General features: G+C 38.5%; 5 protein-coding genes across 8 annotated transcripts in view; 2 read left to right on the top strand and 3 right to left on the bottom strand.

Moving 5' to 3' along the window:
- The window catches only part of LOC117299341, a 10,396-nt gene extending 51 nt beyond the window's left edge, over positions 1–10,345 (bottom strand). Inside the window, exons 1-7 of the mRNA XM_033782863.1 lie at positions 10,221–10,345; positions 4,046–4,114; positions 2,776–2,826; positions 1,866–1,910; positions 1,480–1,536; positions 571–603; positions 149–211 (exon numbers count right to left, since the gene is read on the bottom strand). Of these exons, the coding sequence (XP_033638754.1) occupies positions 149–211; positions 571–603; positions 1,480–1,536; positions 1,866–1,910; positions 2,776–2,826; positions 4,046–4,109 (313 nt within the window). The 5' untranslated portion in view covers positions 4,110–4,114; positions 10,221–10,345. The remainder of the gene's footprint in view (positions 1–148; positions 212–570; positions 604–1,479; positions 1,537–1,865; positions 1,911–2,775; positions 2,827–4,045; positions 4,115–10,220) is intronic.
- Positions 10,346–18,044: 7,699 nt separating this feature from the next.
- LOC117299526 lies at positions 18,045–31,016 on the top strand. Its single transcript, XM_033783074.1, has 8 exons — positions 18,045–18,089; positions 21,011–21,079; positions 22,250–22,300; positions 23,088–23,132; positions 23,499–23,555; positions 28,702–28,734; positions 29,156–29,253; positions 29,929–31,016. The coding sequence occupies exons 2-7, from the start codon at positions 21,016–21,018 to the stop codon at positions 29,236–29,238; spliced, it is 333 nt and encodes a 110-aa protein (XP_033638965.1). The 5' UTR covers positions 18,045–18,089; positions 21,011–21,015; the 3' UTR covers positions 29,239–29,253; positions 29,929–31,016.
- A 3,921-nt stretch (positions 31,017–34,937) lies between these two features.
- On the top strand, positions 34,938–54,028 carry LOC117299303 (vacuole-localized protein 4-like). Of its 4 annotated transcripts, XM_033782803.1 has the most exons (12): positions 34,941–35,062; positions 40,294–40,362; positions 40,615–40,665; positions 43,329–43,361; positions 43,968–44,048; positions 45,202–45,234; positions 46,662–46,742; positions 48,084–48,116; positions 48,960–49,016; positions 49,723–49,755; positions 51,122–51,202; positions 52,433–54,028. In XM_033782803.1, the coding sequence occupies exons 2-12, from the start codon at positions 40,299–40,301 to the stop codon at positions 52,441–52,443; spliced, it is 558 nt and encodes a 185-aa protein (XP_033638694.1). In that variant the 5' UTR covers positions 34,941–35,062; positions 40,294–40,298; the 3' UTR covers positions 52,444–54,028. The 4 variants fall into 4 exon arrangements, with proteins under 4 accessions (XP_033638697.1, XP_033638696.1, XP_033638695.1 ...); XM_033782806.1 differs by lacking the exons at positions 46,662–46,742; positions 48,084–48,116 and having other exon boundaries at positions 34,938–35,062; XM_033782805.1 differs by lacking the exons at positions 45,202–45,234; positions 46,662–46,742 and having other exon boundaries at positions 34,939–35,062.
- Positions 54,029–55,409: 1,381 nt separating this feature from the next.
- On the bottom strand, positions 55,410–55,928 carry LOC117299597 (perlucin-like protein). Its single transcript, XM_033783146.1, has one exon. The coding sequence runs from the start codon at positions 55,926–55,928 to the stop codon at positions 55,410–55,412; it is 519 nt and encodes a 172-aa protein (XP_033639037.1).
- Positions 55,929–66,139: 10,211 nt separating this feature from the next.
- On the bottom strand, positions 66,140–66,565 carry LOC117299596 (galactose-specific lectin nattectin-like). Its single transcript, XM_033783145.1, has one exon. It carries the CDS (start codon positions 66,563–66,565, stop codon positions 66,140–66,142), a length of 426 nt encoding a protein of 141 aa, XP_033639036.1.
- Positions 66,566–72,089: the final 5,524 nt, after the last annotated feature.

Raw genomic sequence — 72,089 nt, 5'->3', positions numbered from 1 at the left:
ATAGACAAGTAAAACATTTCTAATTTTTTTCGACAAACAAAAATAACAATAATTGTTGATTTACTATTCGCAAAAGACACTTGTTGTACTCATAACACTTATGTAATTTTTGTGAATTTATCGAAACTAAGTATGGAATTGTTGTTACCATGAGGTACGCATCGGCCCCCGTCACAATACTCATTTGAACGGCATGAGCCACATCCACGTCCTGTGTAGGAAAAGTAGAAAAACACAACATAGGTCAGAGTTCTTTAAGATGAATGAGTAAATGCGTGCGTACGTGTGCATATTAATGACGTCACGGTATTTTTTATTTTTATTTTTTATATTTTTTATACAATAAAAGAATATAATAAATTGGTGTATTAGCCAATAATTAAAAACAGCGACAAGAATTTGAAGTATTGGACTCACATCAAAAACGAAATCCCCGTGAAGTTATAATTAAAAACAACGTGCACCAAGATGTGAAACCCTTTTTTCTTTTAGTCAACTCAACTTTTCAAAACCTTTATGGCATTCTAAATAATAAACATTGTGTAAATTGAATGATAATTGAATTCTTACTTTGTTCAGCAAAAGCTCCTTCTTGCGTGTGTGCTGAATAAAAGGACAAAAAGAAAACATAATCAAATGGCGTTACATTAGTTGTTGATTGTTTGCTTGATGCTGATTGTTTGTTTGTTTGTTTGTTTGTTTATTTATTCTTTGTTGTTATTGTTTTTAGTTGTGTGTGGTTTGAATGCAAGGTGTACATTGATACAGTAACCCCGTACGATTTAATTGACCTGTTAGCTATAAACATTTGTATTGAAAGATCACTCCAATTATGTAAAAGGACAAAATTGAGTAACGAAAATATTATCATTGCTTGTAAAATTCTGTTTTTAATTGAACTTTGTCAGGGCGGTTGGTGGCAGCAGACTGACAATGTATTCTATTGTTCTCAGAAATGTGCGCACGCTCAGAAGTATATGATGAGATCATATAGAGTTATATTATAATAACTAGAGGGCGCACTGGCCTATATACGCGCCCCGGTATGTGCGCAGGCGGCAAAACAGCTATGGCCGTGTCCGAATGGGAGACTTTCTGGGACGATAGTTCAGAACTACGTAAACAATGGAAATTCACCCGGTATGTCTGCTGCCACCTAGCGTTGGAAAGTCTCCTATTGGCGACTTCGGCTACAGCTACGGCTAGGGCGCGCGCGTCTGCTATTCTTCAACACTGACAGACGCGCTGATCTAGCCGTAGCTGTAGCCGAAGTCGCCAATTCGGACGGCACAAATTTCACTTTCAAAACAGAGTTTTTGGTGGCATGTAATTTTTGTTAGGAAAGACATAACCTTAGCTAGTAAAATAAGTATATGTTGCAGTTTAATAATTATGATTTGATCTTTTCGTAAATCCACTATAGAATTGTTGTCTTTGTTTCATGTTGTTGAGTTACATTGGTTTCTTTAGAATACTTACTGCGTTTATTCAACAGACTCTCAACATTACGGAGAAGCTCCCGAAGTGTCGGTTCATCTGAAGGTAGAAAAGATCAATGCAGAAGTAATTATTAGTGACCTGAGATTATGAATTGCAAAATGGAAACTAAATCAACACATTCATCATGAAGTGCTTTATCGTACTAAGGCGGCCTGGATACAAAACGATTGCAGTCAAGTCTACTGCTCGTCTAGAAACTAATTCATTGCATCGTTTTAGGAATCAAACATTACGTCTCAACCAATGTTTTACTCTGGAGAAAACAAATCACAATTTTATACCATGTGACAGAAATTATCGAAGTGTATCGATGACATAATTGGACTGTAAAAGAAAATAAAGAATGAAAAAAGGTTCAAACTTACTCTTTTCTTCAAGTTTTCTTTCTTCCAGGGCCTCCTCAAAATGAACTAAAAACAACAAAAGATAAATCCAGAACAGATGTTGGTTTGATAGTGGTTAAATTCGTTATTCTTTAACGCAAAAAACCACACACTCTAAAATCCCCCCCCCCCAAAAAAAAAAAGAATTGTCCCGTATTCTGCATGGGTACCGTGTGCCTTAAAGGGTGTATGTACTTTTTGTAGGACAAAAAACACAATGTCAACAGATTGACACGAAACTAACACAGTTTGAAGATAATGATAGTACAAAGCTTCCCTGAAAATATTACGTGCTGATGTGTTGTAGTTTTTGGGAAATGAGTAAAACAATGTCATGAAAATAATTTTCGTCTCATGAGACCAAAATTATTTTAAGCATTTACAAACGTATTTTCATGATATTGTTTTACTCATTTCTTAAAAACTGCAGCACCTCAGTAAGTAATATTTGAAGGGAAGCTTTCCACTATCATTATCTTCAAACCTTGTAAGTTTAATGTAAATCTATGGACATTTTTAAAAAGTACCCAAATCCTTTTACTACTTCTGGGTCACTTTGACCCCGAATCTGAGTCAGAATAACACAGTCTTGTTCGCGTAGTAATAACCGGTTATAAACAGCCCTAGCTGGTCTTTATTAATTAGACATCCCCATGTGACGCGCCATCCACCAATGGGAATAGCGAATGTGTATTGGGTTTTTATTAATAAACGTTTCCTATATACCTCCAGTTTCGTTGTTAAAGTTGGTAAACAAAATTGTACATATTTTCTTTTTAGTTTTGATCAATAGTAGCTGTGTCCACACAAAATGACAGTTTTAACAACATCATCAGTTGAACACGTTTCTTCCCACTATTCTTGCCACATATTGATTAAAAGTAAAACTCACGATTTTGAGACCTCTTCAAGTCCAGAAGGCGCTCCAAAAGGGCGACCTCATCTGACAATACAAACGAAAAGAAACAAACATTTTCTGTAGGTGTTCACGTTTTTTCCCTTGAAAATATTGGCGCAGCTTTTCGAAGGTTTTCCAGTTTTCCAAAATATTGGTTCAGGAAATTTGCTGCAGCTTATCGAAGGAATCAGATGCGCTTACACTCCGACTTTTGCACGACCTTTAATTTTATTTATTAATTTATTCATTAATTTATTGATTTGTTTTTATTGGGGGGGGGGGCAAACTGTTGTTTGTCTTGATTTAATGTTGTCAAAAGAAGGCAAATGTGAGAACTGAATACTGAACCGGGTCACGGGTCCCAAGTCATCTGGGTCAAGCTGATCCAGACACTGGTTTTCACAAGATGAACCTTTAGTCCCGATTTTTAGTTACTAATCCAAGATTATTGTGACACCTGTTGTGTCACACTGGTCATGCCCTCTCTGTTCTGGGGGTCTGCGTTTCTCAATACCCACTTCGCAAGTTCCTTTTGTCAATACAGTTTTTGGTGCCACAGTGCAATGGTAAGTTTGAGGTACAACCTCGAGATGACAGTTTCCTTATCCTTGCATGGCGAAACACTCTGGTGTTAAATTTGATTTTTTGCTATGCCCTTAAAAGGAAATGTGAAACACTATGGTGTTAAATTTGATTTGTTCTTTGCCCTTAAAAGGAAATGTGACATGGTGTTAATCACTGCACAGCTTTGAATGCGTTTCTTTTCAAAAAGCAACACCAAAACAGGCATACCCTTTTCAAAAGAAACTCGTACTTAATGGAGTTTCAAAAGTCGTTAGTGTTAAAGGCACACCCATCCACGTCTTCTGTTGAAATCAATTAATTCAACGATTTGATTGTAATAAACACCATCTAGTCTAGTTGTTCTCAGTTAGTATGTAGAGACACTAATTAACATGTTTTGTAGTACACCACTCCTTCCTTCCTCTTCCTAACTCGAGATAGGATTAATTATAGCGTTTCTTAAAATCGGCTGCAGCAATCTTAATGACAGAATATCAATTTGGATTTGATATCAAACAATGTATCAAGTTGTTCTAATTCATGCGATTCATGGAGAGAATAATACCGTGATTTAATGAAAGATGGAACGTTCCTCTCAATGTGAGCTTTTACGTGTTGGTAAAAGTGACATGAAATCATTATTTCAAATCATAAACAAAACACAATGACACTCATCTGAGAATGATTTATTTGCATTTACCATCTTGGTATGCTGACACACAGCTGAACACAACAATCAACGCTAGGAGAGTATAGCCCTTCATGGTCTCTGTTTATAAATCGAAGAAGAAAAATTAGGTTATTTATCTAACAAAATTAGGTGTCTGAGTTAATATTCAATGTGAGGTTCTTTTTCTTCATCAAAGAATGTTGAAAGATTTCGAATCATACAAAAAAGTTTATTCACTTTTGCAGAAATCATAGTGATTCAAAATGAATTGTATGGATGTTTTATACCAAATGGATAGTACATACACAAGTGATACGAAAGTGAATTGTAAACAAAATTGCAAAATCTATTAGTCCGGTTCCCCAGCCTATGGACGGTATTATTATTATTATTATTATTTATTCGGCCAAGATTTCAACAAACAGTACAAGATACAATATTACCGTACTAAAGAAATATAACAGTATAAGAAACAACGAATGTAAACTTATGACATCTAGAACAATTGTAAACCAATGATTGAATGAGACAGAGCACTGGCAATCAAGCAAGACAATATTATACAAACAGACAGGACAAACCCATTCTAAGATGGACAGGATTAATAAAAGTGAACCTAACCACTGTGACTCGAAAGCCTATCAATCCAATCTTAAAATAGGAGTAGAATCTTTAACAAACATTTAAAAACAGTAAAGATAAACTTTGGAAAATATAATAAATATTAAGAACAAAATAAATATGTATATGTTAAGAAAAACCTATTTATATGTAGCAAGATTATTTGGAAGTGCACATTTGGGACTTTTAAAACGGATGTGAGACAGCAAATAAGGCCATTATTATTCCCGTTTAATTCAAGAGATTAGCATGGAATTACATTTTTAAAGTAAACTTAGACAAGATTTCGAAATGGTTTGAAAGAGTCAACCTGTACATTATACACGCGAAGTTGGTGCAGACAATCAAAGGTAACCTTTCCATCTGTGTGCTGATTGGTCCGAGGTGACGTTTGTCAGCTGCATCCACACATCACCTCCAACCAACCAAAACACAGATATGGAAAGTATATTAAATAACTGTATCCAATGAAATCACTGGTTCTGTAAACCCAATACCAGTCATTATCAGTGTTGCTAAAAACAGGGGACCAGTCTCGGTAATGGCGAGCGACGATATCATAATGGTTCTATACAACCTAAACCTCTGTGATTCAAGCAAGTCAGATGTAATGAATTGTTGTATCGATTGAACTGTTATCGTGTCTATGGCAAGTCATGGAATCGGCTCTGCTGTTATCAGGTCACACGCTACAGTTCGATGATTGATTTATCCTGTCATAATACAATAATTTTTATTGTGAACCTTTTTTTAACCCTGATTTAATGATCCGGAACATAAATACAAATGCATATCCAGACGAAGACATGACGTCACTGAAAACCAATTTCGATGAAGGGATGTGACAATTGAAGTATCCATATATCCGAGTTGAACAATACAAAAAAAAGTCAATGTAAGCTGTTGTTGCACTATTTGAAGTCAAGTAATGTGTACAACAGATCTATAGAGCACGAACTTAAATGCAGACATGATTTTATACATTATACTGCCGTGGAGTAGATTGGAAAACTGGTTACCATTATTTCAATAACATTTCAGGGGCCGATTTCACAAAGAGCTAAAATTGATCGCAACTGCAAATCAGTCGTAGTTGCTTAGTAAAGTGTGATGTCACAATGCAAATCACTATGGTGGTACTGAAAATTTGTCTTACGATGGATTTTATTGCTTTGTGAAATCGAGCCCAGGTTCTCTATATCGGATAGTATCATATCTGGCCATTTTTTTAAATCTATTTGAAAAAAAATTTTACACATGTTTTTACCATGGTTTGTAACAATTAAATGTAAACCATAGAAACGGCTGAAATTTTCTTAATGGTTTCTTACTATGCAATCAAAGTTTTGAAATAAGGGAATCAATGTGTGGTGAAGAGGTTTTCAACTAGTGGTTTAAACCCGTGCCGAGGCCTGTCTTTGATAATTTTACCGAGACAAAGTCGAGGTAAATCATCAAGAACCAAGCCCCACTAGTTGAAAACCGATTCAACACACTTTGATTCCCATTCATAAATACCTTTTCGGTCAAAAACATCAACACTTTTGGTCAAAAGGTAAAATAAATGCAAACATTATAATTATTCAATGATTTCTTTCAACACAACACCCCTCCAGCTATGAAATGGTTAGGCCCTCGGCCCGATCGGGTAAACAACTCATTATAAGTGAATGATGTGGGCGTACCGCGTATCGCGTGATGTGGCCCAACTGTTTGCTCTCGACCAATAGGAATGAAGAAACTGTCTTATACGCACAGGTGCAAGCGCACGTGTCACGCCCATGTTTTAACACTTTTTACTGGTGTTATATCATCCGTTCAAACAACACCTTGTGATGCCCTTTAGACCAATCAGAATGGATAAATTGTCTTAGGTATTTATGAATTGTAGTTTATACTATATGACAATGGACCCTTCCCATGAAATATGCTAATCACATTCACGCATGCGTACAGACCCAGTTGGTTGGCAAACGCCATAGAGTTGTGCACTAAGCAGACGCGCAATCGCTTCTGCTTCACGCACCCAATAGCCGTGTACAAAACAGCGCGATGTTCCCCCATGTTGCCAACCAAAACGTTAGTGCGCACGCGCTATGTGCAATTTACATATTTCATTAGTCTGGTTCCCAGACCCCAAAATCTCCGACCAGGCTCTGTCGAATTTAGGGTCCGGTATCACCCAAAATCACGTGACCAAAAAGGAGGAATACCTCCTCTTTCGAAGTTATCCGAAATGTTCCGAACGTGTTGTCGTCAACATTCGGACAGTAACGTTCATGTTCGGTACGGACTCGTAATGTCTGTCCTGTCGGCCGTAGATCCAGGAGTGTTTATGCCAGTTATTGCCAATGCAGGCGTTGTGCCTAAATAAAGCGTTTGCAAAGCGATGCGACAAGTTCAAAATATATAAACCTGGGAAATCGCTCCGGGATCTGGTAAGTTTTTGTCCATTTTCTTCAAAAATATTTTTTCAAAGGTGTTTTGACTTGAGTCAATTAGACATTGATTGAGGAATAAATTTCATGATTTTTTAAAGTGGTAAAAATGGGGCAAAATCTGGTGACTAGCTGTCGAAATTATACGTGTTGAACCAGATTGTCATCAATTGACGATCAAAATAATCTCGTAACCCTCCGGCCTGTCGGCCGTTGGGAGGAGGGTTACGTTATCGCAACTAGTATATACGTGCAGACATGGTTTCCCTGGAGATGAGCCCCGACCCTGACAAGTTGCGTCATGCTCTATTTTTAACCGTGGGTGATACCTGACCATAGAGTTATATATAAGAACTAGAGCGCGCACTGGCCTATATACGCGCCCCGGTATGCAAGCAGGCGGCCATTTTCTAAGTTGACAAAACAGCTATCTCACAGCGTGTGTTTGTGCGGCCATTTTGTAAGTTGAACAAACAGCATCGCGTGAGCGTTCAATAAAAAAAAACCTCAAACGTGTATTTCATATTCAACGCGCGTGCAGAATGACGCGCTTGTCATCTTGCGGTCCCATAGACCTTTTCGCAAATACCGGGGCGCGCGCGTAAAGCTAGGAATTAGGTGCATTGTGGTCTTGCTGGTATCCAAATTTGATCCATATATATCCCACAATGCACCTCATTCAACAGTCTGCGCGTGCGCATTGGTATTTGCGATAAGGTCTATGGCGTTTGTGTACGCAGCATCACGCCCTCTAGTTCTTATATATAACTCTATGTACCTGACCTAAGATTTTTAACAAGAGACGTCAAGGAATCTTTGGTCAGAGAACCAGACTAATATTTCATGGGAAGGGTCTATAGACCTTATTTAAGATAGCAATTTTGAACAACTGCGCATGTGCGCGCAAAGGACTGTGGGAAAAATTTGGCACCTCGCTCAAAAAAGTAAACAACGTTCAACGTTCGTACACGAACGATCGGTTTGCAAAATGGATGTGGCAGGAGTGACCGAGAAAGAGCTGCTTGATAGAATAAATAGTTCTGGCATAGACGAATTAAGGTAATCTTTAGCTAAAGTGAGTGTGCCAAGACACAGTAGTTAAAGACAAACTCCAAAGGCGACATTTTTTCGCGATAAAATTACTGTTTTTTTTAGGGCGTCGGAAGACTGACATTGACAAGGTCAATGGCGAGAAGTTGCAACACGGATCAGTGACCCTCCCGCAACCATCAATCACCCTCGAGGGATCGGAAATAACAACCAAAACTTCCCACCAGTGACTCCGGTTTGTGCTGATAAATACTTCGACAAAAGCATGGAGGACCTCCATGACAAAAGTAAGACATTTTTTTTCTGTTACAAAACAGAGAAACATTGCCAAGGTCATGATGATCGAGGACTATCACGACTGTTTTACAAAAAATACAATCATTTCTTATTCCTGGTCTAGACTAGAGTCTATATATAGCTCTATGGATAAAGCCCATCAATGGTTACATTGTCTTGATTCGATTGTATCTGTAATTGTATGCCCACTAATCAGCAATGACGTGAACGTAAATAGAATAGCTTTCAATCATACATGGTAGTTGTACATTTTTAAAACTTTATGTGGCAGATGATACTTTTTCTTTATTTCTCACACCATCAACTTTTTAGGTCTACCACTGATATGTTTCAAAATTAAAGTGACCAAAAGTGAGTAATTGTGGTTTGTACTTATATTTATTAATATGAATCTATTTCTACCTCCATGGTTATACCGTAGATCATGACATGACAAGTACGACAAGGTTCTGGTGTAGGTCCTAGCATACTTCTAGTTTCTAGAACTTACAAGTAGTCCTAGCATAAACATTTTTTTATCAAGGGTTCAGTTTATACAAGTTTGATGTACACGTATTGTACGAACATGATTCTGTGCACATATAATTACATACTTTGTGCTTTGTTTTGTGCATGTATTACTGATATTTTATTGATATTTTATTGATATTTTATTAAACTATTTTGTGTTCATTCAAAGTCAAAAGAACATGCCTACGTATGTACGTACATGTACAGTCCCTCGTTCTTCCGTTGAGTCGCAAAGCACTCCGATGGCATTATTGTCGTAGTTTTTTATATTAATAATACACATCTGACATGGATAAATAAAGCATGGAGGTACACCCATTCGTGGGTGAAACTGTCTTCCGCCACAGAAGCATGACCGTCCACCACAAACAATGTCAATGTTTACAAACTTATTGTTTACAAAAAAACTTTGTGGAACACATTATACGGACGACCGTATAACTGGAGGTGCAAAATATTTCCCACAATCCTTTGCGGGACGTCGGATTTTTGCTATCTTCAATAAGGTCTATGGACCGTTCCGGCTTTCCACTAAGCTCCGCCCACCGCGCACGTGAGCAAGACACGTGTACGAGCACTCCCAATGACATTCTGCACGATTCCGCCGCGCGTGCCAAATGTACGCGCATGACCGAGTTTGTCCGACAACAATCATTGCTGTGATTGGTCAAATGGGTGAACGCGCACAGTTTGATTGATAGGCCGGATCGGTCCATTGATTTCATCGATAAATGGTTTATGATGAATTAAATGTGCATGATTATAGGCCATGTTTTTAAAGGATTTCAGTACTTTTTCAAAATGTCCATAGATTTACATTAAACTTACAGGGTTTGAAGATAATGACAGTGTAAAGCTTCCCTTCAAATCTTACTTACTGAGGTGCTGTAGTTTTTGAGAAATGAGTAGAACAATGTCATGAAAATATGTTTGTAAATGATTAAAATAATTTTCGTCTCATGAGGGGAAGCTTTCTACTATCATTATCTTCAAACTGTGTAAGTTAAATTTAGTGTAAATATGTGGACATTGTGTTTTTTTGTCCTACAAAAGTTACATAGATCCTTTAAGATGCAAAGTTTAGGGTTTAATGTTTTGCATGTGCTTAATTTTTCATGGTTTATAAACCATGTTTCATTACTCTTCATTTTTGTCATGTTTGAATGATGATTCAATTTCAATGGTCTAAAAACCATAATAATTCATAAGTGAATTGTATAATCAAAGTTTGTAAATCTAAACATTTAAAGACTGTCGGTTTCCACATTTAAATTAAGATGACTTCCTACCTTTGTAATAACTTCTTCGCTTGAGTTCTAAGATGACGGATTCGAACAGTATCGTCAGAGCTCTGTAGTTTCAGTTCTTACCGTGGAGAGCCACACCTTCAACTGTGCTTCAGCTACTGCAGGGGTCTACTTATTAGGCCCGTTTTTTTGGCTCAACAAAAGACGAATTTCAGACGACAATAAAGGGTTAAATGTAGGTGAGGTCATAATACTGTGCAGATTCTGTGTACACTATTTAGAGAATAAACATCTAGGCACAAAGAAGTTATTCATGATTGTTTGAAACTATTCTACGGAACCGTATTGCTGCCATATGAATAATTTTTTTCTCTCTCTTATGTAGACTTATTATGTACGTACGTATGTACACGTTAAGTTATTGTGTACGTACACGATAAATCCAAACTTACCGCGTCCAAACTTATTGTGTAAGTGCAAACAAGTTTGGATATATCGTGTGCGTACACTATAACTAATAGTGTACGTACACACATGATAAGTTTGCGCTTATCGTGTACGTACACGATACGTACACGGCTAGAGAGAATGTTTTTTTCATGTGGCGGCAATACGCTTCCGTACTATTCACCTCTTTTGTTGCAGCAAAAAACAATTTAAATAACGTCAATAACAATTTAAGGACAACTAACTGCTCTAAGTCGGGCTTTATAAGTTCCATTCGGTATTTAAAAAATTATCTTTATTGACTAAGCAAACAAAAATGTCCTGGAAAAGGTAGGCTATGTTTTTTTAATAAAACAATTTATTGGTTGAATTTTTCTTACACTTCTTTTTAGCCCCCGTTTTTTACTCAACAAAAGACGAATTTTCAGACGAGATTAAATTGCTGAATGTAGGTGAGGTCATATTCAGATTTGTTGTACTCTATTTAGTGAATTTGTGAAAAGGCTGCCCCAGGCGAGGCTTGTTATTTACGGGTTGCAACTGAGTGCCACAATTGCTTGAAGCCAGACAAAACTAGCAAGTGAAATACTGTATTGTCAGGGGCACAAACAGACACAAATATAAGGGAATCAATCATGTTGCTCAATGTTGTTGATGCATAACAAAATCGCGTACGTGTTGGTATTTAATAAATCATAATTTTTCATCGGGTATAAGAATTATAATTTGGTTATTGACCATCACACTAATGTGTTTTAAGCACTGTATACCGAGTGCTTTCCAAAGGGCTGTGGACAACATGAAAATTACTCAGGTAGGATTCGAACTGGAGACCCTTAGATTGCTTAAAGGAACACGTTGCCTTGGATCGGACGAGTTGGTCTATTAAAAGCGTTTGAAACCGTTTGTTATGAAATGCATATGGTTAGAAAGATGTTTTAAAAGTAGAATATAATGATCCACACAAGTATCACTCGAAATTGCACGGTTTTCCTTTTACGTCGCGAACAATTACGGTCGGCCATTTATGGGAGTCAAAATTTTGACTCCCATAAATGGCCGACTGTGTTAGTCGACAGGGTAAAAAGAAAACCGTGCAATTTCGAGGCATATTTGTGTAGATCATTGTATTCTACTTTTACAATATCTTTCTAACCATATACATTTTACAACAAACGGTTACAGAACGATTGTCAAAGACCAACTCGACAGATCCAAGGCAACGTGTTCCTTTAAGCATATTATGTCTTACCACTGGAGCACCAAGCAGGGGCTTCTGCACAGATTTTATTAGGTCCATATGTCAAGTTTTCGACCATTTTAGAATCCGTCAGTATTCAGAATCTTTATGATTTGTTATTTTCTCAACGCAATTCCATTTGGCCTGTACTGAGATTTAGAACCCAGAGCGGTATAGTTTTAACAATGCCGCTTTGGGTTAATTATAATTAGGAACCAAACTGGGATACAGAAGAGACTGGGATAAAGAAGAGAGTAATTTCGGGTGTTCTGTTGTTTGGTTCGTTAATATGGAAAGTCAACGCGTAAGGAAGCCAGCACAGTGTGTTTATGCACCCTGAGTTACATCAGATCTAACACATTGACGCCAGCTGATCTAAACGTTAGCTGCCGTGTAGCTAGACTGGGCCCCTGTCTTTACCCGCAAGGATAAACACATTTTCTTTCAGAATCAGTGATTTCAATGGATACAATGATGTCAGTGGAAAAACGTGCAGTGACATGAGCTTTCCATACTGTGTTTTTATTGGTTCGAGCTGATGTGGGTGCAGCTGACAAACCTCGGACCAATCAAAAAACAGATACTGTGGGTGCGTTCGTTTAGCTTCCCTGGGTCGACGCCGGTCTGCTCCCGGTGCGTTCGAATAGCTTTGACATCATTCCAGGGGCTCAACCGGTTCAGTCCCCAGGGCACTGCTTGTGGAGTTGGTCACTAGGGGGTGACCCGATGTGCTTGACGTTACCACGAGAGGGCGAGTGTGATCGTTCGATTAGCTCTTGTCAGGGGCTCACCCGAGTGAGTACCGCGTGGTCGACCCAGGGAAGCTAATCGAACGCACCCATAGTAGAGGGTGCGTTCGTTAAACACGTTTCTTGTGAGACATTGATATAAACACAAAAACAAGAATAAACAAAAACCCAAAACAAAGCCTACCTTTTCAACTCTTTTTGTGTTTATTTTTCTTATTATTTTATTTATTTATTACTCACAACGTCCACAACAACAGCACCAAAACGGAGGGATAATTTGTTTTCGTTAATTAACAGTATAATACTTTAAAAGACTACACATACATTTCTTGGTAAAAAAAAGAATGATACAAAAACAAATACAGAATACTTATGGAGCCATACTTTGAGCGGCATGGCACTGGACACTATTGGTGATTACTCAAAATAACTGTATACATTAACACTTTTTGGAAACGAGCAATGGAGAGCTGTAACGTAGTTTTTAAAAAAGAGGTAATTTATCACTCAAGTTATAAAATACTTCAGCTGAAGACTTTAAATATACGTCTGAAAGCACACAAAGTAATGCAACAAGGGTGTTTTTTCTTCCGTTATTATCTTGCAACTTCGACGACCAATTTAGCTCAAATTTTCACAGGTTTGTTATTTTATGCATTTGTTGGGATACACCAAGTGAGACTACTGGTCTTTGACACTTACCAAACGTGTCCACTGTCTAGTACCTTTAAATGTTTTGACGCGGTGTTTGTAACTGCAACACAAGAGGTGAATAGTTTCAGACAATCATGAATACCTTCTGTGTGCCATGATTTTCATTCTCTAAATAGTGTACACAAAATCTGAATATGACCTCACCTACATTTAGCCCTTTACAGTCGTCTGAAAATTCGTCTTTTGCTGAGAAAAAAAAAAAACAGAGGAAAAAACTAAACAAAAAGGGGGCTAAAAAGTAGACCATGGCAGTAGCTGAAATTCAGTTGAAGGTGTGGCTCTCCACGGTAAGAACTTAAAGGGACACGTTGCCTTGGATCGGACGAGTTGATCAATAAAAAACATTTTCGTGACCGTTTGTTTATACAAAATGCATATGGTTGGAAAGATATTTTTAAAGAAGAATACAATGATCCACACAAATATGCCTCGGTATTTCGTGGTTTTCCTTTTGCTTTGCGAACTAACACGGTCGGCCATTTATGGGGGTCAAAAATTTGACTCCCATGAATGGCCGACCGTGTTAGTCGACGAGGTAAAAGGAAAACCACGCAATTTCGAGGAAAATTTGTGTGGATAATTGTATTCTACTTTTAAAACATCTTTCCAACCATATGCATTTTATAGCAAACGGTTACAAACGCTTTTAAATGACCAACTCGACCCGTCCAAGGCAACGTGTTCTTTAAAATACAGAGCTCTGACGATACTATTTGAATCGGTCATCTCTAACTCAAGCGAAGAAGTTAGCGAAGGTAGGAAGTCGTCTTAATTAAAATGTGGAATTCGACTGTCTTTAAATGATTAGGTTGGATAATCTAAAATATGCAAAGTGTACTTTGGAAGTGGGTCCAGTCTGTTCAGATTGAATTATTTGTCTAAAGTTCACGACATCATTGAGTTAATAGTAATATGTCGACAACGTGCAAACATGACATGTGACTTCATTTGTTTCAACGAAAGATCTCTTTTCTCAAGAACAGACGAGTGACCGTCCGAACGGTCACTTCATTCTTGGAAACGCATCGTATTCGATTATAGAAAATTGACCCGTTTTGCGGGAACACAGTATATAATGTCACTCGATTGCCGACCTGCTCTGCGTCAGCAGTGTCTTTATCCGCAATAGGATGGTTTTACATAACCAGTGATTTCTTGACAAGACCGTCTTTAGTTTAGACCGTCGTTCAATTTCATTTTGTGAAAAGTGAATTTTTTTACAGCCATTATTGTCGATACAGGAGGTTGTTTTTACCATGCTTATAATCGTTATCCAATTTAGCAGAGTAGGTGCTACTGTAAAAGTTGCTGCCAATTTTCTGTAAAAAAATAAGCGACCCTTTTGGGTGAAACTTGATGTTATTGGATGTTAAAAACATTCAAACAGCATGGTGATTGTACACATTGTAACGAGGGGTTTAGAGACTGGACACATTATATATATATATATTATTCAGAGACAATTGTTCTCACTTGATGTACCCCAACATATAAAATTACAGTCAAACATGTGAACATTTGAACTCAATTGGTCGTCAAAAATGCAAAAGAACATTTAAATAAAAAAAACCTTGTTGCACAACTTTGTGTGCTTTCAGATGCATAATAAAAGGCTTATTTGAGTGAGAAATTACCACTTTCTCAAAAATTTATGTTATTTCAGAGGGAGCCGTTTCTCACAATAAAAATACCAACAGCTCCCGGTTGGTCGTTAACAAATAAGTTTTAAGCCAACAATTATTTTGAGTAAAAAAACAATAGTGTCCAGTGGCTTTGACAAGGACTACATGTAATGTGCAACGGTAAATGAATTGATCACAAAACTGTGTAACTATGTGGACTATTTCATTTGAAAGGTCATCTTTGTTTATTCTAAGGCGCAATTATTCTTTGCTAGAAAGATGAAAACAATATCCTGCAAAAAAGAATAACGCATGTTGGCTGCTTATAATTGTCAAAAGAACGAGCGGGAAACCTATGATTGACTGTAGTTATTGTCGTTTGCATTGTCATGTCAGATGAGGTCGCCCTTTTGGAGCGCCTTCTTGATTTGAAGAGGCATCAGAAACGTAAGTTATACTTCGTCTAAATTACGTTTTCATAAATAGTGTGACGAAGAAGAAGAAGACAAACTAAACAACGAATTGTCAACTGACGATAATTGTTAATCTCACGCGGTGTGAACCCCCCCCCCCAAAAAAAAAAAAAAGTATACACAAATCTATTTAAAGCATGCTTACTGACTAACCTTGTAAAACTTTGTTTATGAGAAAGTATGGGAAAAAAACAAAGACCCAATAAATCGGGTTAAACAAAAATTATATACAGACTTAAAGGGACACACCGGCTCACCATTTACGCAATTTGGGGGTGTAGAATCATAAACAATGTTTTTATAGATGGTTGATGTAAAAGAATCATCAAAATGTCCAGTAATTAGCGAAAAATGATTAAAAAAACCCAAAGCGGTAAAAGGCCACCGTATACGTGTTTCCAGCCGTTGCAACTGTCAAATCTTCTTGACATTGTTGCACAATGTTGTAAGTAGACTGGTGCTTTGTTTATAGCAACGTTTTACTACGTCGCAGCATAAGGATCCAGTCTATCCATGTATTATAAACAACCAGCATAAATATACGGATCAGGCAAATCCTTCGACTATGGAGGTAGACCTTAGTGGATAAAAAAACGGAGCCCCCGATCGTAAAAAGAACAGGTGAATAATAATTTTGTAATAATTTTGTAACAAAAAAATTGGTAAAACAAAATTCCCTCAAAGCATTATTTTGTAAAAAAAAAAAAAAAATTCTGTGAATGAAGTGTTATTTTTGAGATTGTTGAGGTATTATTTGGTTACGTTCCAAGCTACGTAGATACTCAGCTACGCTTACGTTCCTTCAAGACGCTATAATATCAACATGTACATTTTGAAGCCCGAGTCAAGCTACGCTTACGTTCCATACGCAGCTACGTTTACGTTCCAAGATACCCAGCTACGCTTACCTTCCAAGATATGCTTAGGTTCCAAGCTACGCTTACATTCAAGTTACAAAAGGTACGCTTTCAATCCCGAGTCAAGTTACGCTTACGTTCCATACGCAGCTACGTTTACGTTCCAAGATACTCAGCTACGCTTATATTACAAGTTTTGCTTACGTTCCTTCAAGTTACCTAACACAAAAGGTACGCTTTCAATCCTGAGTCAAGTTACGCTTACGTTCCATACGCAGCTACGTTTACGTTCCAAGATATGCTTTCGTTCCAAAAAATATGGCTTTTGAATCCCTCAAGATTCCCTTCCCCCGAGATTAAACAATCTTGTACCATGAATAACAGGGCCCATTGATCAGTTTCATCTGTTTGCAGAAAATACTGCTTAAAAATTTCTTTACTATTTAAAAATTAATTTAGTCGGGTGTATTGAGTATTCAAAGGAACTGGCTAAAAAGTTCGATTTGTATAGTATTTACCGTTCAGATGAGCCAGAAAGCAGTATTTAAACCACCAGGCACCTTCACTATGTCGAGCACAATTGATCTGAGTATGGCCATCATTGTCCTGATCCTTTGTTGTGAATGAATGGCCATTATGATATGACATTGAATCACCTGCTGTACTCTGAGCATCATATGAACCAACATGGAGAGTGTAGTTGTCACCTGTAACGGCAAACTCACCATAAGAAGCCCACGATGTGTTGGACTGCCAACTTTCCATATCTACTCTGAGCTCCCCATTGACCTGATCCAGTAAGGTTACGCAGGATATCATTCCCCAACCAGAACTCATTCTTTAGATCACCAAACCCAGATTGGTATTCAGCCCACGTACGGTAAAAGTCAACAGAGCCATCTTGTCTCCTCTGGAACACGATCCAGCCTCCCCAATCTGTCTCCATATCACAGTAAACCTGTAACCCATCAGTCAGACTTGTAGGAAAGATGTTGTATATGCCATTGCTGTGGTAACCAGCTTGATACAACTCCAGCAGCTACTGTAAGTTGTAGTGCTGGGTAGTGAAAATGACAAAGTGTCCAAGGTTTCATCATAGTAGGTACTCCCTTGTGTCTCAAGAAAGTCATCAAGGTTGTGAGCTCTGCTGGCAGGCATTATTCAAGAGACAAACGGTATTTTTTTGAAAGTTAAATGATGCACACTGTGGATCCATAGACCGGTGAAGATACCGTCTTCCACTGAAACATATGATTCAGTAAGGCTCGGTTTTCAGCCAAGTAGAACGTTTCGACAAACCGTTGGTTTTCACCCTGGCAGGTCTGTACCATCAAAATATATATATATATATATATATATATTTTTGTTGGGGGGGGGGGGGATGGGAGTCTGAGGGTTAACCGTGTGTTAGCACTGTACTTAATGTTAACCGTGTGTTAGCACTGTACTTAATACAGAAGATCGGTCAAAGCTTTGCTCGATCGTCTGTATTGATGACAATAATACAATTTCACTCTCTTTGTATTGTTGAACTTGTGTGACGCCCAATCGCCTTCCGGTATTAATCAGCCTCGACTGACGCCGAATTGAGGTCGCTAAACATGCATCAATAAACGAAATTTGACCTAACCTTTCGGGCCTTTGTATCTGAAATTTGACTTATTTTGTGCAAAAATCGCGGTTAACCCCTGGCAGTAGCTGAAGCTCAATTGAAGGTGTGGTTCTCTACGGTAAGAACTGAAACTACAGAGCTCTGACGATACTGTTTGAATCGGTCATCTTAGAACTCAAGCGAAGAAGTTAACAAAGGTAGGAAGTCATCTTAACACGATCCATTTATTGCCAATGTGTTGTTAAAGGCACCGGTCAGTATAATAGTAGTAATTACTCAAAGTATTGTTAGAAAAAATGTTATTTGGTAATGAGCATCTGAGAGAGCTGTTGAAAGTATAAAACATTTTGAGAAACCTCTGAAGTATAACGTATAGTTTTCGAGAAAGAGGTAAATTGTCGCTACTTCTGTATGCATCGATGAAAGCACAGCAAGGGTTTGTTCTTTCATAATTGTCCTGCAACTTCGATGACCAACTGAGTCAAATTGTTCACAGATTTGTTACATAACTTTGTACATGTTGGGATACACCCAGCCAGGTGGGAATATTGGTCTTTGGCAAGATACATAAGTTTTCCAGTGCTTTTAATATAACAATGTTTTATCTGCCAGTTCATACTATGTACTGTCGCTTTCCGAAGTTGTATGACGGGATCCAATCGGAACAAAATAAACCAATGTTTAAATACCTCAATGTTTTACTCATTTACTTACAAATAGCCCACTGGTGCCGGGATGTAAGGTTTTACACAAATTTGTTTGTATTTATGCTGAAGATAAAATAAAACTGTTTGGGTTTTGTATCAATAATGATAATGACAAAACACTTTTTTCTTCAGAAATTGATATAGCTCATTAGAGGTTTAATGTTCATAATATCAGAGGGAGTAGTTTTTGTGAATGCATTTCAACAGAATGTTGTCCATAATATGTTTTCAACCTTTCAAATGAAATTAATTAGCTGAATATAATGTTTTGGTCAAAAAAGACAATTGATGTTTTAGCAATTTAACAAAAAAACTGTTGATTCTGAGGATCCAGATGAGACTTTTTAATTCAAACATCTGAACGTATGGCGCAACCCAAATGACTCGAGTCCATCTGGAGTCCACAGTCACATTGATTCAGACTTGACTCGAGTGACGTCTGCAAAATACCCGGACTTCCCTTCGGCACACTCGAGATTTCACCTCAGACTCTACACACGTGACTCGACAAACAAATCCAAAGCAATGCTGCCCACACAAACTGCTGGGGACTTGGTCCACTTTCTAATTACAGCGCATTGTATTCGTTAGAAATCAAGCAAGGCGAAAAAACTTCAAAATTAACATGTTATTGAACACTGACCCAAATAAGGTACTTCATGCATATTGGTTCCTTGCATGGTTGAATTTCTGACAACTGTTTTGTGTATCCTTTAGATTGACACAAAAGTAGTCTGCACACCCATATATCGTGTGGGCCGAGGGCAACAAGTGAGAACCCCGGCTCTTGTTCTTACATCGCTCTGTTAGGTTCCTGGATGGAGGTCACCATTCACGCAAAAACTCACACGGTCTCTTCATTAATTTGTATACAGTCTAAACCCCCTGTCACATTACATAAATAATGACACTGTACATGCCAGTGCCTAACTGGCAGGCGAGATACTGCACCGATCATGGGATTTTAACATTTTGTGCTAAACAAACTCAAGCGTTAAAAACCCCAGCTGAACAGGTTTTGAGATGTGCCTCTTCCTTCAGTTCAAAAGTAAAACATATGTTTTATACATATCAAACCACACATTGAAGAGACACATTGTATTGGATCGGGCGAGTTGGGGTATGCAAAGCGTTTGAAACCGTTAGTTATACAATGCATGTTACAAAGATGTTTTAAAAGTAGAATATAACGGATCCAAACAAATTGCATGGTTTCCTTATTTTACGTCGTGAACTGACACGGCACGCCATTTTGTTGAGTCGGGCTTTTGACTCTATAAAATTGCCGATCGCTTATAGTTCGCAAAGTAAAAGAAAACCACGCCTTTTCGAGGCACGTTTGTGTGGATCATTATATTCTATTTTTAAAACATCTTTCTAACCATATCGACTTCAAAACAAATTGTTTCAAAGGCTTTTCATGGATCAATTCGCCAGATCCAAAGGAATGGGTCCTTTTAAGTCCCTAAACAAAACACCTCTTCATATGACCTTTCATACGGGGCAATGCGCTAATTGACCCTCAAACCTCGACCATTCTAAGAAAACAATAAACCTGATACATAATTGATATCCTTTGTACAGAGGACAAAGCTGTATGTAATAAAATAGAGCTTTTAAGTAAGCAGTACAACATTGATAATGCATGTTGCAATTTAACGTATGTTGCAGTCTGATGTTTTGTGTTTTTTTTTATAAGAAAGTGACAGTTAATTAATACTCAAGCGTGTAATTTCTCTAAACCCGCATTCATAAATACCTCCGACAGTTTCGCTCTACCTATTGGTGGAGAGCGTGTCACGTGGGTGTGTATAAACCTTGCAATGTGATTAAATCTAAAAGGAATTCAAAATCTTAAAGCAATCGCACAACATCGTATTGTCCAAAGGCCCATACTTCGTGTATCACAACTATACAAAATAACAAATAATGTACAAATTTATGCTCAATCGGTCATCGGAGTCGGGAGAAAATAACGAGAAAACCCATCCTGTTTTTGCACGTTTCGCTGTGTCATGACATGTGTTTTAAATAAATCCGTTATTCTCGATATCGAGCATTGATAAGTAGTTTAATGTTTTCTCAAAAAGTAAAGCATTTCATGGAATAATATTTCAAGGGAAGTCCTTCACCATTACCAACTGTAAACCCTGTAAGTTATTTGTAAATCTGTGAACTTTTATTTTTTGTTCTGTTCAGAAAAGTGTCCAATTGCTTTAAACTCGTCTTAAGTTTGACACACAGACAAGTACAAGTTGTAATCTTTAATTAATGGTTTGTAAGAATAACCAAGAGCACGCAGTTACTTAGTGTATTTCAACAATGCATGATGAACGGCAAACGTAATTTATTATTGGAAATTAACTTTTTAATGGGAAAACATCACCTATTGTTTCATTTTGATTAAACAGAGACAATGAAGGGCTACACTCTCCTAGCGTTGCTTGTTGTGGTCGGCTGTGTGTCAGCATACCAAGATGGTAAGTAGTAAACAAATAATGAATATTTTATATGTGGAATATTGTTTTATTAATGAGTGGAAATAGTGAATGTCACGTTCAACAAATCGTAAAGTTTCATATTCAGAGGGACATTCCATCTTTCAACAAATCACACAAACATTTCCTTTGTAGGAATTAACAAAATGTTTGATATAAATCCCAAGTAGGTTTGTCATTTTCATTGCAGTTTACTTTTAACTATTTGCAAATCGAAATCGGTTCCTACAGACAATACGTGACAATAAGTAGATTTAATTACCATCAAATCGGTTCATCATTAAACAATGATGGGTGTGCCTTTAATACTAACGACAGTTGGAATTTCATTAAATTCGAGTTTCCATTGACAGGATACGTCTTTACTGAAGAAATCAAATCGAAGTTTCGGTATTGATTAGCATTATGTCGGCACTGGCACATAAAGACATTGACGCAATCATATTGAAAACCAGATTGTTTAGCAGTATGTAGCAAAACTATAGTCTCTTTGTCCCTGGAACTTTCTAGTGGCACGGGCTGTTAAATTACACGAACACTAAAATAACAAAAGAAACTTGCAAACTGACTCTTAAGATACACTTTTAAAGCTCTTGTGGTAGAAATGACCCGAATCCCAGCTTCGTCATTATTGTAATTCAGAAAGGGTAAACATAGTCCAGAAACGGTTTTAACGGACAAGGATGCGAACTCACATTTGAAAACCAGTTTCCGGGTCAGCTTTACACACAAATGGGTCAAGACCCGTGATCCGGGTCACTTCTATCCCTATTGAGCTTCTAGGATGTACATTGTTCATTGTTCTCTTTGTCTTGTCTTGACAAAACTTAATCATCACCGAAATAATCTGGAAGGACATTTGGACAATCTGGACGTGTCTAGACAATTTCAGTCATACTTCTACTGAGTGTTTTAAGAATAGATCGCCTGCTCATGTTGTGAACATTCCTTTAAGAAATCAAAGTAACTTCAACTTATACGGTCATGCATTTGTATCAAAGCTATTCACTCCTTAATTTGAAACTGTCAATTTAAAATACTTTAATACAACTTTACAGATTCACGTTATTTTGCTAAAATTTACTGCACGTAAACGAGGGAGCAGGCAACTGGAAAACCTATAAGTGCTTTTCTTTTCGTTTGCATTGTCAGATGAGGTCGCCCTTTTGGAGCGCCTTCTGGATTTGAAGAGGTCTCAAAATCGTGAGTTTTACTTCATGTGAATTACATTCTTTTTAATCAAAAGGTGGCTAGAATAGTGGGAAGAATCGTGTTAACTGACGATGTTGTCAAAACTGACAATCTGTGTGGACCCAGCTGTTATTGATCAAAACTAAAAAGAAAACACATGGGAATTTTGTGTACCAACTTTAAAACAGAAACTGGAAGTAAATTACAAAGACTAAGTTAAAAACTTGAAAGTGAAAGGAAGGCGGTATACTTTAAAGTTATTTTAGTTAATTTGGAGGAGGCCCCGCAAGAGAGACAGCTTGAAGAAAAGCGTAAGATTTGACCATTTCCCCATCCTTTCTTTGCCTTTCATTCCTGCCTTTGTAACACCTTGACATTTGTAAATCATTTTGTGAACCTTTTTGAGTCGAAAGGTTGTTTATAATAAGAACAAATTGATCATGTAAGAATAACTTTATGCGAATGATAAAACCTGCGGTTAATCGTCATGGCAATCGAGGGGACACGGAGTGCGTTGTGGTGACCCTAACAGAACATTATGTTGTTGAGTTTTGGTGACGATGCTGTTCAGACCAAACGGTAGCCGACTTGTTGGGTCTGTTGGATATGGTTTCAAGATGGCGGACCCAAATAAATTTCGGAAAAAATCAATGGAGTTATTTTAAAAGTGAAATACTCTGATGCATAACAATTACATGATGTTGATTAAATTACAAAGACTAAGTTCCATTACTTGAAAGTGAAAAGAAGGCGGTTTACTTTAAAAACATTTCCTGGATTGACTTTCGGTTGTTTTTAGTTAATTTGGAGGAGGCCCCGGAAGAAAGGCAGCTTGAAAAAAAGAGTAAGTTGTGAGCCTTTTTCATCCTTTCTTTGCCTTTAATTCCTGCCATTGAAACACTTTGATGTTTGTAAACCATTTTGGGTAAAGTATTGAGATTTAAGATACACATTTAGGTTGCAATTTAGTTAATTACGTATAGACTTCTTCAAAGTAAAAAAATGGTTGAGACGTAATGTTTGATTCCTAAAACGATGCAATGAATTAGTTTCTAGACAAGCAGTAGACTTGACTGCAATCGTTTTGTATCCAGGCCGCCTTAGTACGATAAAGCACTTCATGATGAATGTGTTGATTTAGTTTCCATTTTACAATTCATCATCTCAGGTCACTAATAATTACTTCTGCATTGATCTTTTCTACCTTCAGATGAACCAACTCTTCGGGAGCTTCTCCGTAATGTTGAGAGTCTGTTGAATAAACGCAGTAAGTATTCTAAAGAAACCAATGTAACTCAACAACATGAAACAAAAACAACAATTCTATAGCATTCACACTGATGCATCATGGGATAGTCGACTGGAATTACTCTTATTGCTTAGATTCGTCTGAAACTCGTAGTAATTTTGTTCACGAAAATATCTTAAGATTGATCTCTTTCTATAGTAAAACTAAAACGTTAACTTTAAATGGCGGTGGCGGCAGCAGCAGCACTAACAACAACAGCAGCAACAGCAACAAAATCAGCAGCAACAGGAGCATAACATCAGCAACAGCAACAACAGCATCAACAATAACAGCAACAGCAACAACAACAACAGCTAAAGCTAAAGCAACCAAATGAACAGCATCAGCAACAGCAATAATAATAACAGCAGCAGCAGCAATAATAACAGCAGCAGCAGCAATAATAACAGCAATAATAACAGCAGCAACAGCAATAATAACAGCAGCAGCAGCAATAATAACAGCAGCAGCAGCAATAACAACAGCAATAATAACAGCAGCAGCAGCAATAGTAACAGCAGCAGCAGCAATAATAACAGCATCAGCAGCAGCAATAGTAACAGCAGCAGCAGCAATAATAACAGCATCAGCAGCAATAGTAACAGCAGCGGCAGCAATAGTAACAGCAGCTGCATCAATAGTAACATCAGCAGCGGCAGCAGCAATAGTAACAGCAGCGGCAGCAATAGTAACAGCAGCGGCAGCAATAGTAATAGCAGCAACAGCAATAGTAACAGCAGCTGCAGCAGCAATAGTAACAGCAGCGACAGCAATAGTAACAGCAGCTGCAGCAGCAATAGTAACAGCAGCGGCAGCAATAGTAACAGCAGCGGCAGCAATAGTAATAGCAGCTGCATCAATAACAACAGCAATAGTAACAGCAGCGACAGCAGCAATAGTAACAGCAGCTGCAGCAGCAATAGTAACAGCAGCGACAGCAATAGTAACAGCAGCGACAGCAGCAATAGTAACAGCAGCTGCAGCAGCAATAGTAACAGCAGCTGCAGCAGCAATAGTAACAGCAGCGACAGCAATAGTAACAGCAGCGACAGCAGCAATAGTAACAGCAGCTGCAGCAGCAATAGTAACAGCAGCGACAGCAATAGTAACAGCAGCGACAGCAGCAATAGTAACAGCAGCGACAGCAATAGTAACAGCAGCGACAGCAGCAATAGTAACAGCAGCGACAGCAGCAATAGTAACAGCAGCGGCAGCAATAGTAACAGCAGCTGCAGCAGCAATAGTAACAGCAGCAGCAGCAATAGTAACAGCAGCGGCAGCAATAGTAACAGCAGCGGCAGCAATAGTAACAGCAGCAGCATCAATAGTAACAGCAGCGACAGCAGCAATAGTAACAGCAGCAGCATCAATAGTAACAGCAGCGGCAGCATCAATAGTAACAGCAGCTGCATCAATAGTAACAGCAGCGACAGCAGCAATAGTAACAGCAGCAGCAGCAATAGTAACAGCAGCTGCAGCAGCAATAGTAACAGCAGCGACAGCAATAGTAACAGCAGCGACAGCAGCAATAGTAACAGCAGCTGCAGCAGCAATAGTAACAGCAGCGACAGCAATAGTAACAGCAGCGACAGCAGCAATAGTAACAGCAGCGACAGCAATAGTAACAGCAGCGACAGCAGCAATAGTAACAGCAGCGACAGCAGCAATAGTAACAGCAGCGGCAGCAATAGTAACAGCAGCTGCAGCAGCAATAGTAACAGCAGCAGCAGCAATAGTAACAGCAGCGGCAGCAATAGTAACAGCAGCGACAGCAATAGTAACAGCAGCGACAGCAGCAATAGTAACAGCAGCGACAGCAGCAATAGTAACAGCAGCGGCAGCAATAGTAACAGCAGCAGCATCAATAGTAACAGCAGCGACAGCAGCAATAGTAACAGCAGCAGCATCAATAGTAACAGCAGCGGCAGCATCAATAGTAACAGCAGCTGCATCAATAGTAACAGCAGCGACAGCAGCAATAGTAACAGCAGCAGCAGCAATAGTAACAGCAGCGGCAGCAATAGTAACAGCAGCGACAGCAATAGTAACAGCAGCTGCAGCAGCAATAGTAACAGCAGCGGCAGCAATAGTAACAGCAGCGGCAGCAATAGTAATAGCAGCTGCATCAATAACAACAGCAATAGTAACAGCAGCAACAGCAATAGTAACAGCAGCTGCAGCAGCAATAGTAACAGCAGCGACAGCAATAGTAACAGCAGCGACAGCAGCAATAGTAACAGCAGCTGCAGCAGCAATAGTAACAGCAGCTGCAGCAGCAATAGTAACAGCAGCGACAGCAATAGTAACAGCAGCGACAGCAGCAATAGTAACAGCAGCTGCAGCAGCAATAGTAACAGCAGCGACAGCAATAGTAACAGCAGCGACAGCAGCAATAGTAACAGCAGCGACAGCAATAGTAACAGCAGCGACAGCAGCAATAGTAACAGCAGCTGCAGCAGCAATAGTAACAGCAGCTGCAGCAGCAATAGTAACAGCAGCGATAGCAATAGTAACAGCAGCGACAGCAGCAATAGTAACAGCAGCTGCAGCAGCAATAGTAACAGCAGCGACAGCAATAGTAACAGCAGCGACAGCAGCAATAGTAACAGCAGCTGCAGCAGCAATAGTAACAGCAGCTGCAGCAGCAATAGTAACAGCAGCGACAGCAATAGTAACAGCAGCGACAGCAGCAATAGTAACAGCAGCTGCAGCAGCAATAGTAACAGCAGCGACAGCAATAGTAACAGCAGCGACAGCAGCAATAGTAACAGCAGCGACAGCAGCAATAGTAACAGCAGCGGCAGCAATAGTAACAGCAGCTGCAGCAGCAATAGTAACAGCAGCAGCAGCAATAGTAACAGCAGCGGCAGCAATAGTAACAGCAGCGGCAGCAATAGTAACAGCAGCAGCATCAATAGTAACAGCAGCGACAGCAGCAATAGTAACAGCAGCAGCATCAATAGTAACAGCAGCGGCAGCATCAATAGTAACAGCAGCTGCATCAATAGTAACAGCAGCGACAGCAGCAATAGTAACAGCAGCAGCAGCAATAGTAACAGCAGCTGCAGCAGCAATAGTAACAGCAGCGACAGCAATAGTAACAGCAGCGACAGCAGCAATAGTAACAGCAGCTGCAGCAGCAATAGTAACAGCAGCGACAGCAATAGTAACAGCAGCGACAGCAGCAATAGTAACAGCAGCGACAGCAATAGTAACAGCAGCGACAGCAGCAATAGTAACAGCAGCGACAGCAGCAATAGTAACAGCAGCGGCAGCAATAGTAACAGCAGCTGCAGCAGCAATAGTAACAGCAGCAGCAGCAATAGTAACAGCAGCGGCAGCAATAGTAACAGCAGCGGCAGCAATAGTAACAGCAGCTGCAGCAGCAATAGTAACAGCAGCAGCAGCAATAGTAACAGCAGCGGCAGCAATAGTAACAGCAGCGGCAGCAATAGTAACAGCAGCAGCATCAATAGTAACAGCAGCGACAGCAGCAATAGTAACAGCAGCAGCATCAATAGTAACAGCAGCGACAGCAGCAATAGTAACAGCAGCGACAGCAATAGTAACAGCAGCGACAGCAGCAATAGTAACAGCAGCGACAGCAGCAATAGTAACAGCAGCGGCAGCAATAGTAACAGCAGCTGCAGCAGCAATAGTAACAGCAGCAGCAGCAATAGTAACAGCAGCGGCAGCAATAGTAACAGCAGCGGCAGCAATAGTAACAGCAGCAGCATCAATAGTAACAGCAGCGACAGCAGCAATAGTAACAGCAGCAGCATCAATAGTAACAGCAGCGGCAGCATCAATAGTAACAGCAGCTGCATCAATAGTAACAGCAGCAATAGTAACAGCAGCAGCAGCAATAGTAACAGCAGCTGCAGCAGCAATAGTAACAGCAGCGACAGCAATAGTAACAGCAGCGACAGCAGCAATAGTAACAGCAGCTGCAGCAGCAATAGTAACAGCAGCGACAGCAATAGTAACAGCAGCGACAGCAGCAATAGTAACAGCAGCGACAGCAATAGTAACAGCAGCGACAGCAGCAATAGTAACAGCAGCAGCAGCAATAGTAACAGCAGCGGCAGCAATAGTAACAGCAGCGGCAGCAATAGTAACAGCAGCAGCATCAATAGTAACAGCAGCGGCAGCAATAGTAACAGCAGCGGCAGCAATAGTAACAGCAGCAGCATCAATAGTAACAGCAGCAGCAGCAATAGTAACAGCAGCGGCAGCAATAGTAACAGCAGCGACAGCAATAGTAACAGCAGCGACAGCAGCAATAGTAACAGCAGCGACAGCAGCAATAGTAACAGCAGCTGCAGCAGCAATAGTAACAGCAGCAGCAGCAATAGTAACAGCAGCGGCAGCAATAGTAACAGCAGCGGCAGCAATAGTAACAGCAGCTGCAGCAGCAATAGTAACAGCAGCAGCAGCAATAGTAACAGCAGCGGCAGCAATAGTAACAGCAGCGGCAGCAATAGTAACAGCAGCAGCATCAATAGTAACAGCAGCGACAGCAGCAATAGTAACAGCAGCAGCATCAATAGTAACAGCAGCGACAGCAGCAATAGTAACAGCAGCGACAGCAGCAATAGTAACAGCAGCGGCAGCAATAGTAACAGCAGCTGCAGCAGCAATAGTAACAGCAGCAGCAGCAATAGTAACAGCAGCGGCAGCAATAGTAACAGCAGCGGCAGCAATAGTAACAGCAGCAGCATCAATAGTAACAGCAGCGACAGCAGCAATAGTAACAGCAGCAGCATCAATAGTAACAGCAGCTGCATCAATAGTAACAGCAGCGACAGCAGCAATAGTAACAGCAGCAGCAGCAATAGTAACAGCAGCGGCAGCAATAGTAACAGCAGCAGCGGCAGCAGCAATAGTAACAGCAACAGCAGCAGCATCAATAGTAACAGCAGCGACAGCAGCAATAGTAACAGCAGCGGCAGCAATAGTAGCAGCAGCAGCGGCAGCAGCAATAGTAACAGCAACAACAGCAATAGTAACAGCAGCGGCAGCAATAGTAACAGCAGCAGCAGCAGCATTAACAATCTTTGCAATATCCTTATTTTTCTATGAACGCCATTTGATTAATAACTTTTTCTTTTTGTTGTGCTTTTAGTTGAAACGCAAGAAGAGAAATTCGCTGAACAAAGTAAGCATTATGTTTTCATTCATGTTATCAAATTTTAACAATTGTATAATGCCCTAATAATTTTAACAATTTGAGCTGAGAAGAAAGATGGAGCGTAAAAGAACAATTTGATCATGTAAGAATAACTTAATGATAAAACCCTCTAGAATAAGATTAAACAATCATGTGTTGTTGATCCTTTTCGCCAATGATAACAGAATTGCAATAATTTGATGAAATAGTTAACTGAACTGGTGAGCCCACACTTTATCCGCCAGCAATTATGGAAAAAGGTGAAAGTTTGTTGCAAGTTTGGAGGAGGCCGTCGTTCGTTCACATCACATTCTTATCCTGTAACGAAACGCACACAACACGTAAACTCCATACCAGTACCTTCTATTCTCTTACACTGATGTTATATTGTTTGGTCTTCTCCCCACAGAGCGCTATCAATGCGGAGCACTATTCCAGTGTGCCGAGGGCTTAACCTGTGTAGATTATAACGGCACTGGATACTGCGTTTAGGTGAAGTCCTAGATGGTAAGAAAAATTTACATCTTTGTATTCTTAATTATGATATTATTTTTATATTTGGTCTAAAATCAGACGTAACACGAACACTTTAGAAACGCACAGATATTTGCTATCAAGTCAATCAACAAATTGAACAAAATGCTGAGACAAACGGCTGATTCGACGTTAAAAGTGATTAGTATTTACCCAAAAGCTAAAATTAAATGCTTTCAGATTAATGTAAAAAACAGTTGCTTTATTTTATTTCATACAATTTGAGAAGATTATTTCTTAATGCAACAAAAAATGCGAGTAAATGCAGAAAAAGTAACTCGTGGCATCAAGGCACTGTCTCGTCAAGCAATGAGACTGATTATCAAATAACACAGTAAAACTCCCTCAAACCCCGCCCCCTCCAACAAAAAAAATTGTAAAAAAATTAATACATTTCAGCTTTTGTCTTTTTCTCAAATGAAGCCTTTACAGTCTAATCCCGGATCAGAGTTGACTCAGATTATGGGTCCAAGGGGTCTGACCTATTTCTAAGTCAAGCTGCCCCGGAAAATGGTTGCAACATATGAATAAAGCGCATTTTGATTCAGTGAATAATGATTGCTTTGGCGAATAGTTTAAGAAGTAGCCATGCTCCATGCATTTCTTTCTTCAAATAATTCAAGAAATTTGTTACTTTTCTTTTGACAGCGTGGGACTTAATTGATCTGATGGAGTGTTGAAGACAACGAGGAACTGTCAAGCATAGTTTACACCCACAACAAATAATTATCATAGGCCCATCTACCGTTAATCAACATGTGTTGATGGATTTATACCTTTACATACGGTGGACTATACTTTATTGTTGTAGCTTCAAGTGTGTGTCTTGCAAACTTGCTTTTTGTTCCCGATCATCTCGATAACGATTATTAATGATAATGAAAACAATGATAATCATATTATACTTACCTCATTAAAATTGCTAAGCAGAAGATATCGTATAATCAAGTCTTCATGATTTAATTCACTGTGGGTTTGCTTTTAACTCATTGTAGGTTTACTTCTTATTCAGAGGGCTCAAACGGTTTGTTTTCTTTTCCTGTCCTGTAATGTTAACTCGTTATGTTATAATCTTGTAAGGTTGCCTGTTCTTTGGTTAGCTGCTCGTTACGTCTGCTTTACTTTGTCAGTGGCAGTCACGGCACGTTTTGTTTTAACCCGGGCAATTTAAAATGGTGTAAAAAATGAATTGTGACAAAAAGAGCAATCAACCAAAAACAGGCAACTATTAAAGTTTCCATAATAACTACAACGAGTAAATAAAACCAAATTCCATTGCAATATGGAATCAGCTTTTTCTCCCATATCTATACTCCGACCGTGGCATAACAATGTATGTTGCTCTAACGTAGTATTCTTTTGAAAGCGATTTACCAATTTTTTTTTTACTTCTTTTTTATAAATATGATTTCAAGGGTAACGTTTAACGTTAGTAAAATCATAGTTTTGTACTCCCATCGTATACTTTGCAGATAACACAATTAGTTAACACGAAGCCGATGGGAAACGTATTTTCGATCCACAAACTTTCTTTTCCATGTTGTCTTGTCTGTGCAAAAACGTCATTCCAACTGCAATTTGCTCGAGTTTTACAAACGCGAGACTTTTGTATTGAAATGACGAAATGCGTGACAAGAATACACCTCCATTAAAAGCCAAGCTACGTCTAGTATTGACGACATACTGGAACAACTTAAGAAACTGTTAACCCTTCACGCCTTTAATAATTAGTTTTGTAGCAGATTTTTTATAATTATTGTTAGAATAAAATGAATATATCAAAACCGAACTAAGGACGTTTGTTTGTGTTGAATTTGTGAGACCAACAAGGAGGCACACCAGTATAAAAAAGGTGATTTTTGTTTGCATATCTGAATTGAAATTCTACGTACAACTACGTACAACAAATGTTGATGTGATCGGCAATTAAGGTTCGTCATGAAAAAATATTGAACAAAATAAAAAGTTAGCCTTTTGAAGTGAATTTGAATTTAAAGAATCGAATTGAATGCCCCGGTGTACCCGGCACATCTGACGTCGTATCCAATGCTCTCCAATGAGAAAGAAGGAGGAGGGTGAGCCAACGAACATCCATTTAAAGGCAGTGGACACTATTGGTTATTACTCAAAACAATTTTTAGTGTAAAAAATTACTTGGTAACAAGCAATGGAGAGCTGTTGATAGTATAAACGATTTTGATAAACGGCTCCCTTCTAAGTAAACTAGTTTTCGAGAAAGAAGTAGTTTTTTTTACGAGTTTGATTTCGAGACCTCAGATTTAGAACTTGGAGGTCTCGAAATCAAGCATCTGAAAGCACACAACTTCGTGTAACAAGTGTGGGTGTTTTTTCTTTCATTATTTACTCGCAACTTCGACGTCCAATTGAGCTCATTTCACAGATTTGTTATTTTATTCATATGTTGAGATACACCAAGTGAGAAAAATGGTCTTTGACAATACCAAATGTGTCCAGTGTCATTAAAAATATTTATTGGAATTCCGATCCTGAAAAGTTCTGTCCTTTGAAAACGCAATACCCTTCGGGGCAAGTCACATTGTTTGAGTCACGTTGTTTATTGGTGTCCTTGAGTCATGGACACAAATTTTGCGTGGGAGGAAACAGTGGCACACAACTTGATTGTTTGCTGAATGTTTCTTTTGTGGCGGTTGGTTACAAATTGTATGCCTTTATGACAGGTTGTTGACGGGAATATTTGACCGAAAAACTCATTGTATTTTCTTTAAAAAGGCCTCGAAACTAACAGTGGATAAAATACCTTTTTAAGGATTATCTGGCGCCATGGTGCTCAATAATAGTCTGGTGTTATCCAAAAAGCATTGTTCGCGTATATTCACCTTTCTAGTTCAAACCTTGGCGTACAACACAAGATCTTTACGGGATATGTGTCGTGGGTCGAGTTGTCCAGCGTACCGCACAAAGGTTATATATGTTATTTGAACAGATCGTCAGAACGAGTGTTTGAACACGAAGTTTGGAGCTAGTTTGGATTTTTTTTATGAGTGAGGTGCTATTTAGCTCATATCGAACGGAATAACATTGCCATGTCCTTCTATATCTCCGTAAATCATGTTATTATACTGGACCCGGAAATCACCTTTTTGGGGTTCCAATAAAAGCCCGGTTCATTTCCTGTGTATGCGATTACGAGGCCAATTTTGACGTCACATTTCTCTCCTCGCTGCGAATGTTTCGCAGGAAGGTAGTACATGTTAACAGACGCAAATTATTCTTTGCGAATTCGTGTCGTCAGAATTAGTACCACATTCGCAATCGCAAGTAGTATAATCCGGGCTTTAGCCCTAGGTACGTATTGTCATAGACGAACAGAACATTATTCACAGACAAGTATTTTCTGTTGAGCTATTTTTTTTTTAAATCAAAATAATGAAAATTGCATGTTCAAATCAACTTCTTTGTCAAAAAACAAGCTTATGAAATGTAGGTAACTGTAATCTTTATTGAGTTATCGTGACCGAAATGAAAATCTATCCTCTATCAGAATCCACTAATAAACAGTTGAGCTCTTCAAAATTGACAACTTGATGGCTATTTCTTGTACAAGTGGTAGGTTACAATTCGGTCAATTTATATACTTTACATAAATCCCCCAACAAAACTCACTCCTCCGTTTCCAAATCTACAAAAATTCTTGATGGTTTGCGATTTCTTCATGATGAGGGCTGATGTGGTCTAACTAGAGTCATACTTTACAATACCAGCAGTAGCACACACATGATTTGTGGGGGGAGGGGGTATTTATGGGGACCATATTATTTCTCAAACAAAATTCTGTCCAAGATGGTAAAAAAAACCACCCCAGCTCTTTAACCATGATGCAACGCAAGGTTAGCATGCCATTTCGTGTGCCATACAATTAGCGGTGCAATGAAATGGAAATGAGGATTGAGGATTTTTCAGAAAGTTATTATGCATTCATTTGTTGTTCAAGATTCATCACAGGGGATTAAAGCAATACTGTATAAGTTTGTGATCTACTGAAGAAACGCAGACAGCTTCTCAATCTCAACTTTGATGTAATCTCTAACTGGGATCACTATGGTGCACCCGAAAAAGGGGGTGGGGTGGGTCTAGGGGATTGATCACAGTCCCTCGAATGTATTAACAAACAATCTTCGAAAGAAATTTGGGGGAAAATATGGTCCCATCCCCCCAAAAATAATAAATCCAGGGTGCGCTACTGCTGACAGTTTAAAATATGATTCTGGTTAAACCACATTAGCCCTCAACATGAAAAACAAATCGCAAATCATTAACACTTTCGTAACTTTAGAAACAGAGGAGTGAGTTTTGTTTGTGGATTTGTTATGTAAAGTTTATAAGTTATACAAAAGTAGTGCTAAATATGTAAATTTTGAAGACCCGGTTGTTTCTTAGTGGATTCTGACAGAGAAAGTCAGGTTCTATCAAGTGATTTTTATTTTGTTGATTTTGGAATGATGCATTTTTTCAAAAATTGGGTCAAAGGTATTGATAACAAATAAAGATTAAGTGACCTTAATTTTAGAAAATTGATTTTAGCATGCAATTTTTATCATTTTGATACAAACTTTGCACTATGTGGAGAGAATTGACATGGTTATGACACATTTCTACCAAAAAGATGTTATTTTAACCATAATTGTTTTCAGATTTTAGTGGTTTCTGCCCTGACAACATGGTAAGTCGGATCGGGCTAGAAATTGGTGTGCATTCATTGCTCATTAGGACCTACAAGACATGAGGTAAAAAAGTGTGTTGGTCTGACATAGAATGACCCTAATACAGGTAAAGACATTGGACACCTTTGGTTATTTTCAAAGACCAGTCTTCTCACTTGGTGTCTCTCAACATTATGCACAAAATAACAAACCTGTAAAAGTTTGAGCTCAGCTGGTCGTCGAAGTTGCGAGATAATAATGGAAGAAACAACACCCTTGTCACACGAAGTTGTGTGCTTTTAGATGCTTGATTTCGGGACCTCAAAACCCAATTCTGGGGTCTCCAAATCAATTTCAAATAAAAACGTTAGTGGAAAATTAGTTCTTTCTCCAAAACAACGCTACTTCAGAGGAAGCCGCTTCTCACATTGTTTTATACTATCAGCGGCTCTTCATTGCTTGTTACCAAGGAAGTTTTTATGCTCACAATTATTTTGAGATATTACCAGCAGTGTCCAGTTTATTTAGCTTAATGTTTATACTGTTTGTATGTAAAAATATGTATAGCGTTTTGCAATTGTTTTTATGTAAGACGCTATATCAAAAGAAACTAAACTATTATTAAATCATTATTTGAATAATTGTTTTATTAAAAACATAGAAAAAAAGACTTTTTCAAAAACACAGCCAACATTTTCAACGATATTTGTTGTGACGTGTTTCCTGATTAAGAAGGAGAAGGATGAAAAACTTATGCTGAGTGCAGCTTGAAGCTAGACTTTGAGCGGTAGCCTTTAAAATGTTAATAACAACACAAGAGGTGAATAGTTTCACACACGGCACCTCACACATGAATAAGTTCTTTGTGCCGAGGTTTTCCCTTGTGCCGAATGTGACCTTACATGCGGACCGTTACAACTACTGGAGCTTGAAAATTCGTCTTTTGTTGAGCGAAAATTTTGGGGCTAAAAAGTAGACCCCTGCAGTAGCTGAAGCTCAGTTGAAGGTGTGGCTCTCCACGGTAAGAACTTAAACTACAGAGCTCTGACGATACTGTTAGAATCCGTCATCTTAGAACTCGAGCGAAGAAGTTTACAAAGGTAGGAAGTCATCTTTATTAAAACGTGGAAACTGACAGTCTTTAAATGATTAGATTGGATGATCGAAAATAATTTATGCGAAGTGTGTTTAGACGGTGCGTCCAGTCTGTTCAGACACACTGGGTAACTGTCAAAGACCAGTAATCTCACTTGCATATATGTGTGACAATTATGACGGAACTGGTTATCGAATTTGCAAGAAAATAGTGGGGAAAAAAACTCTTGTCGCACAAATTTGAGTGACTTCAGATATGTCTGAAGTATTTTAATATTTGAGTTAGGAATAACCTTTTTCTCAAAAGCTACGTAACTTCAAAATGTTTTTATCAGCAAGCTCTCCATTTCGCGTTCATGTAAGTTTTTATGCCCGGTCGCACTTAAAGCCGACAACTGACGTCAACTTAACAAAAGTTTTGTAACCCGTAATTAGTATATAGGATTTGAGGCATTGCATGGTGAGGTATCAATGTATATTTGGTTTGCGGTAACACCATGTGTGTATCTACTTGCCAGGTAGAGTTGTTCTTAGGGAACTGTCTTGCTTTATTCTACTGCCGTGGAGTAGATAATCGGAGGTTCGGGAGACTTCTCATTTCTGAACAGAACTTTGCTGCTTTTTAACTATTACCAGGGCGGATGGTATAGAAATTAGACTGGACTACCACTTTAGCTTATAGGATCGTAATTAACTGTACTGCCGCGGAGTCAGTTCTGAAATTGGTCTCAACGTTTCGACTATCGTGCTCTGGTCATCGTCAGGAGACGATTAGCTAGTATTAGTAGAATAGTATCCGCCTTATTGTCTTTCAACTATACCCGGACGAAACCATTATCAATGGGTAAATCCAAAGTGTGTATTTTTCTCATTTATGTTTTACTAAGTTTCTTTTTCTTTCTTTTTTATTTCCTTGTTTGTAAAGTAACAAAAGTGGCTAACATTAAAAGTTTTAAGTATAATAATAAGAACAAATTCTTCTTTAAAGGGTGTATGTACTTTTTGTAGGACAACAAACACAATGTTCACAGATTTACACTAAACTTACACAGTTTGAAGATAATGATAGTAGAAAGCTTCCCTGAAAATAATACGTGCTGAGGTGCTGTAGTTTTTTTGGGTAATGAGTAAAACAATGTCATGAAAATAATGTTGGTCTCACAAGACCAAAATTGTTTTAATCATTTACAAACGTATTTTCATGCCATTTTCTTACTCATTTCTCAAAAACTACTGCACCTCAGTAAGTAATACCTGAAGGGGAGCTTTCCACTATCTCATTATCTTATCTTCAAACCCTGTAAGTTTAAAGTAAATCTATGGGCATTATGAAAAAGTACCCAATTCCTTTAAATGATACAATTTGAATGCATGATACCTTGTGTTTTGCACAACGAATACTTACCGCTTGATTATCCCATGCAGTTAAAATGGTATCGTGAAGCACGTTCCAAAGACAACATGACCAACACTTTTACTTCATACCAATTCGGGCAAAAACAAATACATTTTACAGTTGAAATTACAACCTTTTTGATTAATTATTAATATTGTCCAAACACACCACTTGGTGACGTCATCGTTAACTATTTTGGACAAAATCCTGGATATCATAATATTTTTGCTAGGTTATCGGCATCCTACTTTGTTAAGTATAAAACGTCGTAGCATATATTTAACTCAGGACGACTCATATCACTAAATATTTCAACGGCAATTAAATTATTCGTTTGCTATTTAATGGAACAATATTTTTCCTTAGTTTAAAACAAAAAACAAAGACTGCCAGACAAGAGCAAGACATAGACACTGTCCCTTTGTTCGGTGTGTTCGTCATCTGAGAAACCAAGTCTTAGAAAACTGCATCAGGAAGGAAGTTCTTGGCAGAACATCGTAGTCTCACGATTCCAAATCTACTTCGGGGTAGTAAAGAAGTAAGGAAAACATTTTGTATAACAGGTTAAGTGTCACAATATCGACGAGAGTGTTAATACCAGTGTTCTTTAGTTGATTTTACCGTTTTGTCATTGGCCAAACTGTGAGCAGCCAGACCTGCTGCAATGAAAGAAACAAAACCAATATTGCAATGATTTTATCTGCGTATGTCATCACTTGACCAAATCCCATGGTAGTTTACATTGATTCGACTTCTATTGTGTTAAGTCGGCCATTACGGACAGTTCATTTAATATCGCGTGCGGCAACACACCAAAGTTGTATCAACACTTCTGTCGTGATTGGTTGGTGAACCATTCGCTGCATTCGCGAAGGTACAAGTGATCATAATTCACCAAACTTTATTTGTGTTAAATCAACGCAGTCATAAATCCAAAGAGATGCTGCCATTGCAAATTGCAGGGGAACTGGTCCACTTTCTCTTTACGTCGCATTGTGTTCCTTAGAAATAAGGCGAGGCAAATAGGTCAGGTAGCTGTGTTATTCAAAACATGCTGTTGTACACAGCTACACCTGACCCCTTAACGTACTTCATGCATAATTGGTTCTTCACATGGTTGCATATCTAAAACTTTTGTCTTGATAAACCTTCAGGTGCACACAGTGAGCTTCGTCAACAAGCTAGACCCCCGCCTCAAGGTCTTGGCAAACAAGCTTACTAAATCAGAGGACCCTGACCGCTACTGAATAAGTGGCTATACCTACGGCTGCCATTAAACTTCTGCGTCATCATGTATTGAAATAAAGAAGCTCCTTAGAAACACACTTAGCAACAGCCGTAGCTGTAGCCACTGATTCAGAGACAGCCACATATGTTATGCCAATGCGAATGTAAAGTGCATTATGACGTCACATTGCCGCACCCAAAGCGAATGTTTCGCAGGAGTTGCCCACAGTTGAGAGTTTAATAAAAAAATATTTTGAATAAAATGAAGACAACTGCTGCAGGCTATAGAGTCATAAACAGAGTCTCAAAGAACACTTGTATTCACTGCAGATGTTTCTTCCATGTATGGCTTCACCGGGAAACCGTACTTTCTCGTTTGCTGTGAAAACAGGAAAAACGCAAAACAAATGGGGCCAGTTGACGTCATCGAAGATCGGTGTGTGGTGTGAACATTTCAATGTCCATCAAGTTTTAATATATGTTTGCATACTTCGTATTAACAAATGAAGATAATTAGGGCATCGGTTGATATATGACATCATTTTTTCCCCAATTCAAAGAAAAAGGCATAATACCGCGAAAACTGGTAAGAGGACGATATATCATCCAGCTGGAATTGCCCAATTGCGAATCACGCCGGCTGTTAAAGCAAACCCTGTCGACTGCACTAACAGACCCAGCTAGAAGTGCCCAATTGCGAATCACGCTGGCTGTTCAAGTAAATTCTGTCGACTGCACTAATTAAAGAGACCCATATTTTAAAATAGGGATCATATAGTGCTTCGTTCTAGGAACCAAGTGGAGCATGGGTTATGGGCAGTGTTGTAACCAATTTTGTTTGTTTGAAGTTAATTCAAGTACAGTAGCAAATTATCTTTGTTCAAGTCGAGATAAGTCAAGTCAAAAGTTAGTCTAACTCGAGTCAACGACACTGATTATGGGTGATATTGCCAGGAGTCGGCTGGCAAACCGTGTCATAGTCTGGGTTTCAGTGTTGTGATTGTAGCAGGGTTTCAGTGTTGTGATTGTAGCAGGGTTTCAGTGTTGTGATTGTAGCAGCTTACATGAGGTTATATACGTGTAGGCCATTGATCATGTCACTTGCCTTATATGCATTGGATGCATCAAAGAATCAATGAAAAATCGTCGGCTATGGATTATATAAGGTCTATATGGTTTCATTATTAAGGCAAAAGTAGTATGGTAATCACTCCTAAACAGGCAATACAAACTGCTGGTTTGGAGACTACAACAGCTTTTGATATTATTAAGCAGTTTGAGAAACATTTTTTCTTTGAAGTTGTGTGGTTACTTAAAAATATATTATTTGTTATGCCCCTAAATTTGACAGAATTGCGTTACCGCAATAACGTTTCTCCGATTTGTTAGGGATTAGATTAATCTTCCTGGGTGAACATAACTTGCTCCAGATTTTCGGAGAAAACTCAAAAAGGCGGAAGCATTTTGAAATACTGTTTATACAGTTTAAAAGTATTGTATACACCTAAAATGTGTATACAGTTGAAACAATCGAACGGTTTAAAAAACCAAAGGTACACTTTGTCTTTGAATTGGTTTTGCATAAAATGTAGCTCCTTGTCAAGAATGTTTCTCAAAGTAATCATTTAGCAAAAAGAAACATTCATTTTTGACGAAAAACATTTTTGAAGGATTTTGCTTTACTTTTTGTATTTTTGTATTTTTTTCTTTTTGTTTTTTACATATTACTCTTTTTACCTTAAAGGAAGTGGACACTATTGGTAATTACTCAAACCTTACTTGGTAAGGAGAAATGGGGAGATGTTGGTAGTATAAAATATTGTGAGGAACGGCTCCTCTGACGTGACGTCGTTTTTGAGAAAAAATGAATTTTCCATGAATTTGATTTCAAGACCTCAAGTTTAGAATTTGAGGTTTCGAAATCAAGCATCTGAAAGCACACAACGTCGTGATGTGACAAGGGTGTTTATTCTTTCATTATTATCTCGCAACTTCGACGACCGATTGAGCTAAGTTTTTCACAGGTTTGTTATTTCATGCATATGTTGAGATACAACAAGTGAGAAGACTGGCCCCTTAGACAATTACCAATAGTGTCTTTAAATGTCTTTAGTTTTTCAATCATGAAAATAAATTATGAACACATTACTCAACCAATTTTTTCTTAAAAACAAATGCCACAAGTCGGCCGTACCTGATGCCAGGTTCCCGGATGTCAATATTCACGCGAAAACTCGTACGACTCAAAGATCATACACAGTACCCTGTAACCTACACATTGTCTTTTAGATCATACACAGTACCCTGTAACCTACACATTGTCTTGTAGATCATACACAGTACCCTGTAACCTACACATTGTCTTTTTCTTTTCGCCTATAGAGCTGAGCAAGTTTTGAGATGTGCTCATTTCGAGATGTTTAGTGTACGAAATCTTTCACTTTATTAGATGTTGTAGAACAATAACAACTTCAATTGTTGGTTTGTAATAATTACTTAGTAACCCGGAAGTCTATTCCAACATTCTGTAACGAAGAAAACAATTTTCATATTGAATTTGAACCTTTTTTTTGCAGGGAAAAATAACTTCCCTTTTCCTTTTCGATTAAACAGAGACAATGAAGGGCTACACTCTCCTAGCGTTGCTTGTTGTGGTCGGCTGTGTGTCAGCATACCAAGATGGTAAATACACATAATGAATTATTAATATGTTTATTTGTCGTTGTGTTTTGAAACATTCGCTCCTTTGCAAGAAAGAAACAAATATTAGGCATCGTTAGATATGCAATCTATGTATTTTTATTCCTCGTTGCTGTTGAATAAAAATGGTCTAAGCATGGTAGGGTCATCTGATATCTGCAAAAAGTTGCAGCGAGTTTCCTGTACATGAAATTGAAAACCTATAAGTGCTTTTCTTTTCGTTTGCATTGTCAGATGAGGTCGCCCTTTTGGAGCGCCTTCTGGACTTGAAGAGGTCTCAAAATCGTGAGTTTTACTTCATGTACATTACATTCTTTGTAATCAATAGGTAGCAAGAATAGTCATTATACAAATAGATCAGTCTCATTGTCGCGTAGCGCGTTGCACGTCGATCACAACCGGCCCGATAGTTCAGTCTCATTCACGCATAGCGCGTTGCACGTCGATCACAACCGGCCCGATAGTTCAGTCTCATTCACGCATAGCGCGTTGCACGTCGATCACAACCGGCCCGATAGTTCAGTCTCATTCACGCATAGCGCGTTGCACGTCGATCACAACCGGCCCGATAGTTCAGTCTCATTCACGCATAGCGCGTTGCACGTCGATCACAACCGGCCCGATAGTTCAGTCTCATTCACGCATAGCGCGTTGCACGTCGATCACAACCGGCCCGATAGTTTAGTCTCATTCACGCATAGCGCGTTGCACGTCGATCACAACCGGCCCGATAGTTCAGTCTCATTCACGCATAGCGCGTTGCACGTCGATCACAACCGGCCCGATAGTTCAGTCTCATTCACGCATAGCGCGTTGCACGTCGATCACAACCGGCCCGATAGTTCAGTCTCATTCACGCATAGCGCGTTGCACGTCGATCACAACCGGCCCGATAGTTCAGTCTCATTCACGCATAGCGCGTTGCACGTCGATCACAACCGGCCCGATAGTTCAGTCTCATTCACGCATAGCGCGTTGCACGTCGATCACAACCGGCCGATAGTTCAGTCTCATTCACGCATAGCGCGTTGCACGTCGATCACAACCGGCCCGAAACTGTTGCGCACAACGTATACGAGGTCAAACTTTACAGGCAGATGGCAAAGTAGTTTTACATTTTAAATTTTTTGCTACTTCATAATCTGTTGAAGGCATTATTTATTAGTCAATCATTTCGTGGTATGTTGATGTTCTTGGAAGAATCCACCCGCTGTAATCAAATTTCAAGTTCATGTCACTTCATGACCCGTGTTACGTTGTAAGTGATGAGAGCGCGCAAGAATGCTTGCTCTATCGCCCCGATGCGTTGTGTATAAACAACCGCCATGACCTTCCCGAGCACCAGTGATTTTTTGCCACACAAGTACCAGGTACTTCAGATCACAAGGACGATGGTGCCACCTTTGTTTACTGATTTCGTTATACTAATACACCCGCTAACCGAAGTTTAAGTACAGGTACCATACGCTTAGGTTGGTTCTGCAACTTGCATGACCTTTGCATGTGGCATACGCAAAATGGACCTGTTCCACTCTGCGTGTGGGGCCGTTTGATTTGATATATTATTCCGGAGGGGCGGACTCGCGTGCATAAATCCGCTTCATTGTTATTATTATCATTTTTTAAATTAAAATATTTAAATCAAATTCATTGGCTGGGGTGTTGTATGTGACAGTCTTATATATTAGCACTCTTTTCAGTCCACATGTTTATTATTACCGTACAACCTATCCCTGTGCAGCATTGGTTCGTTCTACAAACTGTTTAGCGTTGTCATCATATATCGATCGTCAAGCTACACAGTGTGTACGTGTGTGGGTGTGTACGTGTGCCGTGTGTCAAGCGTGCTGCGGAAACCCATAACTTAGCAGTTTTTAACGAAAGAAAAACACCAAATTACAAACCTCTATTTCGAAAACTTCAGTTGACCACCACCTCAGTGTCTTCTTCTACCTTCGAACTCCTTTAGTTTCAGGAATACTGTTTAAATATCGATAAAAACCTGGCTAATATTTTGATCGAATGTGGCGAGTGTTTTGCGGCATGTACACCATTGAAAAAGCGTTGTGTCGAGCACTCATAAACTTGCACTGGCACACGCTGGGTTTCTGCCCTCACGCGCTTATAGAACAATCGTGCATAAAACTATTTGTAATATAACGTGTTTAAAAACACTGGACACTATGAGTAATTGTTAAAGACCAGTCTTATCACTTGGTGTATCTTAACATATGCATAAAATAACAAACCTGTGAAAATTTGAGCTCAAATGGCCGTCGAGGTTGCGAGATAACACTGAAAAAACAACAACACACTTGTCATACGAAGTTGTGTGCATTCAGATGCTTGATTTTGAGACCCCGAATTTTGTCCAGAGTCAACGAATTAGTTTCTAGGTGAGTAGACTTGACTGCAATCGTTTTGTACCCAGGCCGCCTGAGTGCGATAAAGCACTGCTTGGTAAATGTGATTTAGTTTGCATTTCACAATTCATCATCTCAGGTCACTAATAATAACTTCTGCATTAATCTTTTCTCTTCTCCGTAATGTTGAGAGTCTGTTGAATAAACGCAGTAAGTATTCTAAAGAAACCAATGTAACTCAACAACATGAAACAAAAACAACAATCCTATAGCATTCACACTGATGCATCATTGACTGGAACTTTCTCACATTGCTTAGATTCGTCTGAAATAGTGGGCTTACAAAAAAGATCTTAAAAGTTATATTATTTAAGAAAACCAAGTTTAGGCAAGTTCAGCATCTACTTCCGTCTGATTAAAATGTCTTTAGTGCCAACAAAGTCTCTGTTTTGAAGGTGAAAAGTCAACGAATAATTCTCCTTTGTAAAAAGCTCTGACACTTCTAAGTATTATTTGTAATTTCATTGTTTATTTATAAACGGCATTGATTTTAATTTTCATTTTGTCTTTGTTGTATGCTTTTAGCAAACGGCCAAGAAGGGAACTTCGCTGAACAAAGTAAGATTCATTTTTCATTTATTTTCTTAATGTGTTTGTAGTATTGTAAAATGTCTTCTCTTTACATTTTGAGATGAAAGGTGTTACATCTTATCACAATTTAGCAATGTAAGAATTACTTTATGCAAATGATCAAATCTGAGGTAAATCGTCTTGCTGTAGGAGGTGACAAGGCGAATTGGGGTTGCGCAGAGCACACAGTAGAGGGCGCTGTTTGGTTTGTGTGTCCTCAAAACCTGGGGCCAATTTCATGTCACAAAATGCTGCTTTCTTTCTTAATGATGGCATAGTCCCGGTGGTTGAAATGGCAAGTTCATCAGACGCGTTTACAATTGGCGAGGGGAGATGGCTCTTTTCTTTTCTCTCGGTGCAGGTTTACCCATCTCGAGCATACATCTTAAACTTACTTGCTTTGTTTTCTCAGGAAAGTGATGTTAATGTTTATTTAAAAAGTTTGATATTGATTTTAACATTTCTAGGAGATTTCAATTCACATCCGAAATTTTTCTAAAACAGCCCTTTGTTGTACCTGAACGTTTCTCTACTGCTGCCCATTCTCTTCCATTGTTGAACGCTGATGTTGTATTGGTTTGTCCTTCCCTACAGAGCGCTATACATGTGGACCACTGTTCCAGTGTCCTGCGGGTCAGTACTGTCAAGATAAAGATGGCACTGGATACTGCTTTAGTAAGAACACTTTTATTTTTATCTTTTTATTAATATTTGGTCTGAAATATTCGCAACACGAGTACTTTTGTTATGAACACATGACTACATATGAAGAAAAGGTAAAGGCCCTGAAGTAACTGATCCTATTTGGAGGAGGTGTAGGGATATTTTCAAGATTTCTCGTGTACTGTAAAAATCAGCCTCACCTCATGATTAAAAAGCTGCTTGATCTCTTAATGTAGATTCTAATATTGTTTTATGGATACAAAGTTTTCTTACAAACTGGACACAACAGGTTAAGCTAAACTCCACTATCTCACCATTTCTTAGTACAAATACAGGTACCCACCAATGTTGTGTCCTGTCCCCGGTTTTGTATACAATTTTATACCAATGAGACTGCAGAGCAACAGAGACTGATAACTTGATCTTCGAATTAATATGCTGATGATTTTTCAATTGTTAGTCGTATGTCTTCCACAGAGAACTTAACTCACTGCAACGCAACAACAGCGAAATTAAACTGGTGTAGAGAAAATGACCTTGACATTAAAGTGAATAAAACAAAGGAATTGGTTATTGACTTTAGAAAGAGGGGCACGCCCATACCAGAAGTTACTATAAATGGACTGCCAATTGAAAGAGTGTCGGAGTATAAGTACCTTGGAACTGTTATAGACGATAAATTGGAGTTTGATAAAAACACAAATTGTACAACAAGTAAACTACGTCATCAATGGAATTTCTTAGAAAGCTCAACTCTTTTGGTGTCGATAACACCATCTTAGAACTGTTTTACCACACTATTCTTTTTATCTTTTAGACTTATTTGTATTCATGGATCTTAGGACAAACATTATTTCTAAAGCAAGCAAGACTAATAAACAGAACCGAACTACAAACATAATGGCCTACTGACTTAATAAGCCTTTTTGAGGTATGGCGGACTTGATAGGAGCCTACTGTTTGGCTTAGGTGTATACACACAAATTTACTTAAATTTTATAGTGTTGTAGATTGTGTCCGCAAATATCTCAAAAAGGCTTTAGGGGAAAAGGCGGAAGCAGTATCAGCAGCAACAAACATAACAACAAGCGGCGAAATTTATTGTTGCATAAACGACATTTTTTTAGTTGATTATTCATTTTGTTCGTTTGTTGTATGCTTTTAGAAAACACGCAGGAAAGGGAAGCCGCTGAAGAAAGTAAGATTCATTTTTCATGTTGTTTATTAACATGTTTTTAGTATTGTATAATGCCTTTGTTTTACATTTTGAGCTGACAATTTGAGAAGAAAGGTGAAACATCTTAGATTAATTTGATCGTGTAAGGATAACTTTATGCGAATGATAGAACCTGAAGTTATCGTTTTGATATACGAGGTGACAAGGCGAAAAGACCGTATTGAATATGACGTCACCGTTCAAAAATCTGCCCTACAAGATGGCGTCTGTGCGCGTGTGAGTGTGTGTATGTGTGCATATGCAGTAGAAATCAAACCGGGAATGTTGCGTGCTTCATTGATGTACGCGTTTGGACGGGCATACGGTTTGCCCTACAAGATGGCGACTTTCATAGCAAAAAAGCGTGTATTGGAATTGTGCCGACCACACAGTAGAGGGCGCCGTTTGGTTTGCTTGTCATGTGAACCAGGGCCAATTTTATAGAGCTGCTTAAGCCCAACATTTGCTTAAGCACAAAAATAGCTGGCTTATTTTACACATGATACTGGCCAAAATTCCATGCCGTATACATTGCTTTAGACTGGTTTTAAGCTGTTGTTTACTTAGCATAACAATTGCGTCTAGTCTTGAGCAGTAATCTAATTTTACTAATTTTGGTTATTGTCAAAGACCAGTGTTCTGGTTATAACTCAAAATAATTATTAGCATAAAACCTTTCTTGAATACGAGGAACGGGGAGAGGTTGATTGTATAAAACATTGTAAGAAACAGTTCCCTCTGAAGTGACGTAGTTTTCAAGACCCCAGATTTTTGAATTTGAGGTCTCGAAATCAACCATCTGAAAGCACACAACTCTGTGTGACCATGGTGTGACAGGGGTGTTTTTCCTTCCATTAATATCTCGCAACTTCGACGACCGATTGAGCTCAAATTTTCACAGGTTTGTTATTTTATGCATATGTTGAGATAGACCAACTGTGAAGACTAGTCTTTGACAATTACCAATAGTGTCCAGTGTCTTTAAGTGGTGAACCTACTCTTAAAACGCTAACGTTGAATGTAAAACTGAACAGTTTGTTGCAAATTAAGTCCGCTTGTTCACAACACAATCAGGGTGTCCTTACTATTTTTCTTCTTCAAATGTCCGGTGGTTGAAATGGCAAGTTCATCAGACGCGTTTACAATTGGCGAGGGGAGATGAGTTTTTTCTTTTCTCTTGGTGCAGGTATACCCATCTCGAGCATACATCTTAAACTTAATTACCGCTTGCTTCGTTTTCTCAATCAAGTGCTGTTAATATTGATTTTAAATGTTCAATTTCTAGGGGATTTCACATCCGAATTTTGCTTCTAAAACAGCCCTTTGTTGTACCTGAACGTTTTTCTACTGCTGCCCATTCTCTTCCATTGTTGAACGCTGATGTTGTATTGGTTTGTCCTTCCCTACAGAGCGCTATACATGTGGACCACTATTCCAGTGTCCTGCGGGTCAGTACTGTCAAGATAAAGATGGCACTGGATACTGCTTTAGTAAGAACACTTTTATTTTTATCTTTTTTTATAAATATTTGGTCTGAAATATTCGCAACACGAGTACTTTTGTTATGAACACATGACTACATATGAAGAAAAGGTAAAGGCCCTGAAGTAACTGATCCTATTTGGAGGAGGTGTATGGATATTTTCAAGATTTCTCGTGTACTGTCAAAATCAGCCTCACCTCATGATTAAAAAGCTGCTTGATCTCTTAATGTAGATTCTAATATTGATTTATGGATACAAAGTTTTCTTACAAACCGGACACAACAGGTTAAGCTAAACTCCACTATCTCACCATTTCTTAGTACAAATACAGGTACCCACCAATGTTGTGTCCTGTCCCCGGTTTTGTATAAAATGTTATACCAATGACTGCAGAGCAATAGAGACTGATAACTTGAACATTATTTATTTATTTATTTATTTATTTTAAATCTTTAGACATACACAATAGTTACAAGTTGTACAGGGGCTGTCAAGGTTAAAACAAAAGTATAAAACTGTCATCAAAAGATGTGTAAAACCAGACCCCTGCCAACGATAAAGATATAATTATACAATATAAAAAGGTGATTGCACTGAAACATTTTAAAATCACACAAAGAAATCATTAAAACACAAGCAAAACCAGACTATTGAAAACAAAAAACTACACCTACAACAAAACACCGCAGCGATAAGAGGAAGGGACAACGATTAAAAATAAAAAAACATAGAATGGACTAAAAACCCTAATAAAAAAAAAGAATGCACCCTCACAGATTCATGCCAAACCCACTGGGCCCGAGGACAATGATAGCAGAATGCCTCCCCAAACACCACCCAAAAAAGGAACAAAGACCCCTTAGACAAATATTAAAGAAAACAACAATTAAAACCACTAGCACTATTAACATACTAAAAATTCCCCCCTCAGCTTTATACGAAAGGACTTGTACGCCTCCCAAATCAAAACATTCCTAAATCAAATTAATATGCTGATGATTTTTCAATTGTGTTCATGGATCTTGGGACAAACATTATTTCTAAAGCAAGCAAGACTAATAAACAGAACCGAACTACAAACATAATGGCTTACTGACTTAATAAGCCTTTTTGAGGTATGGCGGACGCGATAGGAGCCTACTGTTTGGTTTAGGTGTATACACACAACTTTACCCTAACCTGATAGTGTTGTAGCATTGTGTCAGCAAATATCTCAAAAAGGCTTTAGAGGAAAAGGCGGAAGCAGTATCAGCAGCAGCAAACATAAAAACAAGCGGCGAAACTTTATTGTTGCATAAACGACATTTAGTTGATTATTCATTTTGTTCGTTTGTTGTATGCTTTTAGAAAACACGCAGGAAAGGGAAGCCGCTGAAGAAAGTAAGATTCATTTTTCATGTTGTTTCTTAACATGTTTTTAGTATTGTATAATGCCTTTGTTTTACATTTTGAGCTGACAATTTGAGATGAAAGGTGAAACATCTTAGATTAATTTGATCGTGTAAGAATAACTTTATGCGAGTGATAGAACCTGAAGTTATCGTCTTGATATACGAGGTGTCCAGGCGAAAAGACCGTATTGAATATGACGTCACTGTCAAATATCTGCCCTACAAGATGGCGTCTGTGCGCGTGTGAGTGCGTTAGTGCGTGCATATGCAGTAGAAATCAAACCGGGAATGTTGCGTGCTTCATTGAAGTACGCGTTTGGATGCCAATACGGTTTGCCATACAAGATGGCGACTTTCATAGCAAAAAGCGTGTATTGGAATTGTGCCTTTTTTACACATGTTACTGGTCAAAATTCCATGCTTTAATACATTGCTTCAGACTGGTATTTAGCCGTTGTTTACATAGCATAACAATTGCATGGAGTCTTGAGCGGTAATCTAATTTTACTAAACATGCCCCCCCCCCTAGAAAATTACCTCTTTCTTGAAAACTATGTCACTTCAGGGGGAACCGTTTCTCACAATGTTTTATACCATCAACCTCTCCCCATTACTCGTTACCAAGAAAGGTTTTATGCTAATCATTATTTTGAGTGATTACAAATAGTGTCCACTGCCTCTAAGCAAATGGAGAAAACGGCAAATGTGTGTGGCGGTGTGTGGTGTATAGTTGACGCATCGCTTTTAGGCTAAGCCTGATCGCAGTCATGTCTAATGTGTTTGCCACTTTCAGCTCATACCGTCGATTTATTCAATTAATTTATATCTTCAGATGAACCAACCCTTCGGGAGCTTCTCCGTAATCTTGAGAGTCTGTTGAATAAACGCAGTGAGTATTCTATTAAATGAACCAATATAACTCGGCAACACGACACAAAGACAAAATCCTCTAGCATTCACTCTGATGCATCATTGACTGGAACTTTCTCACATTGCTTGGATTCGTCTGCAACTTTGTAGCGGGCTTACAAAAAAGATCTTAAAAGTTATATTATTTAAAGCCATTATACACTTTCGGAACAGAAAAAATAAATAAAAGTTCACAGATTTACAAATAACTTACAGGGTTTACAGAAGGTAATGGTGAAAGACTTCTCTTGAAATATTATTCCATGAAATGCTTTACTTTTTGAGAAAACATTAAAACAATAAAATTATGAATTCTCGACATCGAGAATTACGGATTGACACGGCGAAACGTGCGGAAACAAGGGTGGGTTTCCCGTTATTTTCTCCCGACTCTGATGACCGATTGAGCCTAAATTTTCGAAATGTGGGTCTTTGGACAATACTGTTTACCGAAAGCGTCTAAATGGTTTTAAGAAAAACTAAGTTACGGTAAGTTCAGGCATCTATTTCCGTCTGATTAAAGTGTCCTTAGTGCCAACAAAGTCTCTGTTTTGAGGGTGAAAGTTAACGAATAATTCTCCTTTGTAAAAAGCTCTGACACTTGTAAGTATTATTTGCAATTTCATTGTTTCTTTATAAACGCCATTGATTTGCAATTTCTTTGTTTCTTTATAAACGCCATTTAGCAAACGGGCAAGAAGGTAACTTCGCTGAACAAAGTAAGATTCATTTTTCATTTATTTTCTTAACATGTTTGTAGTATTGTTTAATGCCTTTGTTTTACATTTTGAGATGAAAGGTGTTACATCTTATCACAATTTGATAATGTTAGAATCACTTTATGCAAATGATAAAATCTGAGGTAAATCGTCTTGCTGTAGGAGGTGACAAGGCGAATTGGGGTTGCACAGAGCACACAGTAGAGGGCGTTGTTTGGTTCGTGTGTCCTCAAAACCAGGGGCCAATTTCATGTTACAAAATGCTGCTTTCTTTCTTAATGATGGCATAGTCCCGGTGGTTGAAATGGCAAGTTCACCAGACGCGTTTACAAATGGCGAAGGGAGATGGTTCTTTTCCTTTCTCTTGGTGCAGGTATACCCATCTCGAGCATACACCTTAAACAAATACCTATTGCTTTGTTTTTTTGAACAATCATGAGTCTCCTTTATCCTCACCAATCCTGCATTTCTTTCGATAAAACCATAGCAACAGAATTACAACAGTTCGATGGGGATTTGATCAACTTAATTGGTGAACTACTCTTAGAACGCTAACATTGAATGCAAAACTGAACAATTTGTTGCAAGTTGAGTTCGTTTGTTTACAACACAATCTGGGTTCCCTTACTCTGATCCATTGTTCTCGGTCGTGTGCGCACGCCCAGAACTACGTAAACAATGGAAATTTACCTGGTAAGTCTGCTGCCACCTAGCGTCCCAAAGTCTCCCATTGGCGAGGGGAGATGGTTCTTTTCTTTTCTCTTGGTGCAGGTTTACCCATCTCGATCATACATCTCAAAGACAGTGCACACTATTGGTAATTGTCAAAGACCAGTATTCTCACTTGGCGTATCTCAACATATGCATAAAATAACAAACCTGTGAAAATATGAGCTCAATCGGTCGTCGAAGTTTCGAGATAACAATACAAGAAAAAACACCCCTGTCACACGAAGTTGTGTGCTTTTAGATGCTTGTTTTCGAGACCTGAAATTCTAAATCTGAGGTCTCAGAATCAAATTCATGGAAAATTACTTCTTTCTCAAAAACTTTGGCACTTCAGAGGAAGCCGTTTCTCACAATGTATCAAACTCTCCCCATTACTCATTGCCAAATGAGGTTTTATGCCAATAATTATCTTGAGTAATTACCAATAGTGTCCACTGCCTTTAAACTTAACTACCGCTTGCTTCGTTTTCTCAAGAAATTGCTGTTATTATTGATTTCAAATGTTCAATTTCTAGGGGATTTCAAATCCCAATTTTGCTTCTAAACAGCCCTTTGTTGTACTGAACGTTTTTCTACTGTTCCCCATTCTCTTCCATTGTTGAACGCTGATGTTGTATTGGTTTGTCCTTCCCTACAGAGCGCTATACATGTGGACCACTATTCCAGTGTCCTGCGGGTCAGTACTGTCAAGATAAAGATGGCACTGGATACTGCTTTAGTAAGAACACTTTTATTTTTGTATTTTTAGTTTTTATTGATCGGAAATACTTCGCAACACGGAAACTTTTTAAATGAGCTCATTGATACAACAAAATATACGACAGATTTTCCGTATTTTCAAACTAAAGTTTTATTGTCAATTATTATTTGCTTTAATGCAACGTCTAAACAAATAGGTTTGTATTTTAATTGTCCTAAAGTAATGCAAAACACATTGTGCCATGCACAACGAAGTACTTAGGTTCTCTCAATACGTATATTTAGGTTGACAACAAGATGTTGAAACCGGTTGCTCAAATGGTTTTGACTCCGCGTAGTTTGATACAATTTATGTCAGTTGACTCAGAATCCTGGTCACACTGACCCTGAAACCAGTTGCTCAAATGGATTTGACTCTGCGTAGTTTGAAACAATTTGTGTCAGTTGACTCAGAATCCTGGTCACACTGACCCTGAAACCAGTTGCTCAAATGGATTTGACTCTGCGTAGTTATATACAATTTGTGTCAGTTGACTCAGAATCCTGGTCACACTGAGCCTGAAACCAGTTGCTCAAATGGATTTGACTCTGCGTAGTTTGAAACAGTTTGTGTCAGTTGACTCACAATCCTGGTCACACTGACCCGGAAACCGGTTGCTCAAACTCTGCGTAGTTTGATACAATTTGTGTGAGTTGACTCAGAATCCTGGTCACACTGACCCGGACACCAGTTGCTCAAATGGATTTGACTCTGCGTAGTTTGATACAATTTGTGTCAGTTGACTCAGAATCCTGGTCAACCTGACCCTGAAACCGGTTGCTCAAATGGATTTGACTCTGCGTAGTTTGAAACAATTTGTGTCAGTTAACTCAGAATCCTGGTCACACTGACCCGGAAACTGGTTGCTCAAATGGATTTGACTCTGCGTAGTTTGAAACAATTTGTGTCAGTTGACTCAGAATCCTGGTCACACTGACCCGGGAACCGGTTGCTCAAATGGATTTGACTCTGCGCAGTTTACAATTTGTGTCAGTTAACTCAGAATCCTGGTCACACTGACTCTGAAACCGGCTGCTCAAATGGATTTGACTCTGACTAGTTTGATACAATTTGTGTCAGTTTGATTATTAATGATCATACTGGGTCAGGCCTTCGGATTTCGGAATCTGGTTAGTTATAATATAATTAAAGAAATATTATTATTAATTTTCTTTTATAAATGTAGATATTTCTTCTTGTCTTTAACAGAAGGTAAATAAATTGATCTGATGGACTGTCGCAGACAACGAGGAACTGACAAGCATTACTTACACTGACAACAAATTGTTTTATGCCCATTAAAGGTAAATAAATACGAGTAGATGGGTTTACTTTGAATGTTTTTGCAATATTTCGCTAAGTTGTATTACTGCTTATCTTAACGGTTACGTAAACAATGATAATGATGCTAAACTAACCTGAAAATGTTGCTCAGCAGAAGAAGTAATACGTTTTGCACTTTTAATATTGCTAAAACTGTTAACGTCCTGTTAGTATTAAAGGGCTATTTGGGTCTGGCACATGACAGAACTTTGTATGGACCCGGACAATGTAAATATGCATTCATGAGAAAAGAGCGATCAGCCAAAACATGCAACCAGCGAAAATTAACTTAATAGTATAGTAGTATATACAATGTGTCCCGTGACATCACTTGTTTACAAAAGAGGCACCAAGCCCGCAGGCATAATTTGTACACAGCTCAATGGTAGAGACATAAAATCTGATATTTTACGGAGATTGCACTGTCTAACTCTCGTAAACGTTTGATATGATGAAAGGGGGCACATCGCAAAAAACCTGTCCAGCTTTTACTTTCATTTCTCTTTGATTTATGTGGCAATTATGACACAAAATGTCAACTTTCCCATATGACCAGTGCAGTATCTTGCCTGCCAGACTAGCCAAAGAATGTACAAGGTCACAGCTATTGTAAACAAATGTCACATGGTCTATAGTGTAATTGTCCAGTATCAAATAGATAAGTACATTAATTTCAAAAAAGAAAAGAAAAATCAAACAAACCTAGCATTTCATCCAACCAACGTAAATGATAACACATTTTGGTCGGCAATTGTTTTAAAGAAACTCCTGTTCTTACAATCTTAAAGTGCACGTTGCTTTGGATCGGGCGAGTTGGTATATGAAAACTTGTAGAAGCCATTTGTTATGAAATGCAAGTGAACAAAAATGCTTTAAAAGTAGAATATAATGATCGACATAAACATTCCTCGAAATGTCGTGGTTTTCCCTTGTTTGCGAGATAACACGGTCGGCCGTTTTGTGGAGTTCAAGAATTGGCTCCAGAAAATGGCAAGCCGTGTTAATTCACGACGTATAAGGAAAACATTGAAATTTCGAGTTTTTTTTGTGTGGATTATTATCTTCTATCTTTAAAACATGTTTCCAACCATATGCATTTTTTTCACTAACAAACTCGCCCGCTCTAAAACTAAACTGGGCACTGTTGCTTTATGCTACGTGACACACATTACGGAGATTTAGGCCCAGTTTTAGACAACATGTGGGTACAAGTACTAGGTAAGCATAGTAGATTCCTTGTTAGCTAAAAAATGTTACCCAACAGTGTCCCGCTCAATTTGTGTTCAACATTAAATGGTCCCGTATGGAGCCTGAGCTGAAGCCGGAGCTAGAGTCTAGAGCCAAGCTACATTCATAAGTTGTTCATCGCTAGGAAACAACCCCAGTCACATTAACCCTTCGCGCTATTATTAATTAGTTTGGTGGCAGTTTGTGTGATTCTTCCTTATAAATTAAATAAATGCATCAAACATGAATCAAAGACGTTTTTTGTGTTGAATTTGTCATTATATTTTCAGTAAAAATGTATTGCTGAAATAATTAATTTTGATTCGTTGATTTCCTTGCGATAAAAAATAGTGATTTCCTTTCAAATTAGTGCCACATTTACCATGAACATGTTTGTAGAATAGACAGAATCTGGCTACAGACCTACAATGGGAAAGAGGTTGTAACGCTTATCAACCTTTCACCCAAAAGTGGCCGCAGCTACTAATTGAGCATGCGCAGTGGCCACCTGGCACTATTTGGCCCAATGTTATAAACGTCGCATGGAATCCCTGGCCTCACCGTAAAACATAATATTAATAATAACAATTGCAACATTTATATAGTTGTAATTGCTATATCAGATTGACAGAACAGAAGGAGGCAAAGGTTGTTCCAATAGTCTTAAAGCCACTGGACATTATTTGGTAAATACTCAAAATTCAATAAGGGTGTTTTTTTCTTCCTTTATTATCTCGCATCTTCGACGACCAATTGAGTTCAAATGTCCACAGGTTTGTGATTTTGTGCATAATGTGGAGATCACCAAGTGAGAAGACTGGTCTTTGACAATTACCAATAGTGTCCAGGGTCTTTAAATGAAATTTGTATAACAATTTTTTTAGGCATCTGAAAGCACACACATTTGTGCAACAAGGGTGTTTTCTATCACTATTCCCTTGCAACTTCGATGACAATTGAGTTAAAACTTTCACAGATGTGTTATTTTATGTTTGGATGGACCATGTGTGAATACTGGTCTTTGACAATTACCCAAGATATCCAGTGCCTTTATAAGTCACGATAAAAAAGCTTGGAACATTCATTCGATCACTTCCCGTTTTTTTTAAAACATGGTCTTTTAATACACAATTCCAAACGTATAATTGTTTTCTTTGTTTCGTTTAAATACTGTTCCGTCTAACTGAGATGTTCAACTCAATAGAGTGAATATTTTCTTTATATCATAGAATATGAGATCAATTGAAATGGAAAAAAATTTATTATTTCAAACCTGTCCAATGCATTCAATCATTACATTTTAACCCACTCATGAGAAATGTGACTTCTATACTGGACTGCCAAGTTGAACTTGTTACTAGTGAAGCCTGGTGGGAGTGTCTGAAATCACTAATAGATAGAACATGGATTTATTGAAACAGTACCCAAACACTTTAAGAGATTTTGTTATAATTGACGACGAGTCTCAAGATAGAATCCAACCAAAATGATAAACGATGATACTGAAATGACGTGTAGCGCACTACCAAAGCGCAGTTCTTCCGTCACAAGCAGCACTTTCATTGTGTTTATTATGTAATTATGGCAGAGGATTCCTTGTATGGTAATATACTTTCGATCGCTGAACGTTGATGTTCTATTGTTCAATGCGAAGAACTGGTCTACCAACCAGTTTGCAAGCGACTCTGCAAACCCAGTTGCAACCTACATCGTGCCATTCTGCAATTCCCACCGCCCGCGAAATGATGGCGCAATCTTCCTCTCCTACATTATTGGGTTCAGTAGAATACCAGTTTCTGTAAGAGACTTGTATGCCACCCTCTCTGCACTCCCATCTTCCTTCCTCCTCGATATCATTGCAGTCGATCCACACATAGCCGCCTGCTGGAATCAAAGATACAATAAACTCGTTTTCTTGACTTGAGCTGGGTGCGGCCAGAACACCATCCAGCTTACCACACTCGTCTCTAGCATTGGACCAGAGAACGTTGGAGTCCGTGATCCTGTAGCAAGAGTCTCCCCAGTGATGCCAAGACTCCGGACAGGAGGAGTGGTGACTCATAAACGTAAAGCATTGCGGTCCTCCAGACGAAACTACTCCAAAGCAAGGGCTGTGTAGCAAGGCAATCAATGTGAACAACATTAAGGACGACATGATGCTCTTGCAAACAAATTAACGTAGATATCTACAGTTTTGCCTTTTACGAATCAAATGATTGTCTAAATTTCCCCCGAAAAAGTTGGCTGTTGAGAGTCAATAATTATTATGCGTTGCACCGTAGTCTACCTGCGATTCGTTCCTTTGTAAAACCACCACTTATGTCACAAATTTCTCCAGTAAAAAAGTGTGGTTCTTCGGTGCTGAGTTTTCTCAACCAAACACTCTGGTGTAAAGTCGTCCAGCCGTTACTGATAATGGTTTGTCAATAATACAGGAACAATTTGGCACAGATGAACACACAGTGACAGCTTATAGACACAAGAGATATAATTACCTCTCAATAAACTTGCTTGTTATTCTCAGAAAGACAAAGTTGACCTAAATGGTTGCTTCGTAGAGGAGTTGTGATACCTCTTGTTTCTGCATCACCAATAGAGCAATATACTGTTATCTGCTACAATGAGCACACTTTAATTGGCTAACACTAACAATAGTTCATGAATAAACATGAGCAGTCAAGAGGATTTTATATGGACGACATTGACCGTCAGTATCGGCATGCCACACGCTACCTGGTTCATGGTTTCTCTCGGTTTTTCTTGCCGTTTTTTTTACTGATTGTAAAATCAATTTGACTTAATTACCAAGTTGACCTCTCGAACAAATTTTGGACTGCGTCCTTGTTCAGAATCCTTTAGTACACTGTAGAATGAACAATTATTGATTGGTTGAAAATCATAAGTGACGTTTGCATTGATTTGTTGGTGTTGTGCTTGCTGTTTTTGTCTTTCCTTGTAGAAAAAATTAATTTGAGTCCATTAACAATTTTGACCAAGAGAACAAATTGGGGACTGCTCATGATCCTCTGATATACCACAAAACAACGGAAACACACTGACTGCATGCTTTTTGTTTTAAGTTATTATCTCAGCATACTGATTGTTACCGCTGAGTCAATACCCATAAAGCAAGAACCTTGTTTGGACTCTCGGCCGGTGATTTTTGTTGTTATGAATTACTAAACATCCCAAAGTGTTTTTCATAGAAGCTGGTTGTTCACGCATTACTCTATCACTTAAAAGGGACCAATAAACCAAATCAGTTATGGGTGTTTGTTTTTGATGCTTGGTGTTTCTTTGTACAATATCATGTTCTAACTAACCAGAGTGGTCTCTATGTGATTGTCATGTGGAATACCAACAGAGGTACATCAGTTACATTACAATAACGAAGGGCTTAATTTTGTGAGCAACCAATCAGAGGAAAATGACACCTTCTGAGTCTATATCACATTTTCAACACGATTCTAAACCTAAGTTTTGTACTCACTTTTGTGCACACATGTATAAGCTAAAACAAGTGTCAACATGATAGATTCTCGTTCGTGTTTGAATGCTAAAAACCATGTGAGCAGGTGTCAACATGATAGATTCTCGTTCGTGTTTGAATGCTAAAAACCATGTGAGCAGGTGTCAACATGATAGATTCTCGTTCGTGTTTGAATGCTAAAAACCATGTGAGCAGGTGTCAACATGATAGATTCTCGTTCGTGTTTGAATGCTAAAAACCATGTGAGCAGGTGTCAACATGATAGATTCTCGTTCGTGTTTGAATGCTAAAAACCATGTGAGCAGGTGTCAACATGATAGATTCTCGTTCGTGTTTGAATGCTAAAAACCATGTGAGCAGGTGTCAACATGATAGATTCTCGTTCGTGTTTGAATGCTAAAAACCATGTGAGCAGGTGTCAACATGATAGATTCCCGTTCGTGTTTGAATGCTAAAAACCATGTGAGCAGGTGTCAACATGATAGATTCTCGTTCGTGTTTGAATGCTAAAAACCATGTGAGCAGGTGTCAACATGATAGATTCCCGTTCGTGTTTGAATGCTAAAAACCATGTGAGCAGGTGTCAACATGATAGATTCTCGTTCGTGTTTGAATGCTAAAAACCATGTGAGCAGGTGTCAACATGATAAGCATGTTTATAATTTAACATGTTTAAAAAAATGGGTACAACAAATGAGTTTAAACTCGAAACTTTTTACAATGAGTGTGACATTCTCATTAGATTTTGGTTGAATGTAAACAAAATGCAAGAAATATTTGTTATTATAAGCAACCTTCGCCTGTTGATGAGAGAATCAATGTCAGAACGTCATCACCGTATGGCTAGAGATCGAAGTCAATTAATTTAAAACCATAACAATTTAGAATGTGAAGGATAAACGTTCAGTTAATTAACGGAAAAAAAATACCCAGCCGTGACCTGATGACAGTAAAAAAGGGAATCAATGTGTGGTGAAGAGTGCGTAAGTCCTTACTAGTGCTACGTGGGGTGTTTTCGTCTTCGTAGCGTTTTCTTAAACCCTTTTTTAACATTCCTGGCCAATATTTTCGGGCGAAAAACTTTTAATATGTTCTACAATCCTTGCGACATTTTCTCAAACTTTCTCAAAATTTTTGATAATTTACTAACCTATTTTTTCTCACTTTTAAGTAAATTTGTCGTGATTTTGTTATTTTTTTTCGTCATTAAATAATTGTTTATGTTGACTAATTTAGTTAATAGTAATAATAATAGTGGGCATGTATAATGCGCGGGTATCCATCTAAATATGCTCATGGCGCAGTGACACAAGAAACGGGAAAAAACGGTTATGAAGTCCTCATCAGATGAGGCTTGAGGGAAGTTTTGAACAAAGCTATTGATGGAGAAAGTTTAATATGATCCGGCAAGTCGTTCCATAATGAATGAGCAGCAGAAGTAATTGATCTCTTACCCCAAGATGTTTTTTGGCCAGGGGTTTCCTTAAAAGATGTTTGTTATTAGATCGCATATAGACTGGCGGTTGGAAGTATGGGGTTGGAGTCCTTCTGAGAGATATGGTGATAAAGTGCCGTTTGATATGAGCGATAGACATACACAAGGACTTTAAAGATGATTCTATCCTTAATGGGTAGCCAATGTAGATCTTGTAGGATATGTGTGATGGGACTCTAGTGTTGGACCGGGTTACAATTCTGACGGCAATGTTTTGAAGGCGAGACAAGCGGTTAATTTTATTATGCAGTCCATAGAGGAGAGAGTTTCCCATGTCAAGTCGGGAGGTTACAAAGGTGCGAACGAGTTGCTCTGTAGTATTTACTTCGTTTACTTTATTTACTTCGTTTATTTACTTCGTTTATTTATTTATTTTATATTTTTAGTTTAGGGGTAACCAACTACATTTTGTACTCTCATTGCATGTTTGCGTGGTGTGAAAGCTTGCGAAATCTCTGAATGTCATCCCATTTGTGATGAACCACTTTGGTAGTTCTGAGGACTTTTCCAACACAGTTGATTCTCCGCGATTTACCCAGGTGTCGGCCTTTCTCTTCAGCGTTACAACATCTGAAAATTTGTTATTAAGCATCTACCAATTCAATGCAACAAGGTCAACTATCTTCACTATCTCAGCAGGCGAGAAACTTCGCCTTCCAATGATTCCCCTTTGCCTCCTCGCGTTGCGGGGCAACGGTCTCTTCCTTGCTTTTAGTCTGGCTCTCCATGTTTGCAGGGTGGCAAATATCTTCTAAATGACCTTAGCCAGTCCAGTCACTGTATAAATACTCGTTCTGGACAATGAGATCACGCTCCAGTGAATTACATAACAAATCCATGACTGTTCAGCTCAAGCGCGTTCCCGCTTAAGAAGGCGTTACGAGAGGTTTAGTAAGTAACGCGGTAGTAAAGCGATACGAATGCTTCGTGAATAACACGTAAGGGCTTTAGTCTTACTAACGTCTTACTTAGAGCCACGTAAGTGACCGATTTACGAGGGCTTCATGAACAAGGCCCCAGGTTCTTGATAATTTTACCGAGACGAAGTTCAGGTAAATTATAAAGAACCAGACCTCGGCGGGTTTAAGCCACTAGTAGAAAACCGATTCAACACACTTTTATTCCCATTCATAAATAACTTTTTGGTCAAAAACATCATCACTTTTTGGTCAAAAAGTAAAATAAATGCAAAATTGATATAGCCTATATAACTACATTTTGTATTTTTGTTCAAGACATGTAAAATAAGGACTGATATTTTGGTAGTATTCAATAAAACCTTTTCCTTCATGCAAAAAAACACACAAATTTGCGCGGCGTACTCCGACCCAGAAAACTCAGTTTCGGCAAAAGCCGGTGACCCACGAACCATTCATACACAGTGTGTGACGTCACACCACGTACCGAAGCTCTGTACACGAGTGTGTCGGGTCGATCGTGTGCGTGCATTTTTATATATACTGTACATGTAAAAAAAAAAGTAAGGAAACTTTTTTCAATCCAGTATATTGTTATTATTTAATACTCTCTTTGTATGTGGTATATATCAATGCAAAGCTGGCCGTTCCTCTTTAAAATGATACCACATTTGCAATGATTACATGTTGCTGAACTTGGCTACACGAATAACAATGAGTCAAATGTGCCTAAATTACCGTTGTCTGTAAATGGTCAATAGGTAATGCTCAATAATCAAACCGATCAAGCTTTTCAGAACCGTTAATGGTTTACACAAAGATTTGCACAAGTGAGCTCATCGGACACAATTAACCCTCATCTCATGAAAAACACCTTGTTTGATGGGTATTTGCAAAACGATATTCTACAGCCGAATGCAGTCCCATACTTGCAGACTCTTGAACCAAATGCCATCTTTCAAGATGACAACGCTCGCCCAAATCGAGCCCGACTGTTGACTGACTACCTGAAAAATGTTGGGGTGCACCGGATGGATTGGCCTGCTAACAGTCCAGACCTGAATCCCATGGAACATCTATGGGACCAGCTTGGCCTCGCTGTCCGCGCCAGAACCACCAACACATCAACTGTGGCTGACCTACCCAGGTTCCTTAATAAAAAATGGAACGCCATCCCTCATCATCAGCGCATCACAAGACTTACAAGTGTGCAGCATGAGAAGAAGGTGCCAGGCTGTCATCAAGGCCTTCAGATCTTCCACTTGTTACTGAACTTTTTGTATCAATAAAGTGTGTTTAGATCAGTACGTTGTCTTGCTCTATACCAAACTTCTTGTCTCAATAAAGTGGATTAAGATCAGTAAAGTTGTCTTGCTTGTTTGAATTACAGTGTCAATTTGATGGTACACAAAAATGCAAATTTTGGCACATTTTGATTTGTGACTTTGTCTCATTCTCATTAACGGGTCAAGTCCAGCAACATGTAATCATTGCAACTGAGGTATCATTTTAAAGAGAAACAGTTCAGCTTTGCAATGATATATACCATATACAAAGAGAGTATTAAATATTAACAAATATACTGGATTGAAAAAAAGTTTCCTTACTTTTTGTGAGCAGTACATTGAATGCGGCATAACATCGGACACTTTAGGCTGCATTTTTTCGACACAAAAAACAGCGAAAATGTCCGATGGCAGCGAGTATTGGGAAAACCACAGTATAGATGAGGAAAAGGCATTTCAGGGAGGCACTTCAGAGGAAAGTGAGGGCTCTAGCGATGAGGGGTGCTCACCGGACGAGAGAGAAGCCGAAGACGTGTTACGAGTACATGTAGTTGACCGGTACATGTATTGTAACTGTTACTTTGGATTATGATTGCCTTCTGGCATGGGTATAGTTTTAAAGCAATTCAGGTACACACATACAATATTGACACTTCACCACAAATCTGTTGTTAATAATTGTGTATGAATTCTTTTGTTAATAATTTTGTAGAAATTCTTTTGTTTTGTTTTACAGAAAATATTGCAATGTTGAATATCCGCAGGTGGTGAGCTTGGCCGTTCAACCGCTGCCACTGACATCATGTTTGAGGGCAGCAACACGAAGGACGTTTCCAAACCCTCATGTACAGAACAGTGGAAGGATTTTTGTATCCACCAACGGGTTTATTTGTCTTCAGTCGTAACAATTTTCCTAGTTATAATGATCCGGAGGGAGTGTCAAATAATTTTATAAGCCATAATAATTTACGCATACATGTACATGTATATTGTTTCATTTTGTGTCCTTCAGAGGGGTGTGTGGTTCAAATTGAATAATTTAATTTGAACCACCCACCCCTCTGAAAGACACAACATGTAAATTACTATGGCTTATAAAATTGAGTGTGTGGTTCAAATTGATTAATTTAGCACTTATGTGCAATAAATGTGTCCTCTGTTTTCAACAATACACTATGATTAACATGGTAACAACATTCAACTTGGTTAGCAGAAATATAAAAAAAACAAAAAAAAAACAGCAGCCTAAATGTACACCTCCATAATAACGACAACACTAAAACTGTATGTATTTGCAAACGACAATAGTTTATTTTTGAGTTTAAAATATCAAAATTGAAAAAAGGTTGCCTAGTGATAGCAAGATCATCTGAACATTCCGTCTTCATAAAAAGTTAACTATACAACCCTGTCAACGCCCCTCCCCCTAAAAAAGAAAACCTAGGCCATGTTATGTACATGTACCTAGTTAGCTGTGGTTCTCTTTGTAAATTGTAAATTAAATTGTACATTAAAAGAATATAATAAAATCATTGTGTACAGACCATGTTATTCTGTTTTTAAACAAAGTTGATTGTACTACCCTGGTTACCCCCCCCCCAAAAAAAAAAATAATAAAAAATAAATAAATAAATAAATAAATAATTTCATGGATCTGCTTACTGTAAACAAAGAATCTGCACTTGCGGAAGCAGGGAATTCTGTGCTTACATCAAGCGTGTTTCACAGGTTACCGGCGAATTTTGGCTTTTGCGGGTCATGGGTGCATACTCTGTTTATACCAGGCATTCTACGCTTACACAGCTAGCGCAGAAATTTAGCGTTTGGACGTAAGCAGAGAACGGTGATCATAAGCGCAGAATTTGGTGGTGAACAGAGCCATGAAACTGAGCACAGGTCATTCTGTCTTCAAACAAAGTTGATAATCCTGAAACTTTTGTTCAGCTATACACTATAGTCAGGTCCTGTTAATGTGATTTCCGACATAAAATTCTGGACGACGTTACCATGACGTCATGTATTGCACGTTTTGTGTCTGTGCACAAACGCAATGGCTCTTGAAGTGTAAACAAACCCAGCTTTCGGAAACATGATTTATTCGATTAAAATAAAATTACATGTTGAACACTTCCCAAAACTGTTTAGATTAAGATATATTTGATTGATGGTCATTTTAAAAGCATCAAAACTTATTGAAATAGTGTAATTATTTTTAAAAACTGTATTTCCGGGGAATTTTTTTAAAGATCATGGGTACGAAGTAAAACTTGATTTGAATAGTCAGAATTGTAAAATTGTTAACTTGACCAAGTCCTTATTCCTTTTACGACCGGTGTTATTGCGTTATTTGTTCAATATACATAGATTTCTTACGGTCACCGACTAGCACAAGTTTAAACTTGTTCACAAAATTTGACAAGCCTGAGCATGGCACGTCGTGGACCGGGTTCATTTCAGGCGACGAGCGTGGACGACGAAAATAGACCGCCCGGGATTTGGAATTAATTACGGGTAAAGTCACATTGTTTGCGCCGGGGACCATTTGCCTAAACTAATTCCAGTATTTCGCGTTACTTTCGGAAATTAGACAATGACAAACAAAAACTCTTTGACAGGCCGGAATACAAAAGCAGAGATTTTATTATGCTGACATTTCTCTGGTGGTTGAGGCTCAGTTTTATAAAGCTGCTTATAACAAACAGGCAAAACATTTTGCTTTACAAAATTGCAGAAATTGAGCAGAATACCTGGATTCACAACTTGAACATGAGGCACGGTTAAGCTGCTTTTTGTGTTTAAAAAGGTCTATGTAGTTTGGTCCTGGGCCAATGGCTTTTAAACATGGTAAAAGTGGGTTTTCTCCAGAACGCTCCAAGCCAAATTTCTGAAAAACGTGGGGTCAAACAAACCCGCGCGACAAAGGAATCGTGACGTCAGTGGCGGCTACTTGGTGTGAGAATGCCAAAGCTGGAGAACTGTGTTCAAAACCAATAGGAGAAAATCGTCACTGGCGTCCAGGGTCATTATAACAGATAAGCCATTTTTGACTCTCGGCTGAAAAAGCCGCGCTGCCGGGTGCATTTTTGACTCGAGTTATTTATTACTAAATGCAAATTTATAGGGTCTTTAAGTTGTTGGTATTTTCAGAGGTTGGGTTCAGATTCCAGACATGTTGCTATTGACCTTATGAAAGAATCTTGACCCCTTTCTGATTCGTCTTTTAGGATAGGTTCTGAGTGTGGTGTAACTGCAAATTAGAACTATCTATTACATATTTTGTTAAGCGAAACAGTCTACCTTGCACATGATTTATTGCAAATTGTTATAGTGTGGTAAAGTAGAGGGCCTCAATTTTAATTAAAAAATAGCTCTTTATAAACATACGAAGTGTAATTATAATGTACAATAATTATCTTGTTTTGGGGGACACTGTGCATGCATCGACAAATGGTGGCGCATTATAATGTTCATTCCCACCCCACCCCAGTCGAAAAAAATCACGAATTGTGCCTTGTCTATTTCGCCCCATAAACAAAATAAATAAATAAATACAATTAAAACACAGCGAAGTGCGTCTATGTGCGAATTAAAATATTTCTGAACACAGAAATTTTCTTTAAGTTAATAGCACCTGGTCAATGGGTAGGGTTTCTAAGATTAAGTTCGAGTCCTGGTCCCGGACACTCGTAAAAGGATTCGTCCTCTGGTTGAGACGTACAGTTGGTCCAGTACACTAAGTTGGTAACGCTGGTCCCGTACACTTTGAACCCATTACACTTATCTCAATCAAAACATTTATAGAACGCTAAATATGTATCTTTTCAACACCATAACCAGATTGGCAGAACAGATGGGTTTTCAGCAACAATTTGCTTATTAATGGGTAGCTTGTTCCAAAGTGTCGGAGCCATGACCGAACAAGCACGATTGCCATAGGGTGTCATGTCATCTATCTTAAATAACATGAATACCAGCTAAACAGCATGACAATCCAGAAACAATGACGGTTCGTTAAAGGAACTGCATACTATTGCTAATTAATCGAAATAATTTTCAGCAAAAGAACTTACTTGGTAGTTAGCAATGGAGAGCTGTTGATTACAACATTGTGAGAAACGGCTCCCTCTGAAGTTGCGTATATAGTTTTGGAGAAAGAAGTAGTTTCTCATTCAATTTAGTAATAAAAGACTTCAGCTGAAGCATTTTATTATGCATCTGAAAGCACAACCATATTGTGCAACAAGTGTGTTTTTTCTTTTATTGTCACTCAACTTTGATGACCAATTGAGGCCAATTGAATTCACAGGTTTGTTATTTTATGCAAAATATGTTGGGATATACCAGGTGAGAATGCAGGTTTATGACAATAACTACCAAAGGTGCATTAAGACGGTATTGATCAATCAACTTCAGCCACAAGCAATACCTCGTTGTTCTTTTGATCCACGAAGAAAAACATTGACTTTTTATATAATATGTCCTTCGATACACATTATGGGGAAACAATAATGATTGGTTTGAGAGGTTTAGAAATTCTTTGTAAGACGCAAAACGTCCACAGATTTACAATCAACTTAATGTTGAAAGATAGTGCTGTTATAGTGCTTACCTTGAAGATGCTTGCTGAGGTGCTGTAGTTCTTGAGAAATTAGTAAAATAAAATCACGGAAACAATTTCCTTCGCAATCGGGAGAAAATTATGTTGGCATGTAACAGATTAACGCGACTTTCCTGAAAACATTTTACTTCTTCTTAACAACTTGACGATTATTGAAGCTGAAACGTCTACAGGTAAACTGAATTAAATACATCTCATTCACGTGAGTGAGTTTCATATCATGGCCAGAAACAAAAAGTATCAACACCCTTAATAGACTCTCATAATGGATAATAACTTCAAGCGTATTCATCTCGATTCCTCAAACATAATGAGTCGATACCAAGTTTGCTTTTTAGTAGTCGTTCTATGAATTTAATTCATTTATTACCCTTCGACTGAGGCGTCCCTGCTGCTCGTTCGCTTCGGCCAGAAAGAACGTTAATACGGTAGTAGAATGTCGTCCGACTGTTGAACTGGTAGAAGTACTCCACTTATAGGTGGCATTTGTATGAATGAGATGTTCACTCACAACATTGTATCATTACAGTTTAATCCAGCGTAGTTTGATTTGGCCCATATCACACGTGAAGGATTGGTTTGCGTGGCACTTTGCAAACAGCCGAGTACCTCATGTCACATGTCCCATCCAGCCATTGGCGCCTATTTCCATACATCTTAGAAATGAGGGCACAATGTTCATTCCCTAAGTAATTATTGGGTTCACCGTCACCCCCATTTCTGTAGGAGACCTCCACGTTACCCTCTTTGCATTCCCATGTTCCCTCCACCTCTAGATCATTACAGTCGATCCATACTTCTTCATTATTTTCAATCAAGTCCAATATAACATTGTTTTCTTGACTTGAACTGGGTGCGGCCAGAACACCATCCAGCTTACCACACTCGTCTCCAGCATTGGACCAGAGAACGTTGGAGTCCGTGATCCTGTAGCAAGAGTCTCCCCAGTGATGCCAAGACTCCGGACAGGAGGAATGGTGACTCATAAATGTAAAGCATTGCGTTTCTTGAGATGCAACCCTTTTGAAATAACAGCTATCCAACAATGCAGAGGCTAATATCAAGAACACACGACTCAGCATATTGATGCTAATGTATGCAATTGTATTGGCTCTTTACACAAATTAGGTTAACGAATTTATCAATGGTTTGGTCATTTCAAACCGATTAAAAATTCAGTATACATAATAAATGTTAAAACATTTAAACAGGTTCTTCTAAACAGAGTTTATTAGATTGAAGTCGCTAAAATCTTTGTTTTCCTTCAATTATTGTACTATCCTCTCACTACTGCCGCAGATATTTGCGGAACACTTTTGAAGTTCATCACAAGAACAGTTCGAAGAACAGTTTTCAAATACCTTTAAAACGAAACAGTTTGGCGCAGATGAACACACAGTGGCAGTTTACACGACATGAGATAAATAAGTACAATTTATCTTCTTCAAATAGAGACAAAGTCGACCCAAGGAGTTGTGATATATCTCCTAGTACGAATTACGATGTTCTTAGATAGATAAAGTCGACCCTAATGGTTGTAGCACAGAGCAGTTATGAAATCTCCTGTTTCTGTTTCACAAGCAAGCGTAACTCTGGTTTCAACTGCTAAAATGCGCACACTTTGATTGGCCCACACTAGCATTGAGTCATGAATAAACATACACAATCAGAAGCGAGAGCCAGACGCTTGAAACCCTTCATTAGGGCAGGCCAGGGAAATTAAGATCTTGATGTTTTGCGTTCATTTGCAATTAACAGCACTAACATACACACCCAAAACCGGTGCGATATTTAAAATGCCAAGGTTACGGCAATTTGTATGGTGGGAGCGCTTTTGTTAGTACCATGAATATACCTCGTTTGTGTTACTCTTGTTTCAAGATATTGTTTTGGTTATGACAACATGTCTAGCATACATAAAAATAGCTTTGGTGTGAACGAAAGAAAGGCCTATACTTCAACGTTGTCGATGCATTCAACCGGTGCTCCAGGCTAATGGTAAAAAGTAATGTCACAAGTTCAAGGAACACGTTGCTTTTGATCGGTCGAGTTGGTCTTTGAAAAGCGTTTGTAACCGTTTGTTATAAAATTGATTGGTTAGAAAGATGTAAAAGTAGAATACAATGACCTACACAAATATGCTTCAAAATTGCGTGGTTTTCGTTTTATCTCGTCGACTAACACACTCGGCCATTTATGGGAGTCAAAAAGTTGACTCCCATAAAATGGCCGACCGTGTTAATTCGCGACGTAAAATGAAAACCGTGCAGTTTTGAGTGATATTTGTTTGGATCATTTTATTCTTCTTTTAAAACATCTTTCCACCCATATACATTTCATAACAAACGGTTTCAAACGCTTTTTTTATAGACCAACTCGTCCGATCCAAGGCAACGTGTTCCTTTTAGGCAGGCCTCATTATTTGAAAACACGTGGACATGCTTGATTGGCAGCATATTGCGAAGCAGGACCTTGTAAACTATTACATTGTGCTGTGTAAAAGAAGTATAGGTCTCACATCAAACGTAGTCCAACGCATACCTCGCAGAAAAAAACCGTTTGTTAAAGAGAAGGTACACGTTTGGTAACTGTCAAAGACCAGTCTTCTCACTTGGTGTATCCCAACATAAGCATAAAATAACAAACCTGTGAAATATGAGCTTAATTGGTCATCGAAGTTGCGAGAAAATGTTGACAGAAAAAACACCCTTGTTGAACGAAAAAATACTTCTGGCTAGAAGTCTTTTATTATTTTAGTGATAAATTACCACTTTCTTAAAATCTTTGCTACTTCAGAGGGAGCCGTTTCTCACAATGGTATATACCAAACGTGTACCTTCCATTTAAGCCGCATTGAGCGTCACTGAGACGCATATGTACGCTTATATTATAACTTACTAATACTATACTGTGGAAAAAACAAACACTCAAAGTTGAATTAAACATCACAGCAAGTGAAATTGCGTTTACCAGACACAATACATGGTCAACCAATTGCACCGAAGTGTGGGGATGTATGCAACGATTAGCGTGTATTCAAACATTGTTTGGAATCTCTACTCCGTCACGTACATTATGTATCTTAGCGGGTCCTATCATTAAAACAAAACCTTAGTAGTGGGCATGAGCAATAGTCTAGTCAATCTATTGTTTGACCTTGACAAAATTGCAATAGATGTGGTTTTGTTTGCAACAGTCTTTTCAAACCCTCCAAAACAACATATCAAAAACGTAAAAAGTAAGCAGGGGAAATATGCTTAATTTGCATAAATTAAAAATTGCCGTTTTCGCCTCTTTTTTTCCCGCACATGCATACGCCCTGATAATAGTCAAACTGAATATGATTTTACCTAAAATTTCGTTGCAAAAGTTTCTTGAAGCCCTCCAAAACAAAGTATACAAAACGTATAAAAAAAGAAGTACAGGAAATATAAATAATTTGCAAAACTTAGAAATTACCGTTTTTGCCCCTTTTTTTTACTTGTGTATGTGTGAACATGCCCTGATAGTTGTAGAATTTATATCATTGTCACAACACATTTTGAAGCAATTGTCTCTCGAAACCAGGTAACCCTCTCAAATAAAGTATACACATTTTCAAAGGAGCCAATCAATTTTAATTAAATTTGTTTACTTTACGTGGGCATTATGCACTAACAAGAAATGCAATACTGACTGCTCCTTTAAATGATGTTTGGCGCCCTAGACAGTTCACGATTAAGACGGAAGATATTAGGGAGGTTCCAAACTTTACAAAATTATTATCTCTAGCCCGGTTTTGGGGGTACTTCACGTTAGCATTCTACGCTTTTGACACGGTTAGTGCCGAAATAAGACACCTGTCGTGCAAGTAGGGCCCAATTGTATGGCTCTGCTTGGCGTAAGCAAAGAATTGACGCTTGGGAAAGGGAATTCTTTGCTTACGTTAAGCCTATTTCTCGAGTTAAAGCCATTGGACACTTCCGGTAAACAATATTGTCCAAGGCTCAAACTTAGTGTACCACAACTTATATATAAAATAACAAACCTGTAGAAATTTAGGCTCAATCGGTCATCGGAGTCGGGAGAAAATAACGGGAAAACCCACCCTTGTTTCCGCACGTTTCGCCGTGTCATGACATGTGTTTAAAATAAATCCGTATTTCTCGCTATCGAGAATTGATATTGTTTTAATGTTTTCTCAAAAAGTAAAGCATTTCATGGAATAATATTTCAAGATAAGTCTTTCACCATTACCTTCTGTAAACCCTGTAAGTTATTTGTAAATCTGTGAACTTTTATTTTGTTTCTGTACCGAAAGTGTATAATGGCTTTAAAGGCAGTGGACAGTAATTACCCAAAATAATTATCAGCATAAAACCTTACTTGGTAACGAGTAATGGGGAGAGGTTGATAGTATAAAACATTGTGAGAAACGGCTCCCTCTGAAGTGAGGTAGCTTTCGAGAAAAGGAGTAGTTCGAGACCTCAGGGTTAGAACTTGAGGTCTCGAAATCAAGACTCTCAAAGCACGCAACTTCGTGTGACAAGTAGTTTTCTTTTCTTTCATTATTATCTCGCAACTTCGACGACCAATTGAGCTCAAGTTTTCACACGTTTATTATTTAGCGCTCTATAAATGCTGTAATTATTATTATTTATTATTATTATTTCATGCATATGTTGAGTTACCCAAGTGAGAAGATTGGTCTTGGACAATTACCAATAGTGTACAGGGTCTTTAACGGGGGAATGTTAGCTGATGCGCATGCCTACTCTACGTTACTAGGGATTCTACGCTTATAAAGCCAGCGCAAAAATTCAGCGCTAGCACGTAAGCGGAGAATGATGCTCCGAAGCGCATAATTTGGCGGTAAGCAGATCCAGAAGAGCCATGATGAAATTGGGCCCACAACACTGTCGAGGAACAATTTCTTTTCAACTGGTTTTCAGCAAACTGAATCACTGATTTTAATTTATTTTGATTATAGAAACCTAACGAGAGTAAGACCAGCTTTCAGCTGCATATGATACGTGTACCAGCAGTCTTTAAGTCCTTTTGTAGTGTCAGCATTATATATGAGACCATAGCGCAAGGAATGCAGACTAAACAAATACAGTTTTAATAGGGGAACACTTGCCTTGCGAGAAATTATGTGATAAATGGTGCTGTGGAGATATTATAATACAGACGCCGCCAGCCAATGGGAGCAAAGTATGCAAATCTCGGCCCTTACCGCGCTTGGAAAAGATATCGCTATATTGGGAGAGTTACGACAATTTGCGATTCATTCACTAGGAGCCATTTGTTCCTAAAAAATGCATGGGCGAACACGGGGTGCCAGACTAGACTGCCCATTGGGTTGTGCTGCTCACTGGTCGGTTGCGCATAGGGGATGGAGAATAACGGTCAAGTTCTTCGCTCAAAGACATCTAGGAGCAAGTTCGAGCGTGCACAATTTATAAACTAAAGGTTGACCATTTGCACTCGAGCCCAGGCTGGTTGACCATTTGGAACCGGCCTCGAGCCCATAGCTTCTTCACTGCTCCCAACAGCATGTTCCACTCGAACGTGTATAAGCGCAGAGGGGAACACGTGACACTATAGCGAAAAGGCAGAAAGGTTGACTAGACTTCCAAATGAGTCGTTCGAGTGAGTGTGTCACTGCGCACGTATGTTGCTCGTCAGTAGTCAACCACGGGTCGACTAAAATGTGCCCACTCGAACTTGCTCTGTGCTGTGGAAGCTTGTGTCTTTAATCTTGTTCATAGGCGTAATACACGTTGGGTGCGTTCGTTCAGCTTCCCTGGGTCGACCCGGTCTGCCCCGGTGCGTTCGAATAGTTTTGACGTCATTCCATTGGCTCACTCGGGTCAGCCCCAAGTGCCCTGCTTGTGGAGTGGGTCACTTGGGGCAGGTGCATGACGTCACTATGAGAACGGTGGTAGATCGTTCGTTTAGCTCTTGTCAGGGGCTCACCCGAGTGAGCACCGCGGGTTAGACCCAGGGAAGCTAATCGAACGCACCCATCAAAAGCTGCTCAGGGATTCCCATATTCATCGATAACAACATACTTATTTGAACTATGATACTTAGTAACACATGCGTCATGTAAACAATAATATGAAATGTTAGAAGTTCTCCAAGAGAAGTACGTAACATACTATTATAATTATAGCATTGACTTAACTGATGCAAACTTTGACTTGCCCTCAAACACTCAGAACCAGAACAAGAAAAAGGACAAAAGTCACTTGTTTGTCAAGGTGATAGGATTTCGGGCAATGATTTTTGCTATCAGAGATAACGGAAATAAGTCAAAGCTTAATTCATTCTCGTGCGGTCCGTTCATTTCAGCTTCATTTCTGTTTTCCTCTAGTTTCAAGAACACAACCAACTTTTCAAATGCCCGATAAGGCAGAGCTAACAGTACTTTCTCCAGATTTAATAGTGAGAAAACTTTGTTAATCTTCCCGTTGATCTACAAGGCTAACCTTCTGGTGACTCGGAAGCGGAAAACATACTGAAACA

Source organism: Asterias rubens, chromosome 14 (genome assembly GCF_902459465.1).
Source record: "Asterias rubens chromosome 14, eAstRub1.3, whole genome shotgun sequence".
NCBI lineage: Eukaryota > Metazoa > Echinodermata > Asteroidea > Forcipulatida > Asteriidae > Asterias > Asterias rubens.
The sequence above is the reverse complement of the archived record's forward strand: the minus strand, read 5'-3'. Positions and strand labels throughout refer to the sequence as shown.

Excerpts from the sequence above, each read along its gene's own strand:
- LOC117299596 (XM_033783145.1), bottom strand. The coding sequence starts at position 66,565 with ATGAGTCACCATTCCTCCTGTCCGGAGTCTTGGCATCACTGGGGAGAC.
- LOC117299526 (XM_033783074.1), top strand. The coding sequence starts at position 21,016 with ATGAAGGGCTACACTCTCCTAGCGTTGCTTGTTGTGGTCGGCTGTGTG. Across the intron at positions 22,301-23,087 it reads TTTGAAGAGGTCTCAAAATC|TTAATTTGGAGGAGGCCCCG; the intron begins GTGAGTTTTACT and ends GGTTGTTTTTAG. Across the intron at positions 23,556-28,701 it reads GAGTCTGTTGAATAAACGCA|TTGAAACGCAAGAAGAGAAA; the intron begins GTAAGTATTCTA and ends TTGTGCTTTTAG.
- LOC117299597 (XM_033783146.1), bottom strand. The coding sequence starts at position 55,928 with ATGTCGTCCTTAATGTTGTTCACATTGATTGCCTTGCTACACAGCCCT.
- LOC117299303 (XM_033782803.1), top strand. The coding sequence starts at position 40,299 with ATGAAGGGCTACACTCTCCTAGCGTTGCTTGTTGTGGTCGGCTGTGTG. Across the intron at positions 43,362-43,967 it reads AGGGAACTTCGCTGAACAAA|AGCGCTATACATGTGGACCA; the intron begins GTAAGATTCATT and ends CCTTCCCTACAG. Across the intron at positions 49,756-51,121 it reads AGGTAACTTCGCTGAACAAA|AGCGCTATACATGTGGACCA; the intron begins GTAAGATTCATT and ends CCTTCCCTACAG.